Genomic DNA, 60,948 nt, shown 5'->3' with positions numbered 1-60,948 from the left:
TGTGCTGGAAATGGACGAGTCTGACATGCAGTATATGAGGTAGAGAGACCGTTTCCCTACAGCCCTCAGGCAGGTGAGCAGCCAGCTGGCCCACACCTGAGCCCATCTGCTGGGCCTCAGTGTCTTATCACTGCCCAATGAGGCATACCCCAGAAAGGCTGTCCTACAGCCCGGCGTGTAATCTTATATAAGGACATCTCTGCTTGCACAGGGACAGCCTTCTGTGACAAGTCTGAACCCTAGTTAAATGTGCCAATGACACATTTACAGAGTTTCTGGACAGTACTTGAAATTTTGATTTAAATGTGTACTATATAACATGTACAACCTAGAAGAGTGTCATCTGTCTGTTATCATGCCATGCCATGCCATTGAACCTTTCCACTGCACAAAAGCCTGGTTATAGTGGACAAAGATTCTACAAATTGTTCATCAAGGGGGAATTTCCCAAATAATGAATTCTTCCATGGCATCATTGTAATACTTTCTTTTAGAAACTTTATTTTTAGGTGCATTTGGACGATTTAATTAATAAATATTCTCATTAAGGCCATTTTTACTCTAGTGTTTAAAACCAACACAAATATAGCCTCGGTTACTGAATTATATGGTTTAAATATAGCACTAGCCCTGGAGCTCCCTATCATGTTTCACCTTAAATGACGTTCATTATTTAAAATATAATGTTAATATTTTATAGGATTATAATTAACCTCATAATCTTGCTTTCCTCAGGATTATTCTTTAGTATGACCGATGAGGAGAAAATAAATTGGGGAATGTAAGCCTCTTACATTCTTTAGTTTTCCTTTGCCAAGTGTAGTTATTGAAATAAGTAGAAAAGATTTGAACTTTATGGTTGGTATTGTATTTTAATAATGTAATATACAGGACTCCATTATTTGTAGTGTATGTTTATGGAACACTACAAGCAGTATTGATTGACTTGCAGTTGGATTATGGAGCAACAGCAGCTGAACTGGAGATGTACTTTAATGGCTGTGGCCACTTTAACAGAGTTACAATTCCGTATAATAAATTCACTGGCTATCCAAAAGGGTATGCACCAAATTGGCTCTAAAACAAACATAAAAAACATGTTTGATTTTAAAATATGAGTTTATTGTAGTTTTGCCTACATTGAGTAGCGACACCTGCATGAAGGATATTTCCGTGCCTGGAGATTTTACAGTCTGCCACTTCATTAGGTCAGTTCTGTCAATACATAACAGTACATCACATGATTTACATTTACATTTTTACATTTATCCATTTAGCTGACGCTTTTATCCAAAGCGACTTACAATTGCTATATATGTCAGAGGTCGCACGCCTCTGGAGCAACTAGGGGTTAAGTGTCTTGCTCAGGGACACATTGGTGTCTCACAGTGGATTCGAACCTGGGTCTCTCACTCCAAAGACGTGTGTCTTATCCACTGCGCCAACATCACCCCATGATATGGAGCTTTAAATATTTTAGAGCAGCAGTGGACCTTGACCCTGCACTTTTCATATAGAATGATTCAATAACCTTAGTAACGACCATAAAAAAAAATACTTGTAACTGAAAAAGAAATAAGACTCAAATTATTGCAGTAGTGGTATCTTAACATTTATACTTGTGTCTTAATATTTATAAATGTGACATTTGTCACATTACATCAGTGAAGGAGTTGTGTAACTTTCTGAACATCTGAGCAAAGACAAACAGGTCATTACACCCATATGATTGACCTCTCACCTTTATTGTTAAACTGACACCATAGAATACACCTATAGAACATACACTTCTAATTTCATTATCTCGCAAAGATGTGTTGGAAGAGTCAACAACAATCACAAACTTCACCTTAGAGTTTATCACGTAGCCATATCTGTAATTCTTGTTAAGATGTTGATATTTTAATAATGACTGTAAATGTTATGCATTAGAAGCATTCCATCTTAAAGGGAAGTTCACTCAAAAATGAAAACTGTCATGTTGTTACAAACCTGTATGCACTTCTTTCTTCTGTGGAACACAAAATATGGTATTTCAAATGTTAGTAACAGAAGTTTAAAGGTTCACTTCAACTGTATGGACAACTTCAACTGTATTGACAATTCTCAAAAGATCTTCTTTTATGTTCCACAGAAGAAAGTCAGGGGCTATTTACACAATGGAGAATGTTTTCACCCAAAAACAGGTAATTTTTTTATGCGTTTGGCCTGCTCGTTTACATGACAATGACATTTTAGGGACTGAAAACGCATATTTTTGAAAACGGGTTTCAAAGTGCACGTTTTTGAAAATGCCACCGTTACTGTTTCAGTGTAAACACCCAATACGGGAATCTTTGAAAACAGTGACGTCATGCGCGTGCGTAGTACGTGTTAGGTATGTAGACTTGCCCAGTACGTGTCGACTTTAAAGGCAAGCGCGAACAAACATACACAACAATGGCGGAGTACATGGTAGTGTTGTCGCTGCTCAAGAGTTTGCTAACGTTTCTTCAGCAAAGTGTGGACTTACTTCACCAATATTACAACCAACAGCAGAGACACATCATATAATCATCACTTCCCTACAGGTACTGTTTACTAACAAGGTGACAGTGCCAACTACGGGCCTGGCATATGTAATACAGCGTTTTTGGCTGTTTTTGCAGATGTGTGCATACGTGAATCATTATGAAAATGTTGTTGTGTATACATTAAACTTTTTTAATACGCAAGGAAAACACTTTCCTGTTTTTGACTACATCGTTGTCGTGTAAACTTAGCCTCAGTCACTCTGTTTTGGTTAAATATTAGTGGTCAACTGGTGAGTTTCTCAGTAGCTGTTGTTGATATCCGAAGAGCAGTATGGCTAATAATTCCTAAAAATACATGACGTTCTTTAATTAATGATAACAAATTAGACAAGGCTGTCATTAGATGGAAAATGACACAATTGTTGGTCAATCCAATAATCTCACAATGGACAAATATAAACTAATATATCAGTCTATCACTATTAAAGTCACTATGAAATCAATAATTTACACTCACCTAAAGGATTATTAGGAACACCATACTAATACTGTGTTTGACCCCCTTTCGCCTTTAGAACTGCCTTAATTCTACGTGGCATTGATTCAACAAGGTGCTGAATGCTTTCTTTAGAAATGTTGGCCCATATTGATAGGATAGCATCTTGCAGTTGATGGAGATTTGTGGGATGCACATCCAGGGCACGAAGCTCCCGTTCCACCACATCCCAAAGATGCTCTATTGGGTTGAGATCTGGTGACTGTGGGGGCCATTTTATTACAGTGAACTCATTGTTATGTTCAAGAAACCAATTTGAAATGATTCGAGCTTTGTGACGTGGTGCATTATCCTGCAGGAAGTAGCCATCAGAGGATGGGTACATGGTGGTCATAAAGGGATGGACATGGTCAGAAACAATGCTCAGGTAGGCCGTGGCATTTAAACGATGCCCAGTTGGCACCAAGGGGCCTAAAGTGTGCCAAGAAAATATCCCCCACACTAGGGCTGTAGCTATCGAATATTTTAGTAATCGAGTATTCTACCAAAAATTCCATCGATTAATCGAGTAATCGGATAAAATGTGTTTTTGCTTAATTAAAGTGCAATATTAATTATGGAAGAGAAAATAAGACTCCTGGGTCTCTTAAAATGAACATCTAAGTTTCCTTTTTTAGAAAAAAAAAACATTTTTATTTTTTAAATGCATAGAATGCAATGCATACATCAAAAATAAACATTTAATTATTACCCATTGTTTCTCTGTCTGTACTTGTACTGTGAACAATGACAATAAAGTTGACAGATGAATTAAGTGCATTTAAGTGCCATTCAGTTGGGGTTTAAAATAAAGCATTTTCTGAGATGCACATTAAACATTAAACACATAAAACATTAATTTAATTTATCTTTTAATTATTTAAAATTAAGCAAACTTTACTTTTTGGTAAACAAAGGGGATTTACTATTAAAAATAAAACATGGAAGAAATGTTGTGTGATTAAACCTTAAAAAAAATAAGGTTTGATTTTATTTTATTTTTTTTGTACTAGGATATGTACATTCTGGTGAACAATAGTAATACATATCTGGCAAATACTTTTCTTTAAACTAAAACTGACCTTTATTTTGACGGGTTGACGTACCTTTACAGTTCTCTGTATGTGATGTGACACTAGTTGCCACCCGTCCCTTAAAATACGGAATCGTCCCGTTTTTGAGAATAAAATAGCACGTCCCGCTTTGAATCAATACGGGACAGGGTTTGTCCCGTATTTTCGGAGTTGTCTTCAGTGCAGCATCTCATGCAAATCATCCCACCGACATTCTGTGAAGACTCGTCCTATTCTGCCCCTGATTGGGTAATACTCGCTGCCATTGTTGGATTGATTGGTTTGTTTCAGGTTCATGGCCAATCAGAGTCAGAGGAGGGCGGGTCTCTTGGCAGAGAGCCGATTTGAACGAATGGCGGAGGCTGATCCAGATACCTATGGAAGCATATGGGTAGCAATATTCAATTTGGAATGTAATATGCAAAATGACAATGCAATATGTAAAATGGCAATGCATTCCTGTATTTACTTTTACATTTTCCAATACATTTGTGCAACGTTTGGTGCAAAATGAAAATGAAATTTCATTTACATAATTTTCATTTGCCATTTCACACACTAGTTTTAATATGTAAAATGAATACTAATTTTAATGCTTTATAAGTTGCAAAATTAAAATGAAAATGTATTACAGAAATTATTAGATATGTATAACATGTTCAAGCAAAAACTGTGGCAAAATTATCATTCAAATGCTATTTTTCTTCATTGCAATAACACTCACAGTCAAGACACTTATGATTGCATTTTCATTCAATGTCCCGCAATGAATGTAGCAAAATGAAATGTGCACATTGAAAATGCATTCCGAGTCGATCACGTGTCCGCCCCCTCCCGCCATGTCAATCACTGCGTGAACAAGGCAGGGCTTGCAGAAGGTCAAGAGACTCAACACTCAAGAAGAGGATTCAAGTGAGAGAACATGGACAAGACAACTGGTCCGTGTACGTTTTGATCATTTCGGTTTATGGCTTCAATATTTCATTCGCACTTGTGGGTGGAGCTGAAACACTGCTTTCATCTGATTGGTCGAATAGCTCCACCTCCAGCACAGCTCTTTCATTATTTCAGGCAGAATAAGAGTCAGTGCAAGTGCGCACTGTAATGTCTGAAACCACTGCTGACTGTTAATTATCATAATATTTTAATCAGACATAATTTGTGCTGCTGTGACTTGCAAGAGACCCCGTTAAATTATTTCTAGGTTATAGTATTGTATGAATATTGTCCCACTGATAAAAAAAAACAGTGCAAGTAGTTTTGTCTTCTTGGATAACAGTGAAGTGGAAATAAAAATAGTTAAATTTATGAAATAAAATTAAATATGATTTTTTGGGAAGGTAAGTCTGGCCAGTTATACAGCAACGCGAGTCAGACAAATCTGAAGATCTGAGCTGAATTTGTTGAAACATTAAAGTTCTAGTCTGTGTCAATTACTCTCATAATAAATAATAATAATAATGTTACCCGTATTTTTCGGACTATAAGTATAAGTTGCATCAGTCCAAAAATACGTCAGGAAAAAAACATACATAAGTCGCACTGGAGTCGCATTTATTCAGAACCAAGAGAAAACATTACCGTCTACAGCCACGAGACGGCGCACTGGGGTAGGCTACAGGAGCACTGAGCAGTATAGAGCACCCTCTTGCGGCTGTAGACGGTAATGTTTTCTCTTGGTTCATTTCTCTTGATTCATTTCTCTTAGTTCATGTAAAATTAATTTTGATAAGTGGCACCTGACTGTAAGTCGCAGGACCAGCCAAACTACGAAAAGAAGTGCGACTTATAGTCCGGAAAATACGGTAAATATATGTTGTTTACTTTGAGGAAAGTGCTTCTTTCCAAAATGGTCCTAGCCCTGTTCCTGCGACCACAAGAGAGGTAACCAGTTACACTGAAGACCCTCTCTGTAAATGCCTGAGAGGCTGGCATCGCCAGGAGGTCCAAGGCCAGAGGTTTCAGTGTTGGAAATGCAGTGGAACAATACCGAGTTAACCAATACTCAATGCCGGATTCCTCTACCTCAGCACTGGTAGCAGTAGTCTTGTGCGACTCGGACAGCCCTTCTTTATATTTTAAAATCTCCTGCCTAATTTTTGTTGTCTTGGCATAAATCCTTGCTATGATTTTTACTATAGTAAATCAACCACTGAGTGAGTGACTTGACTTCCCATAAAAGAAAAAAAGTCTACATAATCAAAACAAAAGTCATCTAAGCAGTCTCGACAGGCATGTTAAAGGGATAGTTCACTTCAAAATGAAAATTATGTCATCATATACTGAATTTCTTTCTTCAGCTGAACACAAAGGAAGAATTTTTTTTAAGAATGTCAGTAACCAAACACAAACAGTTGACTGGACCCATTGACTTTCATAGTAGGAAAAAAAAATACTATTTGGTTACTGACATTCTTCAAAATATCTTCCTTCGTGTTCAGCAGAAGAAAGAAATTCATACAGGTTTGCAACAACTTGAGGGTGAGTATATGATGACAGAATTTTCATTTTAAAGTGAACTATCCCTTTAATGCCTATACCATTTGTTTAAATGTATATTTTGGTCTAGAATACGGTATTCAAACTTTCAAAGTCATGTTGTTGATGCCAAATTCAGTTCAGAGTGATTGCTATGTGAATTAAAAAAAACTAGCTAAAGTATTTGGCCAACAAGGGATGTCAGTCAGTCAGGTAGGAACTAAGAACCCACTTTACACTCTCTCACATAAACACACACACACACACACTCACAAACAAATATACACACACACACACACACACACACACACGCTAGTCACACACGTTTGTCTCAGTCGTTTTCAGCTCCAGTGGCTAACGTCTAAAGCTAACGTTAAAATGAGACACATTAACCACAGCCTCATGATTTGGCTTGGCATGAGCTTTCTAATATAGAAAGTAACGTTATGTTAATTTCTTTTGACTTACCTCAATTTCATTATGGAATGCCTTGAGATGTCTCTTTTAAGGTTGGTGGTGTTTTTTCCTGTGATTTTGTGGCCCGCATTTCTCCCCATCTTTTTTCACAACACATTCCGTTTTCTTTTCCACTTCTATGTAATGAAAGTTTTTCCAAATGTCGTTTCTTCTTTTTCTTCCAAAGATGAACCCCGGCTGGCCGGCCATCGGACCCTTTCTCTCTGTCAGACTAATAGACTTAACTTTGTTGTCGTTTACATACACTAACCATGACACTCACCGCAGTCTAAAGGCTTGTTCGACTTCATGCAGCTCTGTGCAAACCGATCGTCGGCTGACTTGAAGCAGTGCATGCCGGTTAGAAATTTTGTCCGACTTGATACAGCGCTGACGCCACGTGACTGTGGCGTGTGCCATCAAAGTACCGCGAGAGCGATTCGAGAGTAGCCGGAGAGCTCAGCCAGCGCAGCTTCTGAAGAGCGGCTGCACAGGTTCTGATGACGACACAACTGATCCACGATTGGCTGGATTCACTGATGACACAGATGACGTGCGTTTCAAGTTTATTGCGAGTCTACCTCACTTTCAGAAATTCTCATATGGACTTTTAACAGAGGTGGGTAGAGTACCCAAAAACTGTACTCAAGTAAAAGTAAAAGTACTTCTAGAAATATTTACTCAAGTAAAAGTAAAAGTACTAGTCTTGAATAGTTACTTGAGTAAGAGTAAAAGAGTATCGGATAAAAAATCTACTCAAGTAGTTAGTTACTAGTTACTTTGGGTCATATATACTGAGCCTATTTTTATTTAGATATATAGATAAAATGTATGTAATGTATGTGTGTGTGTATAAATGTATATATTTCATCAGCCTTTACTCCAATTTATGTAATTTATTATAAAACCCTGTCTGTTTACTTAAGTAACAGATATAGGTGTCATGCCATAACATATTTTTAATACGACTGACTTTATATTAAATGTGAATTTAACATGGAAAGTTAATGTGATATAAATATTGCTACTAATCTTTCATTGTTCAGAAAGAGAGCAGATAACATTTACATTATTAAAGATCATTTTCACTGACAGTCTAGATTTCAACCACTCTCAGAAACTCCCATTAAAATCACTGAAACTGTTAACACTGTGAAATCAATATCTTAATTAAAGATTCGTACACACATCTGCACTTTGTTGTTTCTGACGAGAGAATTCGCCAGAAAGAGGTATTCAGTCAGGAGCGAGTGAAGGAAACACCGGCATTTTAGCGATGACTCATCGGAACACCTCTGATTGGTCAATGCTTTAATAAGCTCAAAAGAATCTTGTGTGATTGGTTATAATGCGCAGTGCTGTAAAAACGCGTCTGTCTCTGGCTCAGCGCCAGCAAGCGATCACAGATCTGAATTTAAAAGCTGATGATATGACTTGCTGAACGTACTCGCACCGGTGTGATTGTATTAAAATTAATAAAATCTTAATCGGCTATTTTTTGTCTTTTGGAAGCTGCATTCAACTTGACTCCCCTCTGTTATAAGCCACACACGTACAACAAACTAATGTCACAGTGGTATCGTGTACTGTAATCATGTAGCCCAAGTTATTACCTGTTAAACAGTAGACAGCACACGCGGTGTTCATCTAATAAGGATCTCCATCGCAAGCAAATAATAGCCTTTGCAGATTTGCTTTCAATTCAGTGCAGTTCCATAGCCACGTTTTCAATGCTGCTGATGTTCTTAAACGTTACAACTCCGAGTGAACCACTTCAGACGCTCAGCGCGTGCGGCAGGGAACTGAACGAATCATTCAAACTGATTCATGAACCAATTCACTCGTTTGCCAATTGGTTTGATCAAGCCTTTGAACAGAATTGACTCAAAAGAATGAATCATTCGCGAATGGACATCGCTCATTGCCCAGAGAAAACTAGACGGCGCGTTTGGAATAAACTGAAGCATTTATAACATTTATTGCATTAAGATAAAGTAACGAGAGGAGCGTCGCCCACAGTAACGAAGTAAAAGTACAGATTTTCCCCCCAAAATTTACTCAAGTAAGAGTATAAAGTACCCATCTTTAAATATACTCCGAAAAGTATTAGTTACCCCCAAAAATTACTCAAGTAAATGTAACGAAGTAAATGTAACTCGTTACTACCCACCTCTGACTTTTAAAACAGTTCAATACGTTTTTATGTCGTCTTCATCTTATAAGTCATATTTATTAAATATTGTTTTACTGTATTTACTTTATTGTCAATATCAAGTTTGTGTATGTTTATTTTGCATGACTTTCTTTTTCATACAGACCTTTTACAGTATTCAGCAGCATAACCTATTCGAATGAGTATTTTTAATAATTAAAATGTTAATCTTAAAAACATACAATCTAATGTGGTCATAAATGTATGCTCCTATACAAATGATACATAATACACTATGTTCCTCCATTTGTTTGGTTTCTTCATATTGTCTAGTTTATTTTGCTGTGTTTATACTTCACCTGCATGTGGTTAGCAAACTGCTAACAACCTGCTGTAACTTCAACTTAACAACTTGACAACATTCTGTTCACTTTCAAATAGTTGGTCTAAATCACAATATAAATCCAACAGAATTGTGCTTTTCTGTATATGAAAATCAGTGGTGTTATGTTTAAAATGTTAAAAAGAGCTCAGCAGGAGGGTACTGTAAATCTTGTTGCTGAAACCTTCTTAAAAAACACATACCCACCAGGGAATTTTTTTTAGGTTACTTTTATCATTTTGTTTTAGCAGAAACACCCATGTCCTACTGCTAAAGAATATATCCAATATGTTATCTTGTCTTGGAAGACACCCTTCCAAAACCACTTATACACACATCTTAAACGCGATCAAGTAAGCAAACGCCATGTGATCTGCCATGACTGACGTAATTGCAGCAAACTACGGGAGCCACAACGTATCCGGCTTCATATCTCCGTTTGCAGCTCCTCCCCACCTGCACGCGGCTACTCTCGCCGATTGGTTGCATCCAGCCGCAGCCGATGTCGAACACACCTTAAATATCTAAATAATGCCGCGAGTGAGGCTTGAGGAAGTGACGTCGCCTGCGTCTGCGCAGTGCAACCTGATGCAGCCTCCCGAAAGGGAGACACAGCAGGAAACAGAAATTACTGCAAAAATACTACGACTAAACGAGACGAAATAAGGTTATAACATTTCGTCTAGTTTCGTTTTGGTCAACGAAAATGAAGAGACATTTTAGCATAGTTTTTATTTTGTAAACCACATTAAGTCTCGTTTTTATTCGTCAACGATAATGCATTATACATTTAATTATAGTTATCGTCACATGATCAGCATTTACCTTGCGTCTCGTCTCGTTTTCGTCACGTGATAAAGGTTCGTTGACGACGATAGGCTTGTTCGACTTCATGGAGCTCTGCGCAAACCGATTGTCGGCTGACTTGAAGCAGTGCATGCCGGTTAGAAATTTTGTCCGACTTGATACAGCGCTGACGCCACGTGACTGTGACGTGTGCCATCAAAGTACCGCGAGAGTGATTCGAGAGTAGCCGGAGAACTCAGCCAGCGCAGCTTCTGAAGAGCGGCTGCACAGGTTCTGATGACGACACAACTGATCCACGATTGGCTGGATTCACTGATGACACCGATGACGTGCGTTTCAAGTTTATTGCGAGTCGACTTCAGTTTCAGAAATTCTCATATGGACTTTTAAAACAGTTCAATACGTTTTTATGTCGTCTTCATCTTATAAGTCATATTTATTAAATATTGTTTTACTGTATTTACTTTATTGTCAATATCAAGTTTGTGTATGTTTATTTTGCATGACTTTCTTTTTCATACAGACCTTTTACAGTATTCAGCAGCATAACCTATTCGAATGAGTATTTTTAATAATTAAAATGTTAATCTTAAAAACATACAATCTAATGTGGTCATAAATGTATGCTCCTATACAAATGATACATAATACACTATGTTCCTCCATTTGTTTGGTTTCTTCATATTGTCTAGTTTATTTTGCTGTGTTTATACTTCACCTGCATGTGGTTAGCAAACTGCTAACAACCTGCTGTAACTTCAACTTAACAACTTGACAACATTCTGTTCACTTTCAAATAGTTGGTCTAAATCACAATATAAATCCAACAGAATTGTGCTTTTCTGTATATGAAAATCAGTGGTGTTATGTTTAAAATGTTAAAAAGAGCTCAGCAGGAGGGTACTGTAAATCTTGTTGCTGAAACCTTCTTAAAAAACACATACCATTACCCACCAGGGAATTTTTTTATAGGTTACTTTTATCATTTTGTATTAGCAGACACCCTTCCAAAACACCACTTATACACACATCTTAAACGCGATCAAGTAAGCAAACGCCACGTGATCTGCCATGACTGACGTAATTGCAGCAAACAACGGGAGCCACAACGTGTCCGGCTTCATATCTCTGTTTGCAGCTCCTCCCCACCTGCATGCGGCTACTCTCGCCGATCGGTTGCATCCAGCCACAGCCGATGTCGAACACACCTGATATTTAGTCATAATTTTCGTTGACGAAAGCAACACTACTGGAGGCGGAGCGATTCGACCAATCAGATGAAAGCAGCGTTTCAGCTCCGCCCACAAGTGCGAATGAAATATTGAAGCCATAAACCGAAATGATCAAAACGTACATGGACCAGCTGTCTTGTCCATGTTCTCTCACTTGAATCCTCGAGTCTTGAGTCTCCTGACCTTCTGCAAGCCCCGCCTTGTTCACGCAGTGATTGAAATGGCACACATGATCGGCTCAGAATGCATTTTCAATGTGCACATTGAATTTTGCTACATTGATTGCGGGACATTGAATGAAAATGCAATCGTAAGTGTCTTGACTGTGAGTGTTAATGCAATGAAGAAAAATAGCATTTGAATGATAATTTTGCCACAGTTTTTGCTTGAACATGTTATACATATCTAATCATTTCTGTAATACATTTTCATTTTAATTTTGCAACTTATAAAGCATTAAAATTAGTATTCATTTTACATATTAAAACTAGTGTGTGAAATGGCAAATGAAAATTATGTAATTGAATTTTAATTTTCATTTTGCACCAAACGTTGCACAAATGTATTGGAAAATGTAAATGTAAATACAGAAATGCATTGCCATTTTACATATTGCATTGTCATTTTACATATTACATTCCAAATTGAATATTGCTACCCATATGCTTCCATAGATACCCCCCGCGTCCAGCGCTGAAACGAAAGCGGATGCAAAAGTACTGACGAGAGTGGGAGGAATCGAATACTTGGCTGGAAAGGGTCAGCGGAAATGAGTATCAAGCTAATTGCACAATTTGTCAGCGAGTGTTCTCTGTTTCGCATGGTGGCTTGTCAGATGTGCGACAGCATGCCTCGGGAGAACAACATTCATACACTTTACAATAAGGTTAATTTTATAAACATTAGTGTATTAACTAACATGAACTAACAATGAGTAAGTAATACATTTGTTACAGTATTTATTATTTTATTTATTATCTTTGCTAATGTTAGTTAATAGAAATGTTCTCATGTTAGTTCACAGTGCATTAACTAATATTAACAAGATTTTAATAAAGTATTATTAAATGTGGAAATTAACATGAACAAAGATGAACAATTGCTGTGTAAGTGCAGTTCATTATTAGTTAATGTTAATTAATGCAGTTAACTAATGAACCTTGTTTTAAAGTGTTACCGATTTGTTTATTACGGTTAAGGTGTACAGTCAGATAGATAAGCATTATTTTAATAAGAGATAAGTGAGATATATTAATAATAAAAATACAGTGCCTATGTGAAGCAAATAAACAACTTAACTAATTTAAATGAATGCATTATTCAATAGGCTACTGTTGAATTAATAATACACTATATAAAAACATTAACTTACTAATAATAAAAAAAATATTGTGTGTTTTACATGAATTTAGAAATGTTTATAGATTGGTTATTTATTATGTGGTTCCCTTTCAGTCGGTCACTCTCAACGCCACATCGGTGACCGACGAATATGGAATATCGCTTCGATAGACCAATCTACTTCGAGTGTAAACTAAACGAGCCAATGCACATTGGCATGCAATTATTGCATCCAGCTGCCGCTGATCACTGCGTGAGTATAAGAAGCCTCGGAGCCGAGCATTAGTATCGCTCTGCTCAACTGTGTCTGCTGTGAACTACGAGTTCAGCACGCTCTCGGAAGCGTCGTGTGTTGGCGAGATGGCGCTTCAGCGGCGGTTGTTCCTGTGTCGAGTGGATTGCACACTACAGGCTGCACTACCCCTGTCATGTTGCAAGCGGCCAATTCCCCTGTGCGCCTCAGCACTAAAAGAGCATTTCCTAAAGAGCAAATTTCTCTAAAAGAGCTTCATGGGTGCGTCTTTGTAAAGACGACGGATCGTCCTTATAAGGATGCCGTTTCACCCGTGCGTTTCTGGGTGCGGTCGTTACCTGGCAACGGGTGATGGTCACGATTGCTGCCTCACGTGTCTGGGCGACAAGCACGCTGAGGTGGCTTTCGTGGATGAGTCATGTTCTCACTGCGGGAATATGACCATCTCGGAGCTGCGAACCAGGCTACGCTACCTTCAGGGGGCGGAGTCCCGTTGCCACTGCCGCGATCTGGGGCTCGTTCTGGCGGCCGACAGACAGGAACCACTTCCGGCAGTAGCGCGGGTGGTTTGAGGGTCACAGTGGTGGCAAACCCCGCAGGGAACCAACCCTCTGGGAACCACTCCTCTTGCTTTCCATTGGGCCGAGAGGGTAGGGCTCGAGTGGAATCCCCCACCGCGTCCCACCGCAGTGCCTTTCTTTCCGAGATTGGTTTGCAGCAATCGACCTAAAGGATGTGTACTTTCATGTGTCCATCCTTCCGCGTCACAGACCTATTCTGCGGTTTGCGTTCGAAGGACTGGCATATCAGTACAAGGTCCTGCCCTTCGGGCTGTCCCTGTCTCCCCGTGTCTTCACAAAAGGTTAGGGGACCTGCATGCATTTTCGGTCGATGATTCGTGCCTAGAGTTCGGGCCGGCTGACTCCCAGGTAATCCTGAGGCCCTGGCCTGGCTACGTGCCCAAGGTTCCCACTACACCCTTTAAAGACCAAGTGGTGAACCTGCAAGCGCTGCCCCTGCAGTAGACAGACCCAGCCCTGGCTCTGCTTTGTCCCGTCCGAGCATTAAGATGCTACGTAGACCATACACAAAGCTTCAGGACCTCAGACCAGCTCTTTGTCTGTTACGGAGGCCAGCAGAAGGGGAGTGCCGTCTCTAAGCAGATGGCCCACTGGATTGTGGATGCCATAACTCTGGCTTATCAGGTTTAGGATGTGCCCTGCCCATTCAGGTTGCGAGCTCACACAACTAGAAGTGTTGCATCCTCCTGGGTACTGGCTCGTAGCGCCTCGCTGACAGATATTTGTAGAGCTGCAGGCTAGGCGACCCCTAACACGTTCGCTAGGTTCTATAGCCTTCGTGTAGAGCCGGTATCCTCCTGTGTTCTCACCTCAAACAGGTAGTGGCACTGAGAGGCCCCAGTTAGTGTCGGCTTGCTTAAACTGCTCCAGAGTGTCTGTACTGTAGACCCTGTTGAGATCCTCCATCATCCTAAGCAGCTGGATGCGGCGGAACGTCTGGCGCCAGGCCTTCATGATGTATCCGTGAGAACCATGGAAGTGTGGGTTCCATATTGAGACCTAAGCAGTACTTGTATTTGTATAGTCCACGGTATAGCCTTAGAGCCCGTGTTTCCCTGGCAGACTTCTGCCTTCCCAAGAGGGTTTTTAATCACCTCAAATTTCTCTGTATACTCCTAAACAGATGCTATATGTATGTTTGCCTCCGAGACCTCCTTCGGGAAGGATGGGGCTTCCGCAGTGTCCCGGTTCCAAGCGGACCGGGTACGTTTTGCCAATGTTATCCAATCTCACCCAGTGAGGTAGTGCTTTGACAACGGTGAGTGGAGCTACTTGTTCTCGGCCTACACCTAATAGGGGCGCAGGCGGCTCGCACAGGGCACTGGAAGGGGCAGCACCCATGGTGCTTTGATAGGGATCCCATATTCGTCGGTCACCGTCGTGGCGTTGAGAGTGACCGACTGAAAGGGAGGGTCTCGGTTACGTCGGGTAACCCTCGTTCCCTGAAGGAGGGAATGGAGACGCCACGTCCCGTCGCCATGGTTGCTGTACCACCGCAGAGCTGCCGGGTCCCCTGCTCGGCTCCTCAGCGAAAAACTGGTATGTATTGCACCTGCTGCCTTCTTATACTCACGCAGTGATCAGCGGCAGCTGGATGCAATAATTGCATGCCAATGTGGATTGGCTCGTTTAGTTTACACTCGAAGTAGATTGGTCTATTGAAGCAATATCCCATATTCGTCAGTCACCGACGTGGCGTCTCCGTTCCCTTCTTCAGAGAACGAGGGTTACCATACATAACCGAGACGTTTCACTGTTTGGATGGTGTTACTGTCTGCAAACAATGACAAATATTTTATCCAAAATCTGTACGCCACCTTATACAATTACTAAAGTTCATTAGCAATTAATATTTTCATGAAAACATGTTTTAAGTTGTGATTTACCACCACTGGCATGTCATCGGACCTGTGGTTATCGTGGCCCCGAGGGGTGTCCCCCCCAGGCATCCCTTATTTTTCTGTATTGAAGGTGGCAACCCTAGACGCTAGTTTTACTCAAATCAAACGGCTAAATGCTCATGAAGTGACTGTCGGAGCAGTTCTGGAGATGTTGTTAATGTGTTCACGTCTTATTTAGTGAGACAGCAGATACTCAAATCACCGGAGCGTCACGCGTGCTTCAGTGTGTGTGATAAAGGAAGACGCGCTTCTGCTACATTCATTAAAAAAGACACGCAGAACATGCAGGATTCATATTTAAATAGACTGTTCCGGCTTAATATTTACAGATATTAGTCCATATCGTGATTTGATGTAAGTGCAATGCGTTAAACTGTAAATTTCGTTTTTATGACCGAGTTTTCTGCATCGCGGAAATCATAGGGCCCTAGTTGTGGTATTCCAGCTCTATATTGCAATGGACACATGCCACGACGTTCACTTTACGTTTGCCCGCGACCTCAAATCAAAACACTCCTAGCAGTATGCGATTTCGGACGCAGCGCTTGTGTCTCCTTCCGCTTTGTGGGTGACGTAACCGCGTTGTGTCACATTGAAAAAATCATTGCGAAAGAACCTGACGTGAGACTTAAAATAAAAGAGAAAAAGAGAAAAAATTCCTTTGCCTCGATCACTTTTTGTAATCGAGTTACTCGAGGAATCGTTTCACACCATTACACCACCACCACCAGCCTGCACAGTGGTAACAAGGCATGATGGACCCATGTTCTCATTATGTTTACGCCAAATTCTGACTCTTCCATCTGAATGTCTCAACAGAAATCAAGACTCATCAGACCAGGCAACATTTTTCCAGTCTTCAACTGTCCAATTTTGGTGAGCTTGTGCAAATTTTAGCCTCTTTTTCCTGTTTGTAGTGGAGATGAGTGGTACCCGGTGGGGTCTTCTGCTGTTGTAGCCCATCCGCCTCAAGGTTGTGCATGTTGTGGCTTCACAAATGCTTTGCTGCATACAGAGTGCAGAGTGGTTATTTCAGTCAAAGTTGCTCTTCTATCAGCTTGAATCAGTCAGCCCATTCTCCTCTGACCTCTAGCATCAACAAGGCATTTTCGCCCACAGGACTGCCGCATACTGGATGTTTCTCCCTTTTCACACCATTCTTTGTAAACCCTAGAAATGGTTGTGTGTGAAAATCCCAGTAACTGAGCAGATTGTGAAATACTCAGACCGGCCCGTCTGGTACCAACAACCATGCATTTACATTTACATTTAATCATTTAGCAAACGCTTTTATCCAAAGTGACTTAAAAATGAGAACAATAGAAGCAGTCAGATCAACAAGAGAACAACAGTATACAAGTTCCATGACAATTCTCAGTTTGTCTAGTATAGAACGCATAGCCAGGTTTTTTTTATTTTTTTTTATTTTTTATAAATGAAAAGACAAGAAAAGGAAAAAGTGCTAGTATTAGTTGGTTAAGTGCATGCGAAAAAGATGAGTCTTTAGACGTTTCTTGAAAATGAGTAAAGAATCAGCTGTACGAATTGAGATTGGGAGGTCATTCCACCAGCTGGCCACAGTCCAGGAAAAGGTCTGTGAGCGTGATTTTGAACTTCTTTGGGATGGTACCACAAGGCGTCGTTCACTTGTAGAGCGCAAACTTCTGGAGGGCACATAAGATTTAACCAGTGAGTTTAGGTATGTTGGTGCTGTGCCAGTGGTCGTCTTGTAGGCAAGCATCAGTACCTTGAATTTGATGCGAGCGGCTACTGGTAGCCAGTGTAACCTGATGAAGAGAGGAGTAACATGAGCTTTTTTGGGCTCATTGAAGACAACCCTCGCTGCTGCATACTGGATCAATTGTAGAGGCTTGACAGTACATGCAGGAAGGCCCGCCAGGAGAGCATTACAATAGTCCAGTCTGGAGAGAAACAAAGCTTGGACAAGAAGTTGGGTGGCTTGCTCTGACAGTAAGGGTCTAAGTCTCAGTTGAGTGGCCACTTTTTGAAGCCAGATTGGTTGCTGTCCAGGAGGTTGTTCTGTACAAGGAACATAGATAGCTGGTTGAACACAGCTCGCTCAAGTGTCTTTGCAATGAATGGAAGGAGGGATACCGGTCTGTAGTTTTCAAGAAGCGCTGGATTTAGAGATGGTTTCTTGAGCAGTGAGCTTACCCGAGCCTGCTTAAATGCTGAGGGAAATGTTCCAGAGTGAAGAGAGGAGTTGATAATGTGAGTAAGCGAAGGTATGACTGAAGAAGAGATCGCTTGAAGGAGGTGAGTGGGGACCGGATCAAGTGGACAAGTAGTAGGATGATTGGACAGGAGAAGTTTGGAGACGTCCATCTCTGAGAGTGGGGAGAAGGAGGAGAAAGAGTGTGCGTCGGTCATTGTGAAGTTGTCCTCAGTCTGCGGTGGGGAGAATTGGTCACTGATGGTTCTTGTCTTATTTGTGAAGAAAACTGCAAAATCGTCCGCTGTAAGAGTCGATGGAGGAGGCGGTGGCGGTGGATTAAGAAGAGAAGAGAAAGTCTTGAAGAGTGTCCAAGCGTCACAACAGCTGTTAATTTTGTTGTGGTAGTAGGATGTTTTAGCCGTGAAGACATTTGCAGAGAAGGAAGAGAGGAGAGACTGATACACACTGAGGTCGGTAGAGTTTCTTGTTTTCTGCCATTTCCTCTCTGCAGCCCTGAGTTTAGAGCGATGTTCACGGAGATCCTCGGACAGCCAGGGGGCAGATGGGGCGGTGCGTGCTGGTCTAGACATCAGTGGGCAAAAGTTGTCCAAGCAAGACGTTAAAGTGGAGCAAAGAGTGTCCGTAGCGCTGGTCGTGTCCAGAGCTGAAAATTGAGAGAGTGCAGGAAGTGAAGATGAAACCACAGAAGATAGGCGAGATGGAGAGAGTGAGCGTAGGTTCCGTCGAAAGGTGACCTGCGTTGGAGTGTGAGGCGCTTCAGGAGTAAGTGCTAGGTTAGCAGTAATGAGGAAGTGGTCTGAGGTGTGCAGTTGAGCTTGTCCACAGAGCAACAGCGCGTGTAGATGAGGTCCAGTTGGTTGCCTGATTTTTGAGTCGCGGTAGTAGACACTATCTTGAGATCAAATGAGGCGAGCAGAGGTTTGAAGTCAGCAGCCTGGGGTTTATCTAGGTGGATGTTGAAGTCACCAAGCAGTACCAGAGGAGTACCAACTTCAGGAAAGTTTGATAGCAGCACATCCAACTCATTCAAGAAGTTTATGCCATGCCATGCTCAAAATTGCTAAAATCACCTTTCTTTCCCATTCTGACATTCAGTTTGGAGTTCAGGAGATTGTCTTGACCAGGACCACACCCCTAAATGCATTGAAGCAACTGCCATGTGATTGGTTGATTAGATAATTGCATTAATAAAAAATTGAACAGGTGTTCTTAATAATCCTTTAGGCCTTTAGGAATCTCTGATGGACAAAATCAAGTCTGGCCCCACGTTTCTTTTTTCCCTTAATTGATAAGATGGACATACATCACAATAAGGAAGAAAAGACAACCACAACACCCGTTTCATGCTCACTTCAAGGATACACTTTGTAGTCCTCCGTTGGATATAGCAGTCCCAGATAAAGCTCCCTCTGGTCAGCCAAGGTTTTGCCCACACCAGAGATCTTCTCCTCCACCACGTCCAGAGAAGTGTGCACTGTGTAGTGGAACTTGAGTTCCCCCTGTATAGGAACGCTCCGAATGTACAGTGGATAGTTCTGCAGAGATCAATGTAATGCTAGAGGCAAGCATACTATTACAGGAAACACAATTTAATGCGCATAAATTTAGAAATAAATAGTGCTGGGCGATAAACCGGTTCATACCGAAAACCGGTGTATATTTTCGTTACGATGTTAATTTTGAATATACCGTCATACCGGTGTATTTAATTACTCAGCGTTCGGAACGAACGTTATGCTGCGCCGCAGCCGCGAGACACTGTTTCAGACGGACCCTTTACAATGTTGCACTTCTAAGCAGCGATTGCGAGACGTGGTGAGGGTAAACACAAGGTGCGTTCCATTCGACCGTAAGTGTACTGCGAAGTGGACTTCACAGGGTATTCCGCCATCTTAAGTGCGATTCCAATCCGAAGGGAGCGAACATGTTCAGTTCGAAGGGCACTGCGCACGGCACAGGGAATAAGGGAATATCGACACATCACTTCACAGGAAGTGGAGAGCGATTATCCCCCAACTGTCATTGCGCGCAGCACGTCATCACCAGTCAGAACGGCCGTCTTCGTTCATATTCATTACGGATTGTAAAAAGGTATGATAATGTAAAAGCGACTAGAAGCAAATGAGGCTCTGCCACTTTTCTTTATTTTACTTTATTTACCTCAGTGTTTACTATATGGCTGTGCGTGGGAAGATGGCGCACGAGACCGCTATGCAATTATATGACCATTTATTAAAAACACATATATACACTGTTAACCAAATAAAAGTGTATTTTCATAAATGCATGACAGTTACAGCAGGGCTTCAATTCGGTTAATAGTCAAATAATAGCAGCAATAGTCAATTAAAGTGTGTAATAAACATATACATTTTTCATTATATAGTACTCAATGTTTTTTTCTTTTTTTATTGTATAGTGTACATATTTTAAATGGGATTGTAAATAAAAATTAAAATATGAATGTAGTCCTATATATTTATGTTATATTATAATCTGCGCGACCACGAGACACTGTTTTAGACGGACCCTTTACAATGTTGCACTTTTAAGCAGAGACTGCGAGACGTGGTGAAGGTAAACACAAGGTGCGTTCCATTCGACCGTAAGTGTACTGCGAAGTGGACTTCACAGGGTATTCCGCCATCTTAAGTGCGATTCCAATCCGAAGGGAGCGAACATGTTCAGTTCGAAGGGCACTGCGCACGGCACAGGGAATAAGGGAATATCGACACATCACTTCACAGGAAGTGGAGAGCGATTATCCCCCAACTGTCATTGCGCGCAGCACGTCATGACCAGTCAGAACGGCCATCTTCGTTCATATTCATTACGGATTGTAAAAAGGTATGATAATGTAAAAGCGACTAGAAGCAAATGAGGCTCTGCCACTTTTCTTTATTTTACTTTATTTACCTCAGTGTTTACTATATGGCTGTGCGTGGGAAGATGGCGCACGAGACCGCTATGCAATTATATGACCATTTATTAAAAACACATATATACACTGTTAACCAAATAAAAGTTTATTTTCATATTTGCGTGACAGTTACAGCAGGGCTTCAATTCGGTTAATAGTCAAGTAATAGCAGCAATAGTCAATTAAAGTGTGTAATAAACAAAAGATATGGGAAACACAATTGCAAACGGACTTTGCATTTCAATTTTAAATAATTTCACCATTCACTTAATCGAAAATGAAAACGGTAATGCGCAATTTGCATTTGCGTTTGGATTATGTCACATTTTATGCGTCCACAAATTGAAAACGCAATTGCAAATACATTCATGCATTTGAATTTCCAACGTCTACATGGATATGACAGGCTCATAGCTCGTAAGATATGGGAAACACAATTGCAAACGGACTTTGCATTTCAATTTTAAATAATTTCACCGTTCACTTAATCGAAAATGAAAAGGGTAATGCGCGATTTGCATTTGCGTTTGGATTATGTCATATTTTATGCGTCCACAAATTGAAAACGCAATTGCAAATACAATTTGCAATTCCTTTTGAATAAAGTCTGCAATATCACTCCATAGCTATACACACAGCCATGATCACGCTACAAACACTGGTCACGTGACACGAAAAGTCACACATACCTGCAAACTAGTCGCTTTTCGGCGAAAATCGCCGTTTTGAATGGGAAAATGTCATCTACTTGAATCGTGTAGATCCGAAGAGTTTTTTTGACGGGGGAGGGGGGTCTTCTGCGGTCTTCTTCACAAACATCTTTGTTGATACAGCACGCGAGTCATTTGGCCAATCACAGTCAAGATAACAGCAGCGTCTTCTTTGAAAAGCCCCTGTCTGCAGCTTTTCCCACGGATGAATTTGCGCCTATTCACGCCTACTTCTAGAACCTTACTGCACGCGAGTCATTTGGCCAATCACAGTCAAGATAGCGGCAGCTTTCCCGCGGATGAATTCACGCTTTGGACACCGACATTAGTTTTGAGGTAAGTGCTGTTATCTGCCAACAATATAATTGTTTTCTCTAACGTTGTTGTTAGTTGATATGTTTAACATTAACGTTATAATGAAAGTGCCGCCTAGTCAGCTAGTAAGATCAGCAAATTGTGTTGTTAGCTCACAATGTTAGTTCAATTTCACTGTGAAGGATTTTGGCAAGGCTAAGTTATCTCCTCCACTGCATTACTGTTAATTTAGTTTACGTCATTATTTTCATCAACGACATTTTACACCTTTATAATGACAGCATTTTTATAACCGTTTTGGTCACATTTGGTCGGGGAAAAAAATGTTTTGATTAATATGCACGAGGGAGAGAGAGCAAGACGGTGAAGGTGAGTGCGTGCACGGCCGGGGCTCTCTCTCTCTTTTGTAACTGGTCTTTTAAATTTTTTCTGTATGAAAAAATAACGTCATATCATACGTTAACAACGATTATTAGTTTCTCCTCCATTTTCTCGGAAATAATGTTTTGGTAGGAACGAAAGTTTACATGTTATGTTTCTCCGAAATCAGCCAGCGCGAAGGACGTCTATATTATGATTGGTTGCTGGCGTTTTGCCACTGCTTGCCGCTGAACCGCATCATAGCTCATAGATGATCCGAAAAATGACAGTGGGTAATAAACCTAATGCGGTCTGTGTCCTTAATATTAATCAAGCAACAAAAGAAAAAGAAAAGCATTCACTCAGGATTAATTATATTTTATTCTTTTAAATAGGTCTGCTTGAAAGAATAAAGAATGATGTATGCAAGTAGTTATAAAGAATGCATATCATTAATTGAAAAAAGACTGTTCTACTTTAGGAAAAGTGGTTTTATTTAATTTTAAGATAAGTCACAGTAGTTAAATCTGTATCTATATTGCATGTTCAATCTTTAAACTCAATTATATTAACAGGTTAATAGATGTTTTATCCGGGAGTATATGGGTTTGGACATTTTAGAGACCTTATAAATGAATGCATTACAATTTAACTAAACCCATTATATTTTATTTGATTAAATAAAATAAAATCTTATTGTATTTCAACGACTAAAACTAAAACAATTCAGATGACTAAAATATGACTAAAACTAAATGGCATTTTAGTCAAAAGACTATGACTAAAACTAAATAAAAATTTGCTGTCAAAATTAACATTGTTATCTGTTTTTTTATGTATATCTTGTCATAAGAAATGAGCGAAATGAAAACAAACACGTAATGAAACAAGACCCATTGGTGTCTGGTTTAACGTTAAAGAGTGATCGAAACACCTGCTCTGGCTGATCATTTAACGTTGACTAATGCAGTGGGAGTTGGCTGCAGTATTGTTGTTTACAGTTTTACAGTTGTTTTATGTTCAGTGGTGTTAATAAATGTTTCGGGTTTTTACCTCAAGAAAACATTGTCTTTTCCCTTTATTTTCTTCTTGGGGGGGGGTCTGTCACCTTTTTCAGTCCTTCTGAGTTTGCAGGTATGTGATTTAATAATAATAATAATAATAATTCATTACATTTATATAGCGCTTTTCTAGGCACTCAAAGCGCTTTACATAGTCTGGGGGTATCTCCTCATCCACCACCAGTGTGCAGCATCCACCTGGATGATGCGACGGCAGCCATAGTGCACCAGAACGCCCACCACACACCAGCTTACTGGTGGAGAGGAGACAGAGTGATGAAGCCAATCAGCAGATATGGGGATTGTTAGGAGGCCATGATGGTCAGAGGCCAATGGGCGAATTTAGCCAGGATGCCGAGGTCACACCTCTACTCTTTTCGAAAGACATCCTGGGATTTTTAATGACCACAGAGAGTCAGGACCTCGGTTTAACGTCTCATCCGAAGGATTTAATAGTTTCGTGGTGCTTGTAACTAGGAGTGTTTTCCAGAAAGCAGGGTTAACTTACATTGAACTAAAACCTGAACACTCGGTTGATTAACCCCAAACCTTGCTTACTCGAGGTATGTGGTTCCAAAAACGCGTCTGGGAGGAAGTTCATTCAACTCAGAGTATGTTCCTGATTAAGACTCAAGACATTCTCAACAGAGCGACGAATCGATGAGTCTATAGAGATCGCTAACACATGTGACCAACTAGGCAGCAACGTCTTCAGAACGCAAATAATTATGGGTATGTTTGGCCAGTTAACATAGTCTGGCATAGCAGGCTAGTGTTCTGGCATGAAAATAATGAAAAATTAGCGTGAAAAATAGAATATAATCCTACAAAATGCAGCGGGCTAAAGAAAACATCGTCGGACCATACCGCCTAAAACTAAATCCTAATGCAAAGATGAGATATGATGAGAAATTAGAGAAAATCAAAGGACTCGATCCTTACGAGCAGAGCGACTGGTCAAGGTAACACCCTCCAGCCCAAAAGAAAGGCATGTGAAAAGGCGGTGTTGTGGTGCTTTTGCAGACAGCCTGAAGAGCTTGATGACATGTTTGCTTGCGATAATCAGAACTGTGGTTCCATTTAGACTGCGTGGGACTCAGCAGCGCACCAGCCAGAGAAGAGTCATGTGTCTGTGACTTATCACCCACATCCTACCTCATCCATTTTCAGTTTCTCATTTCTATGGACTCTTTATAATGTACATGTATTCATATAAATGTATTTAGATGTTAAATATGTAAAGAAACTGAAATTAAGTTGGTTGTTACTACTATTTCTAAGTCTAATGGCGGATATGGCTGCCTGCAACCCGGGGGCTCGTGCTTTTAAACGGTCTCGTCTAAAACCAGAGATCTACGGGACGACTGTAGATAATTAAGACTCTAAGCCAGGATGAGATTGTCTTATTGGCTACAAACACGTTTGACTCTGAGGCAATTGAAGCCTCCAAGAAAGTTTTGTTTGAGCTCTGTCCGGGAACCTCTTAGAGATGTGTTGCATACAAAGGGCAGCACAGAGACGCCAACAACATAAAACTCTGCCTTAAAGTACTGAATGAATGTGGGTCTAATATCCCTAGATTTGTTTCCTACTACTTGGATGAGCTCCCACCGGTAACAATCTCAAGTTTAGATGTCTTCTGTTTGCTTCGGAGAATGGAGCAGCTTTGTGCGGAAGTGGGAGCTCTAAAACACATAACCCAGCTCCAGACGGGTGTTTGTGAGCAAGTTCGTGCTGAAGCTGTGGAAATCAACCACCGGGTATCTGTTCTGGAGTGCAGATCTGGCAACACCTGCTAGTGCTGTTGCTGCTGCTGGGATCTCTCCAGGATCAAAGAAGGCCTTTCACCATGGCCCGGGGGAACACTAAGGAGCCGACGCCGGGGGTGCGAGGTGGCGAACATGCGTTGGCTGTGGAGCAGGGAGTTGAAGGCTTGGCGGACCTGCACATAATGGGAGACGCATTTGCGCACTGTCCTGAACCGGTGCAGTGCAGCCGCGATGGGACTGTCGCGGCGGATGCAGCTACGGGGAAGGATCCTGCTGGGTCAGTGTCTTCTACTGGCTCTCCAAGTTGGAGTAAAGTTGCGAGAAACGGCCGGGCTCAGCAGAAGACAAAGTCTGTCAGAAGCATCTTCTGCTCACCAAGGCTGCATTTATTTGATAAAAAAAAAAAAAGTAATATTGTCAAATATGACCATTTAAAATGACTTTTCTATTTTAATATATTTTCAACTAATTTATTCCTGTAATCAAAGCCTGATCACACTCCAACATTTCATAGGCAGGTTTGCCTGCAAACACAGTCACCAAATAAATTGCAATGTAGCCTAGATATACAACATTTAAAACTGATTAACGTTACGCTTTAGTACATTGGTAACGCTCATTTTCTAGCCATGTCATGCTAGTTAACAGTTAACATTTACAGAGAGTAATTGTAACTTACCTTTGTGAAAATGCTTTGAACACACAATCATGGGGAAGGGGAAGTCGTGGCCTGGTGGTTAGAGAATCGGACTCCCAATCGAAGGGTTGTGGGTTCGAGTCTTGGGCCGGCAGGAATTGTGGGTGGGGGGAGTGCATGTACAGTTCTCTCACCACCCTCAATACCACGACTGAGGTGCCCTTGAGCAAGGCACCGAACCCCCAACTGCTCCCCGGGCGCCGCAGCATAAAAAATGGCTGCCCACTGCTCCGGGTGTGTGGTCACAGTGTGTGTGTGTGTGTTCACTGCTCTGTGTGTGTGCACTTTGGATGGGTTAAATGCAGAGCACAAATTCTGAGTATGGGTCACCATACTTGGCCGAATGTCACTTCACTTCACTTCACTTCACTTCACATCATGTGTGGTGGAGTGTTATCGAAGGTAATCTTGGCCTCCTTACCGCTGCTATCCATGCCATTTGTCGCCCTTTTTATCACCTCTGAAACATGGCTTGTACTATTATTTTTCCACGCTGGAAAACGATAAAAGAATATTCCGTTCTTAAGCTTTATGCCATTTCTATCGTGAGAAGCTTATAACAAAGCAGGTAGACGGCATCTTGAACACTGCGTTCTTCCCTCCATGCAAAGTCTTCTTTCTTCTTTTCGTTTTATGGCAGATTGCAACCATGACTATAAAGGTGCATACCGCCACCTACTGTATAGGAGTATGTAACATGGGAAAATATTATCATGACTATATCATCAATCAAAAAAAAAAAAAAAAAAATTAATATACTACCTAAATCCTATTATATATTCCTATATTTTTCAAATATTGTACAACTGCTTTCTGTGCATCCTTTACCCCATCTCCTGTTGTGCCTAACAAACCTTCAATATTCCACTTTCTTCCTACCTGACTTATCTTTTGATTTAGTCTCATCCTCTCATCCCTATATTTCTTACAATGCAATAATACGTGTTCAACATCTTCCTTGGACCTACATTCTATACATTCAGCAGATTGGCTTTTACCCATTAAAAACAATCTTTTATTTAATCCTGTGTGATCAAACCTTAGCCTGGTTAAAACACTCTCCTCTCTTATGTTACTTCTATTCACCCCCTGTGCCTTAATAGATTTTTGCAATCTGTAATATTTCCTTCCACTTTTATCCACATCCCACCTGTCCTGCCATTTTTTCATCATTTATTTTTTGATTATTGCCTTAGCCTCTCCTTTTCCAAGGGGTATATTTATTGTATCATTTGTCCTGGTAGATTTTTTTGCTATTTTATCTGCTCCCTCATTCCCTTTTATTCCTATATGAGCAGGTACCCAACAGAACCTCACATCTATCTGTAGTCTCTGTAATCTAAATAAACTTTGTTGGATTTCTAGCATTAGATCTTCTCTACTAGATTTCATATTTTGAATACTATATAGAGCTGCTACAGAATCAACACAACACACCACTCTGTCTGGTTTTACTTCCTCAACCCACTGTAGTCCTACAATAATCGCCATCATCTCTGCCGTATATACTGAAGCCTGATCAGATAATCTTTTTCCAATACTTATGTTCATTGTTGGTATATATATTCCTATTCCTACATTGTCCTTCTCATTCTTAGATCCATCTGTATAAATTTCTAAGTAACTATAATATTTGTTCCTTACATATTGACTTGCCAGGTGTCCTTTCTCACTCTCTTCCCATTCATTTTTTAGTTCCAAAATGTTTAAGTCTATCTCAGTTTTAGTAAATAACCATATAGGTATATTACTAATAGGCATAGGTGAATTAAACCATATATTTTTCACTCTATATTCCTTTGATTTTGTTTTTGTTACCCATCCAAAGCCATTACCTTTAAAAGACCTATATTCCCAACATTCTTGAATAATACTTTTTGCATGATTTTCATGTCCACATCCACATAAGCGACTCCAATATGTAAGCATGAGCTTATCTCTTCTCAGATCTGACGGCACTTCTCCTAACTCAACCTGTATTGCTTTAATTGGTGTTGATCTCATTACACCTGCACATATCCTCAATGCTTTGTTACTAATTCTATCTAGCTTCAGTAAATGTGTTTTAGCTGCTGCTCCATATACATAACATCCATAATCTATTGTTGACCTCATTAAAGCCCTGTAAATATATATTAGTGATTGTTTATTTGCTCCCCAGTCTTTCCCCACTACTGCTCTCATTAAATTGATGACTTTCTTGCATTTTGATTCCACCTTTTCAATGTGTATTTTCCATGTTCCCTTTTGGTCTAACCACATACCAAGATATTTAAAATGATCTACTGTTTCCATATTATGTCCATATAACTGTAGGTTCTGTTTTTCTATCCCCTTGATTTTATTTCTTACCCTTATAGGATCTCGTCCTCTTGCCCAGATGGCCCCATCATCTGCATACAAAGCTGATCCAATCCTTCTGTCCAGATTCATAAAAATATCATTGATCATAACATTAAATAAAACTGGACTAATAAAACTACCTTGTGGAATTCCATTACCAATTTCAAATTCCTCAGAAATTCCTGATCCCACTCTAACTCTAAATCGTCTTTCTGACAGAAAGTCTAAGACCCAATTATAAAACCTACCTCTAATTCCCATTTGGTTCATTTTAATTAAGAGTCCTTCCCTCCACATGGAATCATAAGCTTTTTCAATATCAAAGAACACAATACTCATTATTTCTTTCATTTTAAAAGTTTTTTCTATTTCATTGCTTACTTTCACCACCGCATCCATTGTGGAACGCCCTTTCCTGAATCCACTTTGATATGGTGCGAATAATCCTCTATATTCGAGGGTGTAGTTAAGTCTTCTGACTAGTATCTTCTCCATCCACTTGCAGAGATGTGACATAAGGGCAATAGGTCTATAATTACCAGCATTATTTGGGTCTTTCCCAGGTTTATTAAATGGTTATATTAATGCTCTTTTCCAGCTTTTTGGCATTTTACCGTCTTCCCATATCTTATTAAATAACTGTAATATTATCTGCAATACTTTCCCAGGTATTTTCTGGAACATGATGTAACTTAGTTGATCTTCTCCTGTAGCAGTATTTTTAATATCATTTAATACTATCACTAGTTCATTCAAGTTTATTTCTGCATCCATAGTACATTCCTCACAATCTTTTTTAATAAACACATCTCTATTTTCTTTAAGAACCTTCTCTTTATGTAATCTATGTATATCATCCAAATGATCCCCACTATGAATACTGGCAAACTTCTTTCCCAATGCATTTGCCTTTTCTTTATCTGTTATTGCCAGTATTCCATCATCCTCTAATACAGGTATTTTAGTATACACTTTTTTCCCACTCATTTTCTTCATCATTGACCACACCTCTCCTATTTTAACTTCCCTCCCTATAGTAGAACAATAGTTCTTCCATGCATTTTGTTTACTATTCTTAATTATTCTTCGTGCCTGAGCCTTTTTCCTCTGATAATCAATTAAGTTATCTTGGTTCAAATTACCTCTTAACATTCTCATTGCCCTATTTCGTTCTTTAATAGCTTTTGTACATGTATCATTCCACCATGGGACCATTTTCCTATTCCCCCCAACTGACTTAAATGGTATGCTTTTTAATGCTGCATTCATTATTAAATGTGTAACCTCAGATGCACATTCCTCAATATCACCCTGCATTGAGACTGTCTCTGCTGAAATACAACATATTTCTTTAAATTTTTCCCAATCAGCTTTTTCAAACTCCCATTTCTTATGATTAGGCCTTTCTTGGAGATCTATTTCAATATTTATAGAGCAAAATATTGGAAAATGGTCACTTCCAACACTTGTACTTTCTATCACCTTCCATTCACAAGAGTGTGACATTTTATTAGAGACCAGAGTGAGATCAATACAAGACAGTGTGTTAGAACGTATATCAATTCTTGTACCATTCCCATTATTTAAACAAACTAATTGTCTAACATCCATCATTTCCTCCACTGCTTCTCCATTATTATCTGTATGCTTACTTCCCCAAAGACTATTATGTGCATTGAAGTCTCCACACCATATTTCTTTCCGGTTCCTTTGTCTACTTATTATTCCCTCTAATGTTTCTAGATTTAATGATTTACAAGGGTTATATAAGTTTATTACTACTAAGTGTCCATCTGATTTATAAATTTCAGTAATTACACATTCTATTTCTGTTGTAGTTTCTATTCTTCTAAATGGTATCCCATTCCTTACAAATGTTGCACATCCTCCACCCTGATTCCCACCTCTATCAAACCTAACAGACTCATAACCAGGTATAATAAAATCAAGGTGAGGCCTTAGCCAGGTCTCTTGAATGCAAATAGGTTTGACTTCAGACTCTACTATAAACTTCTTAAATTCTTGTCCATTTGCAGTCAGACTCCTAGCATTCCATTGTAACAGATGGACAAAGTCTTCTTTCTTCTTCTTCTTTGTTTTTAACGGCGGTTGGCAACCAGCTTTTGGTGCATTACCGCCACCTTCTGCTCCGGAGTGTGAATCAGACAATAGGCTTACAATCTAGTTTCCACATAAAAAAAACAATAATAATAGTAATTTATAACACCTAGACACAATCATTACCCAACACACTTTCCCATATCCCCGTGTATCCTCATACTCTATTAAACAAATCCTTTTCCCTTAAGAAAGTTAACAATATTCTAACCTGTGCTCTGTCACCTATGCTCAACAATCCTTTTAATGTTAATTCCTGAACCCCTAATTCTCTCAAATTATTCTCCATTATCACTCTCTGTTCCTCATACCTCCTACATCTTATAATTACGTGCTCCACTGACTCCTCTTCTTGACACCACTCACACAAGCCTGCCTCGTGTTTTCCTATCATTTTCAGTGATTTGTTTAGCGCACCGTGCCCCAACCTAAATCTTGTCATTACAGTTTCCTCTCTCCTGTACCCACCACCTAACCTAGTTATTTTTACACTCTTTTGAATTTGATATAAATGCCTTCCTTTCTCCTCTCTGTCCCACCTTTCTTGCCACATTTGGTTAGTTTTTTTCCAGATTATACTTTTGACCTCTGCTTTACTTATTTTAATTTGCATTTCTATATTTCCCTTCTTTAAAGCCTTCTTTGCCAATTCATCCACCTGCTCATTCCCTTTCACCCCTACATGTGCTGGAACCCACATAAATTGAACCTGTCCTCCTTGATTTGCTATCCTTGTAACTGATTGAAGGACTTCATATAAGACATCCTGACGGCTTTTTGAGTGAAAAGACCTTAAACTCACTAGGACTGATGATGAATCAGATAATATCAGCACCTTTTCTTGTCTTGTTTTTTCCACCCACCTTAAAGCAACTAATACTGCTACCATTTCCACTGTGTAAACTCCTAAAAAATCTGATGTTCTTCTATTAATTCCTATTCCTTTAGCAGGAATTGCCACCCCATATCCTGTCACTCCTGTCTCAGGTTTCTTAGAACCATCTGTATATATATGTATGAATTCTTTATAATCTTTATTTATGTGGCGCTTGAATGCACTTACCAAATCTATTTGATCTTTTCCTTCCCTTTTTAACTCTAACAAATACCAGTCAATATCCGGCCAAACAAGTACCCATGGAGCCACCATCGGATATACAACTGCAGGGCTCATCTTCATATCAAATACTCCAAATTCTATTGTTACCTCATTGCCTACTCTACTAAAATTATCTCCGTTATATCTTGCAGTCTCCCATGTCTCCTGCAACACTACTTTTGTGGGGTGGAAATCATTATGTCCCTGCAAATTAGCCCAATAGTTTGTCATCAACTGCCTCCTTCTTAATGCTAATGGCATTTCTCCCATTTCTACCTGTAGTGCAGGTACTGGTGAAGTTTTAAAAGCACCACTACACACTCTTAATGCCTGTGCCTGAATCATATCTAGTTTCTTTAATAAAGATTTGGCTGCTGAACCATAAGCTACACTGCCATAATCCAACACGGATCTTTATCAGTGCCACATATATTGTTTTTAATGCAGAGCATCTAACTCCCCATTCCCTACCTGTCAAACATCTCATCACATTAATTACTTTTTTGCATTTTCCTTCTATTTTTTTTATATGATCTGCCCATGTTAACAGTGAATGGAAAATAACTCCCAAAAATTTGAATGTTCCAACCCTTTCTAATTCTTTCCCATACATATTTAACTTCATCCCTTCCTTAATTTGTTTCCTGGTGAAAAAGACTGTTTGTGTTTTTTCTATTGAGAACTTAAACCCCCAATCATATCCCCACTCCACCACCTCATCAATTGCTCCTTGTACTTTCCTGATTGCATGCTCCATATTCCTTCCCCTTTTCCACAAAGCTCCATCATCCGCAAACAATGACCTCCCTATATCCATTGGCACCTTTGTGAAGACATCATCAATCATGATGATAAAAAGTAGTGGCCTAATCACACTGCCTTGAGGCGTTCCATTGCCCACATTGTACGGACTTGATATGTCTGACCCTATTCGTACTTCAATTTTCCTTTCAAACAAAAAATTCATTATCCAATTAAAAACTCTTCCACCTACACCCATCAAGTGCAACTTTATTAACAATCCTTCCTTCCACATCATGTCATAAGCTTTTTTTATATCAAAAAACATTGTAATGACTGATTCCTTATTGGCCTGAGCCTTTTCCATGCAAAGTCATCTGGCGCCTAATGTTTTAGTGATGTCCGATTCGTGAACGAATCGTTCAATTTAACCGGTTCTTCTTGGTGAACCGTTTGAAACGGTTCGCGTCTCCAATAAGCATTAATCCACAAATTACTTAAGCTGTTAACTTTTTTAACATGACTGACACTCCCTCTGAGTCAGAATATACCAATATCCCGGAGTAATTCATGTACTCAAACAGTACACTGACTGAACTGCTGTGAAGACCGAACTGAAGATGAATGCCGAGCCAGATAACGAACAAGCCAACACGCCCACTGCTGGAGCAGTTCTCGTTCTCGAGTCAAGAACCAGTTGCATCAGTTTTCGGATCACCAGTACACTGAACCGAAAACAGTTTCTTTCGGACGCGTCCGATTTGAGAACCGATGAACTGATGATACTGCGCATGCGTGTAATTTTTGAAGTATTTTGTTAAACATAGGAGAGTGTGATAAAATAAAAACTTTTTTTTTTTTTAAGATGAAGATAATGTAATTGTAGATAATGTATAGGCCAAAGGGTTTTTCAGGGAAGTTGGACAATAATTAAGACTCCATGTTTAATAGGAATAAGAGATGATTTATGAAATATCTGTACTGTATATATAGTTAATGATGACACATTCACAAATTGAGTTTGTAGTAAACAGAACATTAACACGAGTAGAGCAGCTGATGAAACTGAACTGCAGCACGTGCCGGTTAGAGCGATTCTCGTTCTCGAGTCAAGAACCGGTTGCATCGGTTTTCAGATCATCAGTACACTGAACCGAAAACCGTTTCTTTCAGACACGTCCGACTCAAGAGCCGAGGAGCTGATGATACTGCGCATGCGTGATTCAGAGTGAAGCAGACTGACACACAGAGCGTCTGAACCGAACTGATTCTTTTGGTGATTGATTCTGAACTGATTCTGTGCTAATGTTATGAGCGCGGGTAAACCGAGGGCTTGGATGAAGGGCAATCTTGCGAAATGTAAGTTCATTTAATAAAAAATACATCGCAATGGATTATGTATAGTAAGTGGATCATGGTTTCTGCGCTGATGACACCTAATTTATTTACTTTATATCTTCTAGACTTAATTCCTCGTATGCACATTATTGATGTTACTGTATTTGGGTGCGATGTTGCAAAACTCAAATGTAAACTTTTCATGATTATGAGGTTTTTAACTGACTAAAGTTATGATTACTGACTTATATATATATATATATATTTGATAGACGTGATGCCATTACGTCATTGCCAATGACATCATTACGTCGAGCGTAAAAGAACCGCTGAACCGGTTTTTTCAACCGGTTCATTGAATCGAACCGTCCGAAAGAACCGGTTCGCGGAAAAGAATCGAACTTCCCATCACTATAATGTTTGTGCCGCGGATTCCCAAAATGCACTGGGAATACGTCATGATGACGACACATTAGCAATCTCTAAAAACAGACGCTAAGAAAAAGCGCGCCAAGCTGTTTCTTTCTTCTTTTGTTCATTAGTTGTTTACATGCTTAGTGCATATTGCCACCTAATTGATGGCTGTGCAATCCTTTTTATTTTTTTCCATTTAATCTTTAATCCTTGATAATGTGATTTATATTGTTTGTTTTATGCCAATTATATATTAAGTCATATCAGAAATGTATTTTGATTTGGAATTTAGACATTATAGAAAATGCCACTCCATATAACATGTAATAAATAAAATACATATATATAAGTTAAACATTACCTTGTCATAGTGTTTTATAATTTATACAGATAGCTCTTATATATGCCAATAAAATAAATAATCATATTAGAGTAATATATGTCCTTAGTGGCGCTGGGCCGGCGGCCATCTTGCGCAGTGGTGCTGGGCTGGCGACCACTTTGTGCTGTGGTGCTGGACTGGCAGTCCTCCTGTCTGTAGACCCCGGTCTAGAGTAGGCCATCCCACCTGGAAAGACAGGTGTGGCTGGAGTATCCCACAGAGACCGATGTTGCAGGTACAGTATGAACCCCCAAAAATCAAAGACCTCCAGCTCATTCATTTCCCTCTCCGGCACAGGGTTGTCCAGACAGACGTTGAAAAAGTCTTTCAAGGCCGCATCATTATATCCCAATCCCACCGCCAGGGTCCAGAACTCTTGTGCCACACCACCCACCTCATTCCCCTTTTGATGGAGGGTGGTTAATTTTAGGAATCTCTTAAAATCTCCTAAAATCTGGCTGGGGAACGGACACAAAATCCCACACCGCTGGATCTGATCTTGATGGAGTCCTTCTGTAACGATATATCACATTAAACGAGAGATCCAATTGCAGTGTGTTTATTGGGTAATCCAAAATTCAGAATCCAAACAGACAAGAGGTCATAACCAAAAATCAGTCCAGAAACAAACAAACAAGAAACTAGAGACCACAAGGGAACGCAAAAAAACCAGGTGACGGAAAACAAGGACTCCATGACACAAACAGAAACAGACCGGTTTATATAGACAGGATAACGAAGGAAAGTGAAGACAGCTGAGTGCAATAGCAGGTGTGCAATTAACTGTGATGAAGGGACAAAGCTATGTGGGAAATGTAGTGCCTGCGGTGAAGTGCCTTTGGGGAAGTGAGACCACTAGTGGACACCCAGGGAAACACAGACCAGACACCGTGACAATTTTAACATATAGAGATGGAATACCAGTCAAAAAATGCATAAAAAAAAACTTACATTATATAAAGGTTAGAAATTGATTTGCATTCCAGTGAGTGAAATAAGTATTTGATCCCCAAGCAAAACATGACTTAGTACTTGGTGCAGAAGTGAAAGTGACGTGACATTCAGCCAAGTATGGTGACCCATACTCAGAATTCGTGCTCTGCATTTAACCCATCCGAAGTGCACACACACAGAGCAGTGAACACACACACACACTGTGAGCACACACCCGGAGCAGTGGGCAGCCATTTATGCTGCGGCGCCCAGGGAGCAGTTGGGGGTTCGATGCCTTGCTCAAGGGCACCTAAGTCGTGGTATTGAAGGTGGAGATAGAACTGTACATGCACTCCCCCCATCCACAATTCCTGCCGGCCCAGGACTCGAACTCACAACCTTTCGATTGGGAGTCCGACTCTCTAACCATTAGGCCACGACTTCCCTCATTTTGGCCATTGTTGGCAAGCACAGAAGACGTTTTTTTGTAATTGGTCACCGTTTGCACACATCTCAGGAGGATTTTGGTCCATTTCTCTTTACAGATCCTCTCTAAATCCTTAAAGTTTCTTGGCTGTAGTTTGGCAACTCAAAGTTTCAGCTCCCTCCACATATTTTCTATAGGATTGAGGTCTGGAGACATGCTTAGGTCACTCCATGACCTTAATATGCCTCTTCTTGAGCCACTCCTTTGCTGCCTTGGCGCTATGTTTCGGGTCATTATCATGCTGGAAGACCCATCTTCAGTGTTCTGGCTGAGGGAAGGAGGTTCTCATCCAAAGTTTTACAGTACATAGCCACGTCCATTTGCCCCTCAATGCAGTGAAGTCGTCCTGTACCCTTAACAGAAAAACAGCCCAAAGCATAATGTTTCCACCTCCGTGCTTGACTGTAGGGATGATGTTCTTAAGTTCATAGTCAGCATTTCTCTCCCTCCAAACACGGCGAGTTGAGTTAATGCCAAATAACTCAATTTCGGTCTCATCTGACCACAGCTCCAAGCCTTCGCTGAATCATTTAGATGTTCATTGGCAAACTGTAAATGGGCCTGTGCATGTGCCTTCTTGAGCAGTGGGACCTTTTCGATGCTTCAAAAAATTCTTACTGACCCTCTGATGACACATGGACTACTCTGATGATGTTTTTCTTACCTTTCTGGACATGGACAGTATACCGTGCACACAATTTTAATGGAGGGACTGAGAGCTCTCGGACTAAATCTAAAATATCTTAATCTGTGTTCCGAAGATAAACGGAGGTCTCACGGGTTTGGAACGACATGAGGGTGAGTTATTAATGACATAATTTTGATTTTTGGGTGAACTAACCCTTTAAGATCATTAACAAGCTCCTCCCATTTAGTTCAGGGCTGATCCCTCATCTTTCACATGATCATCCTTACCCATGAGGCAAGATCTTGCACAAAGCTCCAGACCGAGGCTGATTGATGATAGTTTTGTATTTCTTCCATTTCCGAATAATCTCACCAACAGTTTTCTGCTTCTCACCAAGCTTCTTGCTGATGGTCTCGTCGCCTATTCAAGCCTTGCGCAGATCTACAATCTTGTCTCTGACATCCTTTGACAGCTCTTTGGTCTTGCCCATGGTGGTGGGAGAGTTTGAAATGCAAGCTACAGATTGTGTGGACAGGTGTCTTATTCACCTAACGAGTTGAAATTAGGAGTAACAACTTAGGCTGCATTTACACTGCAGGTCTTGATGCCCAAATCCGATTTTCTGACTATATACGATTTTTTTGACAACCCGCTTACATCATCTTTTAAAAGTGTCCTGTATCTGATTTTTGCATTTACACTATTCACTGCTGAAACTACCTAACTTAGACGTTCTGACCCGAAAAAGGAATTAAAATAGCACGAAATACAATGGATGCAGATGCAAATATAATTATACAGTGTTTTGCTTTCCACAATATTTTGAAAAGTCAACGAAAAAATCTGCAAAACATTGGTCTTGTACGGTGGAGAAAAAAGAGGAGCCCTTGTTGCAGACTGGGCGAATATTCTCGCCTATAATAAGTCATGTGATCTCAGTTGGTGGTGTCCACCTGAGTTGAACCATGCAGTTTAAATGGGGCCTTAAAGTGACAGGACTTAAATCGTTGTTCCACATGGGCACATAAACAGTCTGTGGGAGCCAGAATTCTTGCTGGTTGGTAGGGGATCAAATATTGATTTTATTCACTGAAATGTAAATCAATTTCTAACCTTTATATGTGTTTTTCCTGAATTTTTTTGGTTGATATTCTGTCTCTATCTGTTAAAATAAACCTACCATAAAAATGACAGACCCCTTCATTTCTTTGTAAGTGGGCAAAAAAAAAATCAGCAGGGGATCAAATAAATATTTTCCCACTGTACTGTTCTACCGGTTTTATTTTAAACCAAAAATCCAATTCACACCAAGCAATGTCACATGTTTGAAGTGCAATCAGACATCAAAGCATTTATAATGCATTGGAAGGGATGAATTGAAACATCATCATCATGCTGATATTGTACATACCAAATACAGTAGAGCATTGTGCTAGCAACACCAGGGTCTTTGGTTCGCTCCTCAGGAAATGTACAAACTGATAAAATGTATATTTCGATTGCAATGATTATCCAAAGTTGCTTAGGATAAACTTAACCCTAAAAATGCATTAATATAAAATAATGTTTTGGGGACTTTTTTTGTACTTTTGAAACCTGGTATAGTTGGATTGGTATGTAAATTTTTTTCACCTTAAATTAGAAGTATGCTCGCAACATCTTCTCGGTTTCTGTCTGCAGATGGGCTGGGGTGATTTGGGAGTATTTGGGGAGCCCTCCAAGGAAACTCCAAACTTGGATCTGATGGCTTCTCAGGGGATCTTGTTTCCAAACTTCTACACTGCCAACCCTCTGTGTTCACCCTGTATGTGCTGCTTCTGGGTTTACCTTTATCTCTCTATCACAATGTCGTCTTTGTTTGGAATATTAACATACTGCTTACTGCACATTACTGCATGATGCAAATGATAAATGTTTTAAACAATAGTACTGTGTAGGCTACAATGCATTGCTTATTAATTCAGATTTAGTAGTTAATTATGTTGCCAGTCCAAGCAAGCAATAAAGTAAAGAAATTCAGGTTAATTATTTAATTTAAGTATTGTAGTACGCCGAGCAGTGTGCTTTGCTTATACATACTGCACATTTTTGCTATCTGGGTATTTCATGCATACAGAAAATTTGCATACCGCCTACTGTAAAAATGGTGTGAGTTGCAGTATGCTATTATAAATATGTCTGACTAGAGTCTAGACAGGGCTGTTCAGCTTCGATTCTGGTTGAATAGGCCTGGTCTAGACATAAGAAGCAAATGGACTTACAAAACATTGTTGAAAGTGCCAGAACTGATATTAAATTGAAAGGTTTTTACCATCTCTTTTGAATGAAAATGCAACACCACGTTCATAAACACTGATAAAAGTAAATGAAACATTCCTTATACTGATTTTAAAAACATTATTGAACTTAGTTTTTTTCTGCAGAAAGAAAATACTTATTTTGTTTGAGGTGATATATTGAATACATCAATTTACAATGCATTTGCAAATATTTTCCTTCTCATTCTCTCTTTTTTTCTTCTCTCTTTTTCAGGATTTTGACATCCTGCTGAGGAAATAATAATAAAAAAAAATCTTCAAATGCTTCAGCTATTTTAATTCCACATGAGAACACAAGACGTGTGTTGCTGCATGATAGTGACACGACAGCTTATTATGCTAATATGGATAATACACCAACAGTACTGAAATATGCTAAGTATGCATAATTTGGGAATTTGAATCAACTTGCTGTGCAGAGCAGATCTTCTATTAGTCCTCTTTTAGATTCAAATTAATTTTTAAGCAAATAAGGCTTAATCAATTGTTAATCTCGAATGTGTGAGAGGAAGATGCCTGGAGCACTCATACCTGCCGCTGTAGAGAAACGTTATTATAGAGCTTTGCTTAATTACAATATTAATCACAAAGTAGATAGTGGAGAACTTTGTAATCACAATATCCAGCTCTTTCATGTCCAATGTCTCTTTCCTTTCTCTCTTTCTCTCTCTGAAAGTCTGAATACAACATGATTTACATTTCAGCAAATGAGTAAGTGTTATGGATGAGCATCTTGAACTTTAATTAGATTCAAAGTTGTGCAGTTCTGTACAGGGGTTGGAAAAGATAATGAGCACTTGGAAAGTAGGCAATATTTTATAGGTTTTGCAATGAACTGCCTTTAATACATCTTCCAACCTTCTTCGTATAGATTCATACAACTTTGAATAGTCTCTAGTTAAATGTTGTCTGTAAAAACAACTTCCAGTTGCAGAGATGTCAGAGGAGGGAATCGGAGGAATTCTCCAAAACGGTCCAACCATTGTATCTAATAACTTTTTAGTTGGTGTTGCTTGATGTTGTAAAATAATCTGTGATACACAAATTTTGTCTTATGGGTACAGGTCTTTTGTGTCTTTAATAAATGTTTGTTTACTTCATAAATTGTCTGTACTCTACAGCCAGGGCTGCTTTGCTTACTGGAAGACTTCCTGTGCGAAATGGATTCTACACCACCAATGCTCATGCTAGGAATGGTATGATTGTCAACCATTTCCTTCTTTCCTCAGCCCTCCTTCACTATTATCATTTTATCTACTACAACTTTATGGTGCACTCCAATAATGGATTCTCTCTCGTACAGCGTACACACCTCAGGAGATAGTGGGGGGAATATCTCCGGATGAGATCCTGCTCCAAGAACTGCTGAAAAAGAAAGACTATGTCAGCAAGATCATCGGCAAGTGGTGAGATTCCCTGCAGCCTCTCTCATGAGATGTATGAAGCAGAATGCAAAGTGAAGCAACAGTAGAATGCATTTTTAATTCCACAAAAAAACCTCTAGGTTCACAGAACAATATTTCTTTTTTTATTATTTTGCAAGTTTATTCCAGTTTTAAGGTCTTGACTTGATTGAACTCTCTGTTAATATTATATTTAATACTCTTTTCCTTGATATTGTGCTTGTTTAATGAGATTTCAAATTAGAGAGTTTGTCACATTTGTATTTTGTTTAATCTTTATTATTAACTGTAATTATAAACTTGTAAATTATAAATTATAAATTTGTAACACAAAGCAATACAGTAATATAGCTTATTTAAATACCAAATAGTTGCATTTTTAAATCTATTTAAATACATTGCTTGATCGTTTTTACTAATTGAATGGATAAAATATATATATATATAAAATAATTACATTTTTGTTTGCTGCATATTAAAAATGTTCTTTTGAAACATTACATTTTGTCTTCTACTTCAGGCACCTTGGGCACAGAACTCAGTACTTACCTCTGAAGCATGGCTTTGACGAATGGTTTGGTTCACAACTGCCATTTTGGCCCCTACAATAACTGTGTCCGTTCCAATATACCTGTCTTCAGCAACTCTGAAATGAAGGGAAGGTGAGGTACAAACATGTTTTTCATGGTGAAACCGCATAGCAACATGGTGGAATTTTGAATGGGGAGGCTCCACTCAAATTTTCTTCAGGAAATGTAAAAATCGTGTACTGCTTCACATGAACGTGCTTTGGCAAAGTGTTTTTTCACTTTTTTCTCTTTTTATATCCTCTGCACTTTAGTATCTCATTTTCTGCCCATTTGTTCATACCAAAACAGCCATATGTGCATTCTGGGTCATTGGCTTTGGTGATAGGGCTGGTTTTGCGCTTAGCAGTGGGTTTAATCAGCATGGCATGGCCAGATAAACACGCACACACTCACACCCAAGAGATGGCAGGTTGCATTAGCGATACGTTAGGACACCTGGAACAACCGGAGCATAAGAGAGTTGCCTCTACTGTTCCACGCCTCAGCACCTTCTCACAACGTGTGTGTCTTCAGAGACACAATCTTTAAATGTACTTCTTCAAATTCACTTCGTGGTCACACCCTGCTGCAGCACTTGGTTTAAGCTTGTCATTTGGAACAAGAACTCATATGGTGTTTGAAATTAATTTGTAGGGATGGTCTCATTTGTCGCATTGATGAGCTGTGTATTTTGCAGGTATTATGAAGAGTTTGAGATTAATGTGAAAACGGGAATCCAACCTCACCCAAATCTATTTGAAGGCGAGTTTTCCTGTTCATTGGCCTGATTAATGTTTATTTGTGTGGATCAGCGCTGTGGATAGATGTGCATGATATTGGTTTCAATTCTATCTCTCTGCAGGAAGACTTGCACTTTATCTCTCAGCAAGCTGTGGCCCAGCGGCCCTTCTTTCTCTACTGGGATGCAACCCACGCACCTGTCTACGCCTCAGAATGCTTCCTGGGAAAGAGCCAGAGGGGGCGGTATGTGAATATTGCTAAGGCGGAGCATGTGTAAGGCTGGAGAAGGCTTAGGGACACAAATGCCACATATAAATTGGACAAAAATGCTCCTGCACAAACAAATTAAATCTATTAGGTCTGTTGCCAACAAAGTGAAAATGAACAGACAGTGTCGATTGTGGCATCAAATTAAGATCTGCTCATGTTGCATGGTATTTCATTTTAGGAATTTGTAAAGTTTTCCGCATTTTTACCAATCACACACAATTCTGTTGAGTTTAGGAATGCAATGGCTAATCAGAGACGTTCAGATTAGTCATCGCAGAAACTCATCAGTTTTGAGGGCGCGCGCGTTCTCTGACTGAATTCCGTGAATTCTCTCATCATAAACAACAAAGCGCAGATGCACGTTCAATGAAAGTAAGAGAATCATTTCACAGTGTATACAGATTCAGTGATCAAAAAAATAGATTTTTTTTTTTTTTTGAGAGTTTTTTTAAACTCGCGATAAAAAATCTTCGCTGTTTGAATAACCATGGAAAGGAAACGTTATAGCCTAATTATCAATTTCTAATGTTTTTATTAAATTGCAATCACATTAAATACAAATTCAGTCCAATTAAACATATTTTATGAACCTACATGACACCCATGTCTGGTTCTTGCCTAAAAAGATGGGTTTATGATGTTTAATACATTTGGCTGCTTTTAGCCTTACCCTGGAGTTGGTTCACCCTCTGCCTATGGCTGCGTATCTCATCCGTCATAACTCATCCAGGACATTTGTGTTAACAACAAAAATAAAAACTCAAATAAAGTTTTAATTAATATTTATAATATTATAATATAATTATAATATATTATAATATAATAATTATAATATTCATTTAATTTAAATATTGGAGTGTTTCTGATTAGGCCAACATACTGTATAGGCCTACATAGGCCTGTATATTGGGAGCAGATAACATATTGCCATGTTTTTCTAATTCATAGAGGTTTATTCTTTCTACACCAGATTTCAAAAGTACTGAACAACATTATCCATATTTTCTACTTAATATCATATAAGTGCTGTTTCTCCAAATATTGCAAATATTAAACATCACACAACTAATGCAGTGCTCGTCACAACACAGAATCCTTTTTAAGTGGAGTGATTCAAAAAGTGCTGAATTTCATCATTTGCTTAGCCAAATAAATTTGAGGACTGGAACTAACTGTTTTATAATATACATGAAAATTTTAATTGTGTAATTTCATGTGTAAAAAAAAGTAGATGCTAGAATGCTTTAAGGCAATGCACCACAGGTGAATAAGGTAGAAATTGAACTAATAGACGATTTTGATTGGCATTATTTAATTAAATATACACTAATTTGCATACATTTCTAGAACAGAAATATGAACATTGGATAAAGCTAGGTTTTTTTAGCAGAAGGGATGTCATATTATCAGTCCATACATTTTGAAAATACTGTCAAAAAAAAGTATTACAAAAAAAATAAAAAATCACCATGTTTTTAAGGATAACATTTGTATGAAATTAGACAAATTCTTTAAAAACATTCAGAATATACAGTCGTGGCCAAAAGTTTTGAGAATTACATAAATATTAGTTTTCAAAATTTCAAAAATAGATCTTTGTTTCAGTTGTTTCTGTGATGTACTGAAATATAATTACAAGCACTTCATACTTTTCAAATGCTTTTATCGACAATTACATGACATTTATGCAAAGAGTCAGTATTTGCAGTGTTGGCCCTTCTTTTTCAGGACCTCTGCAATTCGACTGGGCATGCTCTCAATCAACTTCTGGGCCAAATCCTGACTGATAGCAACTCATTCTTTCATAATCACTTCTTGGAGTTTGTCAGAATTACTGGGTTTTTTGTTTGTCCACCCGCCTCTTGAGGATTGACCACAAGTTCTCAATGGGATTAAGATCTGGGGAGTTTCCAGGCCATGGACCCAAAATTTCAACATTCTGGTCCCCGAGCCACTTAGTTTTCACTTTTTCCTTATGGCACGGTGCTCCATCGTGCTGGAAAATGCATTGTTCTTCACCAAACTGTTGTTGGATTGTTGGAAGAAGTTGCTGTTGGAGGGTGTTTTGGTACCATTCTTTATTCATGGCTGTGTTTTTGGGCAAAATTGTGAGTGAGCCCACTCCCTTGGATGAGAAGCAACCCCACACATGAATGGTGTCAGGATGCTTTACTGTTGGCATGACAAGTCTTCGCCTCAATGTGCGTGCAGATGCGCTCACACCTGCCTGCTGCCATTCCTGAGCAAGCTCTGCACTGGTGTCACTCCGATCCCGCAGCTGAATCCTCTTTAGGAGACGATCCTGGAGCTTGCTTGACTTTCTTGGACGCCCTGAAGCCTTCTTTACAAAAATTGAACCTCTTTCCTTGAAGTTCTTGATGATCCTATAAATTGTTGATTTAGGTGCAATCTTAGTAGCCACAATATCCTTGCCTGTGAAGCCATTTTTATGCAACGCAATGATGGCTGCACGCGTTTGTTTGCAGGTCACCATGGTTAACAATGGAAGAACAATGATTTCAAGCATCACCCTCCTTTTAACATGTCAAGTCTGCCATTCTAACCCAATCAGCCTGACATAATGATCTCCAGCCTTGTGCTCGTCAACATTCTCACCTGAGTTAACAAGACGATTACTGAAATGATCTCAGCAGGTCCTTTAATGACAGCAATGAAATGCAGTGGAAAGGTTTTTTTGAGATTAAGTTAATTTTCATGGCAAAGAAGGACTATCAGGTTCATCTGATCACTCTTCATAACATTCTGGAGTATATGCAAATTGCTATTATAAAAACTTAAGCAGCAACTTTTCCAATTTCCAATATTTATGTAATTCTCAAAACTTTTGGCCACGACTGTAGACAGAGCCGGATTATCCATAAGGGCACTTGTGCCAGTGCCCAGGGGCACCAACCATTCACAACAACTGGGGGGCACCACATGACACAAGCTTTAAAAATATTTTTCGTAAATTGTTTTATTATTAACTTGAAATTCTTGAAAGACCATACATAACTCGTTTATGAACACTAACTTAACAACAACAACAATAATAATAAATTATAAATAAATAAATATTACATGACCACAATCAGTCCCTCCCTTCCGTTCCCAATCTGTCAGAGTTGAGTTGGTCCACAAGTACGTGCAAATGTGTCATTTTTTTAACGGCTACAGACAATGAATCAAAATGGACAGACATCAATTGAGTGGTTTTGCAAAAAGAAAGAAAGACAAGGAAGCTAAACGTTTAGCTACAATTTAAAATGTTCCAGGGATCGAAAGTTTTTTTAAAACGAGTGAAGAATGAGCTCAGGACGACAATGACACAGAAGCGATTGACTGCACATTACAAACATTACCGTCTACAGCTGCGAGAGGGCGCTCTATGCTGCTCAGTGCTCCTGTAGCCTACCACTGAAAACATAGAGCGCCCTCTCGCAGCTGTAAACGGTAATGTTTTCTCTTGGTTCTTGGTTCTAAATAAATGCGACTTATAGTCCAGTGTGACTTATATATGTTTTTTTTTCCTTGTCATGACGTATTTTTGGACTGATGCGACTTATGCTTAGGTGCGACTTATAGTCCGAAAAATACGGTAGTTGGACAAGTTAATAAAATTACATTTGAGAAATCACCTTAATTATGTCTGATGGGGGGGGGGGGTGCTTTTGAGGTAAAGTGCCCAGGGGCACCACACTGTCTTAATACGGCCCTGACTGTAGATAGGAATTAAACTATAAAAAATTGGTGTATTGAAGTGGAGATTTCCAGCTCAGTGCAAAAAAAAACAAAAACAAAAAAAAACATGTTCAGGAAATGACCTTTAAAGATATATATTGTAATTGAAATCTAATTAAGATAAAATAGATTAAATACAATGAAATGAACACTTAGTGTAGTTTGCATGTTTTATTTCCATTGGTCTGAAAACACATTATGAAAAGTAAAGTAGTCTTAAAAAAAACCCATTGATTTACCAACCATTGAATCTGCCATTTATTACTCTACACCATAACATATTTATTGTTTTGACCAAATAAAATCATCATTGTGTGTTCCAGTTTTGTATTGCATATTGGTTAATGAGATGGGGTTTTTTTCTGCTATGAGGCAAGAATAAAGGCTAGTGGCTTCATTGGTAGTCTTGTCTGCAACTGTTTAGTATTCCTCCCAGTGCTTTGGAATACTGGGGCTTCAGTAAGCATACGTTTGTTCAGAATGCTAAATGAGGTTTGTGTTGACAGAGGAATGGATCAAGGCTGAGGGGTATTAGCCAGGTGCTGGCAGTGCAGGGATTCAGCCTGACATGCCACATCTTAAAGTTTCATTACCAGCACACATCTATCTGAGGCATCTGTCTTCCTCCATATATCACATCCATCAGTCACAGGAACAGTTTCAAATGTGGGATAATTTGACAGAATTTGTTATGCTGTCTGGGTTAGAGCAACTGAACAGGTTATCTGGGGTCATTTTTAGTGCTTTGATTGCTGTGATTAAGGTGGTAAGACAGTGTGTGATTTGTCTTGTAGTTATGGTGATGCAATGATGGAACTGGATGACAGCATCGGTCAGATTCTGGCTCGCCTGGTCAGTCTGGGAATCCACAACAACACACTGGTGTTCTTCACATCAGATAATTGGGCAGCAGTGATGTCTGGACTGCTTCAAAGAGGGAATCCATTAACACTATTCCACCTTAAAAATTAAAACACCAATAGAGGGCTCATGCCATTATGACACTTTTTTATTTTTTATTTTTTTAAGTAGGAGAATTGCAATAAATTATTTGGATTTTTTTAAATGTAAATAATTTATTGCAATTCCTCAATGGTTTTTTTTCTGAAGAGGCAGAAATTACATTAAAAAATTAATATAATTAATTCGAGCTTAATTTGAAAGTTTTTTTCCATCTGTTTATTAATATAGATCTTCATATATATATATATATAATTTATTTTTCATTTTTTTCGCTCTGCTTGTTGCATAAATTGCAAGTTTAAAATGGTTAAATAAAACTGTTAAATATGTAACAATATATGAATGTTGTTGTTATTATTTCTATATTATTATTTAGCTTTTAGGGATGAAGGGTGGTTCTGAGCTACACTGCGCTATACTTTTATGTTACCAAAAAATTCAATTAAGTTAAAGCTATGCTGTGTAACTTGTTTTTTTATTTCAAAAAAAATTACAAAATGTTATTAATAATGAGGACGTACCAAAAAATCCTCCAAAGCATGTCTTTACTCAAATATACTTTGATAAACCTATAATAATTATTAAGATTTTTGAGCTTTCAAGATGGATTTTGCATGAAAATGCATACATTCACTTGTGTTTGCTATCCTCTCTGAATAGGTGTAATATTTGTATATACATCGATGTGGAATTACATTTGGTTCAATAAAAATGAACATATCTTTATAAAACTGAACATAACTTTTTCAGAAACTATCAAAAATATGCCATGACAAAAGAAGAAAAACACAATGAAAATGAAAAAAATGAACTCAGTCGCACAAATTTAACAGGCTCTACAAATATGCTTCATTCTTTGTTAATGTTTTTCAAAGATTCGTTTTCGGTAATCGCGGATTCTGAATGCATTGCCACAGATTTCGCTTACGTTGCGCAGTTTTTCGTTTGGTGTTTTGAGACAAACCTCTCGTGGGGGCGGGCTTAACAGTGATCTACTCTGATTGGATGGACAGGGGCTCTGACCGGGAAGTACAAACGTCACTCAGTGGCGCGCATATTGGAAAGCTCTCACGGTGATTAAATCTGGTCTCTACCGCAAATATTATTTTTCACAGACAAAGTGAAAGAATTTTATTTTAAGCTCATACACAAGTACTACCCTGTAAAGAAGTTTATACAAAGATTTAAATCTGATATTGATCTTACAAGCTCTTAAGAAACTGTACACTTATTTTGGTCATGTCACTACACTCAGAAACTTTGGGATTATATTGGTGTGTTTGTCAAGTGTAAGATTTTGCCAGGCTTCTCAGTACATATGAAAAACATTATATTTGGGTATTATGACTCTGACCCCACAAACGAAAATATCAGTTTTGTTATAAATTTAAATTTTTTCCTAAACAAATTTCACATTCACAAATGCAAATTCTCCAACTGTAAACCTGTCTTCTCTGTTTTCCTAAAAGAAATGGAACACTATTTGAATGGAATCTCAGTATCTACTAATAAGAAAGCTATAAGGACTGTTAGAATTTGCTCTGCCTTTGATCATGTGTAATTTTGTTTAGATTTTGGCCCTCTTTTCTTTAGTTCTATTTTATTCTTTATTGTTGTTTTTTTATGGTTGATATTATGTGATTTATGTTTATACTTTTGTATGTTTTTGTTCTCTGCATTAATAAAAAAGAAAAAAAAGCTCTAGTGGTGATTTGTATGCAATACGTCGACATGAGCTCTCAGGAGACACGGAGCGGCATCATCTTCCTCCTCTGCTTGTCCTTCAGGCAGATTGAAGTAAGCTTGTGTTACTGAAGTAACCAATAACACTGATACAAGTTTTTCATGTTACAGTGTGCTACAGTTTGTTGCAGGTTATTATTGTCATTCAGTATCACAAGCTTACTTCAAGCTGCCTTGAAGGACAATAGCTCATCTTTACAGACTGAGACGATCGAAGGTCAAATATAATTTACATATTAAGTAATACAGATCACCGCGAGAGCTTTCCAATATGCGCGCCACTCTCTGTGGCGCCACTGAGTGGCGTCTGTACTTCCCGGTCAGAGAGCGCCTGTCCATCAAAAGCTCACTATCCAATCAGAGTAAATCACTGTTAACCCCGCCCCCACGAGAAGTTGGTGTCAAAACACCAAACGAAAAACTGCGAAGCAAAAGCGAAATCTGTGGCAATACATTCAGAATCCACGATTAGAGAAAATGAATCTTTGAAAAACATTAACAAAGAATGAAGCATATTTGAAGAGCCTGTTAAATCTGTGTGACTGAGTTAATTTTTTTCATTTTCATTGTGTTTTATTTCTGTTGTAATGGCATATTTTTGATCGTTTCTGAAAAATTTACGTTCAGTTTTATAAAGTTTCGTTCATTTTTATAGAAGCAAATGTAATTCCATACACCGATGCCTCATACCTAACTTATTATTGTAGGAACAGAACCAAAGTACAACCAGGGTTTTTTATTTATTTATTTATTTTTTACAGCTAGACACCTGAAAGTTACACAGTGTATCTTTAAATGTGTTATTAGTTTTAGTTCGTTAGTCTCCCCGGTACTGTTTTTAATTTATTCCCAATAAATAGTTAAAAAAGCTCATGCTTATTTATCTTCTGTGGTGTTTAGTGAACCACCACTAAACACAAGACTAAATCAAACTTGCATTCTTTGCACTTTATTCTTTCTTCTGCTATCTCAATTTATCTTCATTTACATTCCCAATACACCTATTCAGTTTTTTGTGTGTGTGTGTCAAGAGTCTCTTTTGTAAAGATAATTTTTTTTTAGAGAAGAATTGCCATCACTGTATTTCACAGATGAGGCTTTGAGTTTGAGATTCTCTTCTCTGTCTTTTCATCCTCAGGTGGCAGCAATGGACCATTCCTCTGTGGGAAGGAGACTACGTTTGAAGGCGGCATGAGGTAACCAGCCATTGTCTGGTGGCCTGGATGGATCCCTGCTGGCACAGTAAGAATGATCCTTAGCCATTCGATTTAAATGTAGAAGTCCCAGTTGTGCTTTCCAGTTCACTGTATTTCATCTTTCCACACCCTCAAAACTCACCTCATAGATTTCTATCGGTTCAAAAACTCCATCAGCGCCTGCTAAAGTGTGAAAGGCCCTTAAACATAAAATAGTGTAAAAAAAAAACGAAAAAAACCATTCAGACTGGCTGTGATTGTGTTACGTTACACAGCTCTTCTGTTCAATCATATTTTTTGATTGGTGATTAATGCAACTCAAACAAACATTCACTTTGGCTGCGTTTACACTTGGTATTAACATGCAATCACAGTGATCTGATCAAGCAGATCTCATAAAAATCCGTTCCATATTAAAAAAAAAAAAACGGTTATGATGCAGCTCCATTTTGATATTTACCTTTGTCAGGACAATGATTGAATTTGTTACCAAATACCTTTTATTTATTCTTGAAATTCCTTATGATTCCCACTCCTGGTCTCTTTTATTTATTTATTTTCTGTACTAGAGGAAGCCTTCTTTTCCAGATCCGCTGAAGCTCTGTGCTCCACAAATGACTCTTAATTGTATTAGGGGCAGCTGTGACATGGGGCTATGGCATGGGGGGATTTGTGGAGGAGGGAGCGCAGGAGCCGTGCTAAGCCTGCCCCCGGCTCATATCTGAGGGGTGTGTGGGTCCCTGATAGCACGTCAGAGGGGGGTTGGGAACGTCTAATCTGTTTGTGTGTTTGCTGAGGTTGGATTGAGCTGTAATGAGGGCTTCTGTATCTGAATATGCCAGGCGTGCCGAATAAAGAACAGAAAAGGGAGAGGAGAGCTGAGAGGAGTGCTGGGGTATGCGGCTGGGATGGAGGTGTGTGGTGTGCCAGGTGTCTGGGGCAGTGCCAGAGCAGTGCAGAGTGGGATAAGCAGGTGTTTCACACTGTTAATATCTGTCTTGCAGCAGCAGGCTGGCTCTTTGTGATATGTGTATCTTCTTGGCCATTTCTGTCTTGGGAAGCATCGATGACCCTTTATGTTTTACCAATTTATGTGTGGTTATATTTATTCCAGATTTACAATTAAATCGAATCGAACTTATATTCACAAACAAATGCAATGAAATTTACAAATTAAAAATCAGAGATTCTCAAAAATTACATTAAAAAAATTACAAAAAAAAACAAAAAAACAAAAAAAAACTCAACAGCAAATCCGTAACCCTAAAGATGAACCATTGCATTCATAAACCGCTAAATGAAACACAACAGAATTCAACTCAGGAGTCTGGAGGTGGGTTTTAAAATGATTTTTAACTTGATTATGGCATCACAGCTGATGTGCACATCCCAGTCTCTCCTGTCCTGTTGTGTTTATCAGTTTAGAGACACATAGACTGATTAGACAGGGTTTGCAGCTCTGTCTGCTCCGATAACTAGCGTCAGCCAAAGACACAGAGACGTAGACAGTTAGAATAAGAGGAGGCGGAGGAAATTAATTGGAGATAAAGAAATATCCATTTCCATTTTTACCAGTCCCATGTTTTTTGTGTGTGTTGCTGGATAAGAGCAGTTGGAGGTAGAGGCTAGTTACCTTTATTAATTGTTCCCTTTGATTTCTCCTTTTCCTGTGTGTATAAGTATGTATTTGGGTACGTCTGTGAGTGTGAAGGCGGAGAGTGAAGATAATGGAACCTACTGCCTGTCTGGCAGTGGTGAAGGGAATTCTGGGAGGCTGAAGCAGGCGACTTTCTGTGTGTGTGTGTGTGTGTGTGTGTGTGTGTGTGTGTGTGTGTGTGTGTGTGTGTGTGTGTGTGTGTGTGTGTGTGTGTGTGTGTGTGTGTGTCTGTGTGTTTGCATGCAGCAGAGCCAGCTGCTCCGTGCTGATAGCGCTATCAGATTGAGAGCGTGCCGTCTCCCTCAAAGGGCCGCTCAGGAGAGAATAGAATGGAAGATCAAGGATGACAGCGAAAAAATTGCATTTTATCGGAAAATAGTTCAAAGTTTATAAATAAAATAAAGCTTTTTTTTGCAGCAGGACTGGGAAGGACTGATAAAGCAGCAGTTCCGGCCTCTGTCCCAACTCTCCTTTCGGTTCATTTACAGAGATGTTTGTGTGGTTTATAATAAACCTGCGAGCACAGATTAGAGTGGGAACTGAAGAAACGCGTTATTGTGGTTCTTCTCTTCTAAACTGGCCTCCTCGCCAGTGCTTGTGCTCTGTGCCATCTTGACAAGGGTCATGCATGAAGAAGATGCTTTTGCATTCGTGTGTTTTTGTGTATATGTGCATGGGTTGATGTATCACAGCTTAAACAATCTTGAGCATCTAGACCAGTGTTGGGGGTAACCCAGGTTACGTTACCAGATTACTTTTTTAACTTTAACTTACTTTTTTACTTTTTCAAAAAAGTAATGCCAGTTACTTTTTCCCATTTATTGACTGACAAGTCTCCTGTCCCCGTATTTGGGAGGAACGCAGACGTACAAAGGCGTTGTGTGCTCTGTGTGAACATGATGAAGTTCTAGACTAAATGTGAATGTGCATTAATTCATCCAACTCGCAAAAAACATATTTAGTATTCATCAAAATGAATTAAAACAGTGAAATGCAAACTCAGAATATGATGCAAGCCTACAATAATTAAACATGTTAAATAACACAAATGTATCTAATCCCATTTTATTAACCAATGTCTTTGCTGCTGACCTTTTTTTTATTGCTAAAGAGTGTTGAACCTTCCTCTCCTGCATTCTACAGTACAGACGTAAATGTACTTTTCCTTCAGCCTGACGTTTATGGATTACACTTTTTGATGTGAAAGGGCTTTTACATGTGCTATAAATAGAATTTCTTATATTAAAAACAATCAAGCCCTGCTCATATTTAAAAACGCGAACGTAATATTTAAGTAACGCGAAAGTAGCGCAAAAGTAATGTCAAGCATTACTTTCCATAAAAAGTAACTAAGTAACTTAATTAGTTACTTTTTTAGGGAGTAACGCAATATTGTAATGCATTACTTTTAAAAGTAACTTTAACCAACACTGATCTAGACTAAGATCAACACGATCAAAACTTTGCTGAAAAACATTTTGTTTAGAATCTAAGAGCCAAAAAATACATTAAATTTTTTATTATATATATATATATATATATATATATATATATATATATATATATATATATATATATATATATATAATTTTTTTATTTTATTTTTTATTTTGTCTAAAGTTCCAGTTCATTTCAAAAGACAGTTATTTCATGAGTCAAAGCATATTTCACTTGTTTCATCCAGCTTTTTATTGTTACAATGTCAGAATTATATATAAAAGAATGTGTCTTTCTTCAGGTTAGCTGCATGCATATCTCTTGGTTTATTAATAAAATTCTAAAATATAAAATTCCAATTAATTCAAGCCAAAATGCGGAAGAATTACCAGCTTGACCAAATCATTGGTTATCTTTCAATAATTCATTATTCCATTCAGAACTATGCGTTCTGTGCCTGATACCAGTGTTTTGTCATCAGATGAGTTATCAATTGGGCAGTGTGATGGATCTCTTCAGCACAAGACTGTCTGTGGCTGGCGTTCTTCCCCATGATGACCGCGTCATTGATGGACTCGGTTTAAGTCCTGTCCTCTTCAACGACTCACTGCTAGACAGGTGTGACTTTCATTCACATTTGATTAATTTGTTCTGCTTTTTGATCAGATCTATTTACCCTACATAAACATTTTGGGTGCTCAGTCTCTTGACAGAATTTTCTCTGTTGTGTAAGCGGTTAGATGCCCTTACTTTAGAAATGTATTGTGGCCATTTCTGTCTTAGTCCACCTCCAAAGGTGATTTGAGTAATCGTATCACAGCGCGTCTTTAAGATGCATTGGATGCTATTTCTTTATTTATCATTGTCTGCTTGGGACTGATGTTAACAGCAGGTGTAAACAAGGGCAGAGACACTGCACAAATACAGTCTGCAACTCTTATTTCACTGCTAGCTTACAGTTTCTGTAAGTGTTCCTCTGGATAAAAGAGTGATTCTGAGGAAAGTTAAGGTCTCCTGATAAAGCCACTACCTGGAGGCTTTGAGAAAGAGACCATCCTTTCGAAAAGGATGTTTTAATGAACACACATTGTCAAAATGGGATGAGACACAGTATTGGCAAACGGAATGTCTTATCACAAGATTCCCATTTCATACCCAACAGACCCATCTTTTATTATTGTGGCAACCAGATGATGGCAGTGCGGATCGGACAGTACAAGGCACACTTCTGGACTTGGAGCAACTCATGGGAGGAATTCAACAAGGTAAGTGATTGCAAATTCTTCTATTTCAGGTTCTGTCAAATTAATTTGTATAGTGCTTTTCACAATGCACATAGGTCAAAGCAGCTTTACAGAAAGTCATACTGGTACATCTGTAATGCCTTTAGTCATACTATACTTTACCAAGAGCAGGTTTTAGGGCTGGGCAATATTTTGACATAGAACGATTATACAGGTGATCCTGCTGATTTATATCTAGCTATAATGTAGTTATAATGTTGTTTAGCAAATATAAAACTATATTGTGTATTCCTTACTGTGGTTGAAAAGATTTTGCTCATATTGTCCACTTCTAAGTAGTTCAGGGAGCTGCTAGAAAGTCACATTATGCTTAATCATCCAGTGAACAAGCCAGAGTCGACAGTGGCAGAGAAAAAAAATATATATACATATATATATATACAATCTACAATTTATTACTTACCCTCATGTTGTGAAAGATTGCATGACACTTAATTTTCTGTGAAAAAAACTATTTTATTTATTTATTTTTTTATTTTTTTGGAGTCATTGGTAACATTCTTACACATATATGCTTTAATGTTTCAAAGAAGTCATCAGTCATATAGGTTTTGAACAACATAAGGATAAGTACATGATGATAGGTTTAAAATTCTTGAGTGGACCATCCTATTATCTAATAACAGCCACTGTATATCAAGTGTCAACCAATAAAGTAAGTTACAAAATCTGTAACATCACCTGAATAACAGATATGTTAAAGCTATATCATACATACCTATAAGGCATTGTTTATATATTTTTAAACCTCTCATCATTGTTGTTAACCTCTTCCTGCGATGTTTGTACTATAGACATGAAAGATACCTCAAACTGTCTGGCTTTTGGTTGATTATGGCATTAAAGCAGGCAAAAAATATCCAATTGATTTAAAATGTAATACTATTTTGACTTGCACCAATAAGGAACAGACTAACACCTATCCAGAACACCTTAGCATTGTGGTGTCAACCTTTGTGCAACTAATCACATTTTCTTTGAAAATGTCTTGCCTCTTGGTGCAGTAATTGCTTTCTTAAATGCACATTAGCACATTATTGTTATCTCAAAAACAATGCCTTATCAAATAGACTTGAAGATCAGGCAGTAATGCATATTAATGGAGCTAATGGAGTGGGACCACTTCTGCAAACACGCTTCATCTATTAGCACACTATTCCAGCAGCATCCTTCATGTTGTGAGTTGCATTTTGTCAAGCCCTCGGGGACGAGTCTGCCTCATACCCACTACACACTCTCCGTTTTTCATTAAAGTCACACAGCACATATACATTTTACACAAAAACTGCTAGGGCAGAGCATATCCACAAACTCATTGAAAATAACCAAAACAATCCAAGGTTTTTATTTAGCACAGTGGCTAAATTAACAAATTACCAGACGCCACCTGATTCAAATATTCCACCAACGTTAAATAGTAATGACTTTATGAATTTCTTCACTGATAAAATAGATAACATTAGAAATACAATAGCGAATGTAGATTCTACAGCATCTAACACTTCAGTTTCATCCATCGCACCCAAAGATAAACTGCAGTGCTTTACAAATATAGGACAGGAAGAGCTAAATAAACTTATCACTGTATCTAAACCAACAACATGTTTATTAGATCCTGTACCCACTAAATTACTAAAAGAGCTGTTACCTGTAGCCGAAGAACCGCTTCTCAATATCATTAACTCGTCGTTATCTTTATGATTAACGATTAACGATTAACAATTTAATTGAGGTTCAACAAATAAAAAACAGAAGCAATATGGATAAACAAATGATAAAGCTTGGCTTATTGAATATCAGATCCCTTTCTACGAAAACACTTTTTGTAAATAATATGATCACTGATCATAATATAGATGTACTCTGTTTGACAGAAACCTGGCTAAAACCTGATGATTACATTATTTTAAATGAGTCCACCCCCCAAGATTACTGTTATAAACATGAGCCACGTCTAAAAGGCAAAGGTGGAGGTGTTGCTTCAATTTATAACAACGTTTTCAGGATTTCTCAGAGGGCAGGCTTCAAGTATAACTCATTTGAAGTAATGGTACTTCATATAACATTATCCAAAGAAACAAATGTTAATGATAAATCCCCTGTTATGTTTGTACTGGCTACTGTATACAGGCCACCAGGGCACCATACAGACTTTATTAAAGAGTTTGGTGATTTTACATCCGAGTTAGTTCTGGCTGCAGATAAAGTTTTAATAGTTGGTGATTTTAATATCCATGTTGATAATGAAAACGATGCATTGGGATCAGCATTTATAGACATTCTGAACTCTATTGGTGTTAGACAACACGTTTCAGGACCTACTCATTGTCGAAATCATACTCTAGATTTAATACTGTCACATGGAATTGATGTTGATGGTGTTGAAATTATTCAGCCAAGTGATGATATCTCAGATCATTATTTAGTTCTTTGCAAAATTCATATAGCCAAAATTGTAAATTCTACTTCTTGTTACAAGTATGGAAGAACCATCACTTCTAACACAAAAGACTGCTTTTTAAGTTATCTTCCTGATGTATCCAAATTCCTTAGCATATCCAAAACCTCAGAACAACTTGATGATGTAACAGAAACTATGGACTCTCTCTTTTCTAGCACTTTAAATAAAGTTGCTCCGTTACGCTTAAGGAAGGTTAAGGAAAACAGTTTGACACCATGGTATAATGAGCATACTCGCACCCTAAAGAGAGCAGCCCGAAAAATGGAGCGCAGCTGGAGGAAAACAAAACTAGAGTTATTTCGTATTGCTTGGCGGGAAAGTAACATATCCTACAGAAAAGCATTAAAAACTGCTAGATCCGATTACTTTTCTTCTCTTTTAGAAGAAAACAAACATAACCCCAGGTATTTATTCAATACAGTGGCTAAATTAACGAAAAATAAAGCCTCAACAAGTGTTGACATTTCCCAACACCACAGCAGTAATGACTTTATGAACTACTTTACTTCTAAAATCAATACTATTAGAGATAAAATTGCAACCATTCAGCCGTCAGCTACAGTATCACATCAGACAGTGCACTATAGATCCCCTGAGGAACAGTTCCACTCATTCTCTACTATAGGAGAGGAAGAATTGTATAAACTTGTTAAATCATCTAAACCAACAACATGTATATTAGACCCTATACCATCTAAGCTCCTGAAAGAGGTGCTTCCAGAAGTCATAGATCCTCTTCTGACTATTATTAATTCCTCATTGTCATTAGGACATGTCCCCAAAACCTTCAAACTGGCTGTTATTAAGCCTCTCATCAAAAAACCACAACTTGACCCCAAAGAACTAGTTAATTATAGACCAATCTCGAATCTCCCTTTTCTGTCCAAGATACTAGAAAAGGTGGTATCCACACAATTATATTCCTTCTTAGAGAAAAATGGTATATGTGAGGATTTCCAGTCAGGATTTAGACCGTATCATAGTACTGAGACTGCTCTTCTTAGAGTTACAAATGATCTGCTCTTATCATCTGATCGTGGGTGTATCTCTCTATTAGTTTTATTGGATCTTAGTGCTGCGTTTGACACAATTGACCACAACATTCTTTTGCATAGACTTGAATACTTTGTTGGCATCAGTGGAAGTGCATTAGCATGGTTTAAATCGTACTTATATGACCGCCATCAGTTCGTAGCAGTGAATGAAGATGTATCCTATCGATCACAAGTGCAGTATGGAGTACCTCAAGGCTAAGTACTAGGGCCGCTACTCTTCACGCTTTATATGTTACCCTTGGGAGATATCATCAGGAAACATGGTGTTAGCTTTCACTGTTATGCTGATGATACTCAGCTCGATATTTCTTCGCAGCCCGGTGAAACACACCAATTTGAAAAACTAATGGATTGCATAGTCGATATAAAAATTTGGATGACGAGTAATTTCTTACTGCTAAATTCTGAAAAAACAGAGGTGTTAATTATAGGACCTAAAAACTCTGCTTGTAATAACCTGGAACACTGTCTAAGACTTGATGGTTGCTCTGTCAATTCTTCATCATCAGTTAGGAACCTAGGTGTGCTACTTGATCGCAATCTTTCCTTAGAAAGCCACGTTTCTAGCATTTGTAAAACTGCATTTTTCCATCTCAAAAATATATCTAAATTACGGCCTATGCTCTCAATGTCAAATGCAGAAATGTTAATCCATGCATTTATGACCTCAAGGTTAGATTATTGTAATGCTTTATTGGGTGGTTGTTCTGCACGTTTAGTAAACAAACTACAGCTAGTCCAAAATGCAGCAGCAAGAGTTCTTACTAGAACCAGGAAGTATGACCATATTAGCCCGGTCCTGTCAACACTGCACTGGCTCCCTATCAAGCATCGCATAGATTTTAAAATATTGCTTATTACTTATAAATCCCTGAATGGTTTAGCACCTCAGTATTTGAATGAGCTCCTTTTACATTATAATCCTCTACGTCCGCTACGTTCTCAAAACTCAGGCAATTTGATAATACCTAGAATATCAAAATCAACTGCAGGCGGCAGATCCTTTTCCTATTTGGCGCCCAAACTCTGGAATAACCTACCTAACATTGTTCGGGAGGCAGACACACTCTTGCAGTTTAAATCTAGATTAAAGACCCATCTCTTTAATCTGGCATACACATAACATACTAATATGCTTTTATTATCCAAATCCGTTAAAGGATTTTTAGGCTGCATTAATTAGGTAAACCGGAACCGGAAACACTTCCCATAACAACCTATGTACTTGCTACATCATTAGAAGAATGGCATCTACGCTAATATTTGTCTGTTTCTCTCTTGTTCCGAGGTCACCGTGGCCACCAGATCCAGTCTGTGTCCAGATCAGAGGACAGTATCCAGACCAGATGGTGGATCAGCACCTAGAAAGGACCTCTACATCCCTGAAAGACAGCGGAGACCAGGACAACTAGAGCCCCAGATACAGATCCCCTGTAAAGACCTTGTCTCAGAGGAGCACCAGGACAAGACCACAGGAAACAGATGATTCTTCTGCACAATCTGACTTTGCTGCAGCCTGGAATTGAACTACTGGTTTCGTCTAGTCAGAGGAGAACTGGCCCCCCAACTGAGCCTGGTTTCTCCCAAGGTTTTTTTCTCCATTCTGTCACCGATGGAGTTTCGGTTCCTTGCCGCTGTCGCCTCTGGCTTGCTTAGTTGGGGACACTTCATCTACAGCGATATCGTTGACTTGATTGCAAATAAATGCACAGACACTATTTAACTGAACAGAGATGACATAACTGAATCCAATGATGAACTGCCTTTAACTCTCATTTTTGCATTATTGACACTGTTTTCCTAATGAATGTTGTTCAGTTGCTTTGACGCAATGTATTTTGTTTAAAGCGCTATATAAATAAATAAAGGTGACATCTTTAGGTCACGTCCCAAAACCATTCAAGCTGGTGGTTATCAAGCCTCTTATTAAGAAACCAAAACTAGATCCTAGTGTACTAGCAAATTATAGGCCTATTTCAAATCTTCCATTTATGTCTAAAATTTTAGAAAAAGTTGTGTCTGCTCAATTGAGCACCTTCCTGCATAAAAATGATCTGTATGAAGAATTTCAGTCAGGTTTTAGGCGCCACCATAGCACAGAAACTGCACTTGTTAAAATTACAAATGACCTGCTTCTTGCGTCAGATCAAGGCTGCATCTCATTTCTAGTCTTACTTGATCTTAGTGCTGCGTTCGACACCATAGATCATGACATACTCATAGATCGATTACAAAACTATACAGGTATTCAAGGGCAGGCTCTAAGATGGTTTAGATCCTACCTGTCCGATCGCTACCATTTTGTTTACTTAAATGGGGTGTCATCTCATTTGTCATTAGTAAAGTATGGAGTGCCACAAGGATCCGTCCTAGGTCCCCTTCTATTTTCAATATACATGTTGCCTTGGTAATATTATTAGAAAATACGGAATTAGCTTCCACTGTTATGCTGATGATACTCAGCTATATATCTCAACGAGACCAGATGAAACTTCCCAATTATCTAAGCTAACAGAGTGTGTTAAAAATGTAAAAGATTGGATGACAAATAATTTTCTCCAATTAAATTCGGATAAGACAGAGATATTAATTATTGAAAAAAAAAACACCACACAGAATCTTGTAGATTACAATCTGCATCTAGACGGATGTACTGTTACTTCCTCTACAGTCAGAAATCTGGGTGTTATATTGGAATTTGTCTTTTGAAAATCATATTTCCAATGTTACAAAAACCGCATTCTTCCATCTTAGAAACATTGCCAAGCTACGAAACATGTTATCTGTTTCTGATGCAGAAAAGCTAGTTCATGGTTTCATGACCTCTAGACTGGACTATTGTAATGCACTTCTAGGTGGTTGTCCTGCTTCGTCAATAAACAAGCTACAGGTAGTCCAAAATGCAGCAGCTAGAGTCCTTACCAGGTCAAGAAAATATGATCATATTACCCCAATTTTACAGTCTCTGCACTGGCTACCTATTAAGTTCCGTATCAGTTACAAATTATCATTACTTACCTATAAGGCCCTAAATGGTTTAGCTCCTGCGTACCTAACTAGCCTTCTACCACGCTACAACCCATCACGCACCCTAAGGTCACAAAACACTGGACTTTTGGTAGTTCCTAGGATAGCAAAGTCCACTAAAGGAGGTAGAGCTTTTTCACATTTGGCTCCCAAACTCTGGAAAAGCCTTCCTGATAATGTTCGGGGTTCAGACACACTCTCTCTGTTTAAATCTAGATTAAAAACGCATCTCTTTCGCCAAGCATTCGAATAATGTATCTCTTAAATTGTGAGTGTAGTTGCATCTGCATTTTTATTCTTTAGCTTGGGTTAAACTAATTTTACTTTGTTGGATCAGCAGCTATGCTAATGATGTCTCTATTTTGTTTCTATGTTTTGCCACGGGATTTACATCCCGTGGTAACTAGGATTTACACAAGCTCCAGTCTGGATCCAGAACACCTGAGAAGAGATGATGCTGACCCTCAGAGGACCCCAGATGATCCTAACCTTGAATCAACAAACAGAACTAACAATTATTGCTACATGTGTGACTGCATCATATAATTACTATTAATTAATAATATTGATAGTTCATCATCTAGCTGACTACGTCTTGTATTATTATTATTATTTTTATTTTTCTAAAATCCTGTCAAACGTGCACAAACTACTAGCTACTACTAAATATTGTAGAAACATAATTTTCTGTAAAGTTGCTTTGTAACGATTTGTATTGTAAAAAGCGCTATACAAATAAACTTGAATTGAATTGAATTGAATTACATGCAATCCCTGTCCGCCGTCAGCCTGGGCCACAGGCTTCTTCTCCAAATGCAAGGGTTTGTTTTATGCCCCATCGGTTGCT

At 38.7% G+C, this 60,948-nt stretch overlaps 1 protein-coding gene and 1 pseudogene across 1 annotated transcript; one reads left to right on the top strand and one right to left on the bottom strand.

The window, feature by feature from the left end:
- Nucleotides 1–1,651: 1,651 nt before the first annotated feature.
- LOC132099035 (trafficking protein particle complex subunit 2-like protein) lies at nt 1,652–19,792 on the bottom strand. The gene is made up of 4 exons (XM_059505417.1): nt 19,778–19,792; nt 19,264–19,436; nt 1,787–1,874; nt 1,652–1,693 (listed from the first exon to the last, which is right to left on the bottom strand). Exons 1-4 carry the CDS (start codon nt 19,790–19,792, stop codon nt 1,652–1,654), a joined length of 318 nt encoding a protein of 105 aa, XP_059361400.1.
- Nucleotides 19,793–37,896: 18,104 nt separating this feature from the next.
- Nucleotides 37,897–60,948, top strand: part of LOC132109829 (N-acetylgalactosamine-6-sulfatase-like) — a 45,703-nt pseudogene continuing 22,651 nt past the window's right edge.

This window comes from Carassius carassius, chromosome 2, assembly GCF_963082965.1.
Source record: "Carassius carassius chromosome 2, fCarCar2.1, whole genome shotgun sequence".
In the NCBI taxonomy this organism is placed as follows: domain Eukaryota; kingdom Metazoa; phylum Chordata; class Actinopteri; order Cypriniformes; family Cyprinidae; genus Carassius; species Carassius carassius.
Note: the sequence above shows the minus strand (reverse complement) of the source record. Positions and strands in the feature narration are given on the sequence as shown.

What these genes read in the sequence shown, in the direction of transcription:
- LOC132099035 (XM_059505417.1), bottom strand. An exon ending in CCAACGGAGGACTACAAAGT is followed by an intron (nt 1,875 to 19,263) that starts GTATCCTTGAAG and finishes CAAGAATTACAG; the next exon opens with ATATGGCTACGTGATAAACT. An exon ending in GAGATAATGAAATTAGAAGT is followed by an intron (nt 1,694 to 1,786) that starts GTATGTTCTATA and finishes GTCTTTGCTCAG; the next exon opens with ATGTTCAGAAAGTTACACAA.